This window comes from Theropithecus gelada, chromosome 11 (genome assembly GCF_003255815.1).
Source record: "Theropithecus gelada isolate Dixy chromosome 11, Tgel_1.0, whole genome shotgun sequence".
NCBI lineage: Eukaryota > Metazoa > Chordata > Mammalia > Primates > Cercopithecidae > Theropithecus > Theropithecus gelada.
Genome location: NC_037679.1, coordinates 107,180,208 through 107,252,296, shown reverse-complemented (window position 1 = coordinate 107,252,296; position 72,089 = coordinate 107,180,208). Strand labels below are relative to the sequence as shown.

Here is a 72,089-nt window from a genome sequence, read left to right as displayed (position 1 = left end):
TGATTACAAAGATGGCTACTAGATTTCCAGGTGTTATTGCCAGACAATCCAATGTCTAGTTGAAGAAGAAAGTCAGTCTATTCCTAAGCATCTCTTTGCTAAGAGCAAAGAAGCCTCACCCAGAAGCTCTTTCATATCTCATTATCCAAAACTGGTTTACATGCTAATCACCACCAAATCCCAGGTATGACAAGTGATGCCACTGTGACTGACTTTGACTATTCAAGATTACCTGAGAGGCTAAGGAGAGGTAGAAATTTGATCAAAACCAGCCTCCATCAGCAGAAAAGAGCTGAGGGTAGATGTGGAGTTGATTACTGTGGCAAAGACTGCAATTTGCTTCCCAATACCCACTCTCTCTTCTTCCTTAGTAACATAAACCCTAGTGTTTAGCTGTACAGTTTGCAACCCAGAATAAAGATTCTATTTCTCTGCTTTACATTGTCACCACTATGTTGTGGCCATGTGACTAAAACCGACCAATGAGATATAAGCAGAAGAGCTGTGTGGAACTTCTGAAATGCTGCTTCAAGGGAGATAACCCAGCTTGGAGCCCCTGCCTACTGTTTTCTTCTGCCTGCAGCCTAAATGTGATGGCTGCATCTCCATTAGCCATCTTGGACCATGAGTCAGTATTAAGAATGGAAATCACATCCAAGGATAGTGAAGCAGAAAGACAGAAGGAACCAGAGGCCCTGGTGCCTCCAGTGCCACCTCACCTGCCCTAGGCTGCCAATCGCCATACTTTTACATGAGACAATAAGCTCATGTGTGCTTAAGCCTTTAGTTATTCGGCCTGTTCCTTACCACTAGTGCAATTCCAAACTGGTACAGCAACCAGCAGTCAATACTACACCCCAGGAGCTAAATTCCTTAGGTTAGTTAACTTAACTCTGTCATTTGGGGAATGCATGAAAGACAGCATCAGGCAATGAGAAGTTTAGAATCAAACTGATCTGAGTGTGAAACCTGACTTTGCCACCTCCAAGTTGTGTGACCATTGGCAAGTGACTTAACTTCCTGGAGCTTTGTTTCAGCATCTGAAAAATGCAGCTGTCTATTCCTACTCCAAGGTGTTAGATGAGGGTTAAGAAGACCTTTGCACAGCACCTTGTGTTGCAATTGCATATAACATACGGACAATACGTGGTTCTAAACATTTTAGAAAACTGTCTTAGAATTGTAAAGACTGAGAAATCACATAGCCTAAATATACCCTCTTCTTTTCTGTCAGAGAAGAAGCTGAGGCCCAGAGAGGTGAAATCAAGTTCCCAAGGGATCTCTGAGGTGCCCTGTTGGAAGGCAAATTTGTCGTGATTGCTCACCACAAAGGGTACTTTCATGATTCTGTGCCCTGCATCACATCTACATTGCCCATTGTCCTAGTGCTCCAGGACTCCTCTTCTTGATACCCCGTTCAGTCCCTGATGAGAGACAGATGCTCAGCCCTGAGCACCACGCACCGAGATGGTGTTCTTTTTCTGTACTGATATCATCAGTCACATCATGTGGTACTACTTTAATTGCTGTCCTATTTTTGGAAAAATAGATGGCTAAACATAAGCAATTTTTTTCTTAGCATTTTTTTGGTTACTGAAGCAAAGTACTCAGTAAATAAGAACTGATTTGCATGACATTTTGCATGAATAGCGATGTTGAATGAACAAGGTAACAGACTTTGAACTTTTGCAGACATTCTATTCAATTTGAAAATAATTTTTTGTTAATTCCCAGTAGATTTCCACTGACAGTAAAATCAACCACAATTTGGGAGGCCTCTGGTGGCTACAATGGTAAAAGACAAAAGCAATTATAAGCCTGTGTGTGTTTGCTTAGCTAAATGAAATGTGCTTTTATTCATGCATGTGGGGCTATGCAGATTTTCCAAGAAATGGAGACCCTCGCTATGCTCTGAACTCCAGCAAGTGTCAGAGTTTGGGGCCTTATCAAGGTCTTGCTGGGAGCCACAGAGAACTCATGGTGTGCTTTTCTGGGTTGGAAGTGGTCAAGACAACACCCACAGAAATCCAAGGGCAAGAAAATCTCTGCAAAGGCCAAATAACTACAAGTCTTGTATTCTAGAGGTAGTAATATATTCCAGTTCTGGCTTATATACTGAATAGATAGCAGGTTGCACACTAAAATAACTAAATAAAAGACTTTTGGTGTCTTTCCCCCCAGCAGAATCAGAATGCTCAACCTCCCGAGAAACTTGCCAGGTGTGACTGTTCGCATAACTCACCCCAGGGCATAATTGTAGAGCAGAGCAATGATGAATGACTAGGAGAGAACAAATAGAATATAATAATAATTCTACCCTCGATTTAAATAATGCTTTTTCCTTCCCAGAGCGCTAAGTGCTTTCACATAGATTAGAAGGTAAGGGTGGGTATTATTATCCCCGTATGCAGATAAAGAAATAGAGTCAGAAAGGTAAGCTGTTTGTCTAAAGACTTACAATAAAAGCCTGTTAGAGGTGAATGATCACCTTTGACACTACTTACGCAACCCTCTCATTTTTCAGATGAAGAAGCTCAAGTTGGGAGGGTGATGTTTTTCCAAGACTGCATCATTAGTGGCCAAATAATAACACACCTAGCCCTTCACGGAGTGGAAGACAAACCCCAAGGCCCCTGACAACTTGGGATACAAGCCGTTCCCATCTGCAAGTCCTATTTTTCCAGGAACACAGCTCCCACCCTGCCATTCAAGAATCTTGCCTCCCCAGGGCCACCAGGGTCATGGCCAGAGATAACATCCGCTTATAGAATCCCAGGGAGTTTTATTGACTTCACAAGGAAGATAAGCAGCACAGTGGCTCACACACTCACAGGCGAGTACACTTTCTCACAATTCATAGAAATCCCCTCTCCATATTATAACAGTGCTCAAATTTCCTGCTCAGCTCCCCCTCCTCATCTTCATCATAGTTGCCCACATCCCATAATAATAAGAGGGGATTTTACCAAAAGTATGGAAATAGCGTTTGTGGGTGCTCACCCTCAAACATTCTCTCCCCTGAGGGTGTCACCCTCTTTGTTTGGCTTTGATACACCGTGATATGTAGCCCCAGGCAACTGGCTCCAGCAGGCGCTGGGACTCCCCAGATGGTTTGGCTCCAAGGGCGTGTCTGGTGAGCCACTACGCAGCAGTGGTCAGGGTACTGCTCCTGAGCTCTTGGGCTGTAAGAGGCCAGAGTAGCAGCTGTCAGAGGTGAGAAGTCATAAGCCAAGGAAGAACAGGCAATGTGCTACAAGAGGAGGGAGGGAGGCCATAGCGCCTTGTCTCTGGGCAGCTGCTGTCTGAACAGCAGACAGGGGTTTAAACATAGGCTATAGCCACACAGAGCCCATCGCTCCCCCTGCTTCTCATCCTCCTGGAGAGGCAGTCTTGCCTTCACCCTCTTTCTCAATCTCCCCCAGCTGCAGACTGATTCTTCCTGCCCTGGAGCAACTGCCTCCCTCTCTGGCAAACCCCTACCATCAAGAAAGGTGGGAAACACTTGCCCTCCCTGTCCCCAGCCCTCTGCCCAGTCACCCTCACTTACAACCCCTTTATTTAGCCAAAACCCATTTCCCCTGCTTATAAGAAAAAGGAGGGGTGCTTTTGAGATGACACACCAGGCCTTCCTCTCAGATACAAATGTTCTTCCCAAGATCCCGAATCCTTACATCAAGAATAGATCCAGCTTAGCAGAAACGGGGATGATAAAGGATTTCAGTTCTAAATCACAGTATGTTCTAAGATACAAGGACGTGCATGACATCACCAATAATTCAGATATTAGATAAATATTTGCCTGACAAGAACCACTGTCCTGAGGAACGAAGGGGAAAAAGAATGATATGAGGCATGGAGTTTGTCACTGAATTTCTTTCCCTCTTTCACTGGTGCTCAGTTCAGCTCACCCCAGTTTTATACCTATGTTCCCCCTTAAACCCCCTCAGCAGACGGTTTTTCACACCTCCTAAGATATTCGGCTTCATGGGGTGCCCTTGAGGCTGTGAGGTTCAGTGACAGCTACAGCTGTTGTGCCCAGATCTCCCCTCACATCCCATCTTCTGGTCCTCAGCTCTGGGTTTCTTAGGAATTTCACATCCAGGCAGGGAGTTCCCCAGACCTCTGCTTTTCCTTCCTCTCCCTCCTGCGTCCACGCTTAGGTTATTTCACTGCTTATTAGCACTTCAGGTGGGGGATATGAAGGAGTCCATGTGAAAATCTGATTAGTCATTTTGGCTATTTTTTCTGGAAGCTGTAGTAAAAGATGGGTTGCAAAAGAAGGAAAAGCTATTAGCTATTGAAATCTGTGTGTTTCAATTAACCTTATCCCTCACAGATAATTGAGAATTGACAATAATGTTAGTTTCTTTGCAATCTTCTTGAAAAAAATTTTTTTTTCATTTCTGATACCATCTTCATGCGGCATTGACCAAGGCCCATGAACAATTTGTGCCCTCTTGGTCAGCACCAAGAGCTCAAAGCTTGGCAAGTGAGCCCACGACAGAAGAACTGAAAGGCTTTGGGAGTCCCAGGGCAGTGAAGGTCACCTTCCCCTCCTTCCACTGTGTTCTCTTTGTGCCCAAGTGTGCCAACGTGGGTGCCAGGTTATTCCAGCCTGCCAGTTCCCACATCTCCTGCCCAGGTTCATGCTGCCGCCCCTCCACCAAGTCAGACTGGCCTCTCTTGCCTCTGAGCACACCTTACCCTCTCCAGCTCTTACTGCTTTCTTCCTTCTGGGCCCCTGCCTGAAATACCTGACGCCTTTCCAGAACCCAGATCTCCAAGGTTTAGCTCAAGTCCGGGAGCACCTCAAAGACCTCATGGCAAAGCCAGGCAGAATTGCTCAGCACCCTCCACCACAACCTCACACAGTCCTCTGGGTGGATAATATGGCCATGCCCGGCTGCTCCCAGAGCCTAAATAGGCATGGAAGGCAAGGAGAGCAGCAGCCATGGGTCCTCGGGCAGGCCCACGTGGCTTCCAACAACTGCTTAGCTCTGTCCACAAGTTAAGTCAGCCTCAGTTTCCTCTTCTGTAAAATGAGACTGAAAATAGAATCTGCTTCCTAGATTTATTTTGAAACCTAAATAAGTTGATGAAAGTAAAGCACTTGGCACAGGGCCAGGTAGGAAATCAGTTCTGGGTGTGCCATGATGACCAGCACAGTTAGCATCGGCCCCACAGCCCCAGGCAGCCTGGGCCAGCTCTAGGAGGGCCTCTGGTGCTACACTCTGCTGGAAGAGCCCCAAGGCTGAGAGGCTTCTACCTAGGTGCTTTCTGAGACTTTTAGTAAAACATCTCTTACAGTTTTTATAGATTCCCCTCTCTCCCCTGCAAGATGCAGAGCTGTGTTCAGGGGAGTCCTGAGCCACTTCCTGGCTATTCGCGCAAGGAGCACTCAGTGATGCAGGCCCCAGCTGCTCCTGGTCTAGCTCAGTAGCAGCTCCATCTTCCCAAGGGATGAATTCCTCCCCAGAGGATCCTCCATGCTTATGCAAATAGTTACTAGGATCTCTGGCTCATCGAGTTTCTTGACATTCCCAAACAAGTCTGAATGCACTTCGAAAGCAGGTGTCTCCTCCCACCTTAATTACAATTAGAATGAAATTATGTTCACTTCAAAATTAACAATTCACACTTTTGCAACCATCAGAACTCCGACCACTGCCACCGCTCGGGTCCTGCCTCCCCCTCTCCTCCCTGCCGCCTCCTCTCCCTTTGTCCTGTGACTCAGCTCCCTGCTTCCCTGCCCTGACCTCCCCCACTCTTCCAGGTTTTGCAGGCAGCGCCATCTGCTGGACGCAGGCTCAGCTGCACCTTCCCCTCCCGGCGGGGCAAGGAGCTGGCCTAGGATAGATGGCTCTTTCCCAACCGGTAACACTGCACTTGCTGGGTGATTCTGCCGCAGTTCTGCAGTGGTTAATATTTTATTTTCAAAAAAAACACAAGGAGAACATTGTAAGAGAAGAGTGAAGGGCCAAAGATAAACAAGACCTATAAATTAGGGAAAATAAATTCAATCTTAGACAGTTTTTTGCCTTAGAAATGTGAAGTGTTAGCAGTGATGACTGCACGCTTACACTTCCTTTTTCATCTTTTTTTTCTTTTAAGCAACCTTTCGTGAGAAAGTGTCAGTTTATAATTTTATATAATAGTAAACCTCTTGCCTTGGTATAGAAATAATTAGAGGCCCTTCCTAAGTAAAAGACACAAAAAGACAAAAACCCTACTAGTGATGTCTAGAAGTAGACATGGGTTCCTCTCCCAGTGAGAAGGTCTTGTTATTATAGAAAAGACATGTTATAGACAACGGATTCTTTTTTCACTGGGTCCCAAGAAAAAAAAAAAATCAAGACTGGTATCCCAGCTACCCTGTTAACTTAAAATCCCTATTTAAATCACCTAAGGGAAGTGCTTTTTTTCTGAAAAGACATTTCTAGTGGCAGTTTTTCTCTTAGTGGTGTTGAACTTATTATTTGTAGAATGCTATGCTTTGTATCTAATTATATTACAGGTGATTTTAAGTCATCAAAATAAAATGCAAGCTAACAGTTACCTAACGCTTACTAAACTACATGATTTTAAAATCTATATATGTCTTAGTTTATTTAATCCTTACAGCTCAAGATGGTGGAACTACTGTTATCCCCATTTTAAAGTTAAGGAAACTGAGATACAGACAGAATTAACAGTCCAGTCCAACCTTGCACAGAGTATTTGAAGTTGTCTAAATGGCCCTGGGAGATGAGTTTACCCATTACTATACTCTGCTTTATAATACATTAACATCTCCAAGGTGACACATCTGTGAAAATCTAACTCCACAGTTCTGTCATATTAAGTTTGGCCTAAAGCTGTCTCCGTACATACTTTAAGTTTGGGCTAAATTTGCCTTTGACTTGTGTGGCAGCCCCTTGCTAACTGCCCGAACTTGGGCATCATTCTTACATTCTGAAAGCTTGTTTTCTTTTAAAATCAATCATATGAAAACAACAATAATAATTACAAAAGGAGCCATTCTTTGTGCATAATGAACTGCAACCTAACTTGATGTGGATACGTAAGCACACTGTAACCTACTCTTGTAAGAAGTAACTAAGCCTCAGCCAACCACAGGCAGCCAACTGTTCAAAGCAGGTTCAAATAAGGCAAATGCCCAGCTGTAACCAATCCAGCTGTTTCTGTTCTCACTTCCGTTGTATGGCTCTTTCCTTTTTCTGTGCATACCGGGAGTCGCTCTGAACCTATTCTGGTTCTGAGAGCTGCCCAGTTCACGAATCTTTCTTTGCCCAATTAAACTCTGTTAAATTTGTCTAAAGTGTTTCTTTCCATAGCTCCTTCTGGTCCTCGACTTTTCTATCCATCCACCTAGCCATCCATAAGCTTTATCGTTATCCCCTAAACATGTGAGTTAAGCAGATGAATGAATATATAGATGCGGAAGAGAAACAGAAATAGAGAGAGAGAGAGAAACATTGTGCACATAGAGAGAGAGCAACAGAGAGCATGTGTGTGTATCTATATATATATAGAGAGAGAGAGAGAACATGTGACGCAAGGGACAGGCAGCAAATGAGGAGATTTTGACTCAGGGTTCTTAACCTTGAGTGTGTGGGGCCCATGAACACCCTATGATTATATGCAAAGTGTCACATTTATATGCATTTTTCTGGGGAAAGAGTCCTTAGCTGTCTTCACATCCTCAAAAGTGCCTGTGTTTCTGACAAGATTAAGGATCACTGATTTCATAAAGAATAAAATAGCGCACACACCAGCTATCTTCTCCTTCTTTCATGTGGGACCACTGCCTGCACAATCTACATTCTTCCTTTTGGTCAAAAAGTGAAAGAAGACAAATAAGATGGCCAGGTCATCAAGAGACATTAACAGTATCTTTAGAACTCACTGACACGTTCTTTGTTACTTTCAACAGTTAATGCGTGATATACCAGATGTTAACTCAAATATGGCTAAGGGGGCTGGGCACGGTGGCTCATGCCTGTAATCTCAGCACTTCAGGAGTCCGAGGCGGGAGGATCACTTGAGGTCAGGAGTTCAAGAATAGCCTGACCAAAATGGTGAAACCGTGTTTCTACTAAAAATACAAAAATTAGCCAGGTGTCGTGGCGGGCACCTGTAATCCCAGCTGCTCAGGAGGCTAAGGCATGAGAATCATTTGAACCCGGTAGGCAGAGGTTGCAGAGAGATGAGATCATACCACTGCACTCCAGCCTTGGCAACAAAGCAAGACCCTGTCTCAAAAATAAAAACAAACATGGTTAAGGGAAGAAGATCAACTTTTACTAAGGACCCACTATATGCCAGGCACTTAATTTTTCTAACAACATTGTGCTATTGGCATTATTCTTGTTGTTCTCATTGATATTAAAAGAAAACAAGCTTTCAGAGTGTAAGCATCATGCCCAAGTTCAGGCAATTAGCAAGGGGCTGACTTGGCAAATCATCTCAGGGTCTGTCATAATGAATATAGGTATGTGTGTACATGAGTGCTTGGGGCAGAGTAACCAGGTAGATCTGTTAAATCTGTTGCATCTCCGAAGCAACAAATATTCAGCGGGGGTTGGGGGGAAGAAGTTCATTATTTGGAGATCAAATAACAACGCTGCTATTATTTCTAGCTCCTGATTCCCCTCCATTAATTTATCACCTTCTTCTATGAATTACATTGAGCAACTCTGTATGCTAGGCATTGGGTAGCGTCCAGCATATCATCTTGCAATACTGCCTCCAGTAGACCCATGGTCCATGCCATTGGAAGCTCACTGTCTAGCAGAGACCACAGGCATGTGAGTAAATCATTACAGTACTGTGGGACAGGGATTCGAATATAAGAATGTCCTGAGTCCAAGTGGTGGAATGAAGAAGAAGCTTGATGCTGCCAAGAGGTTTCAACTGAAACTTAAAGAATTAGGAGAAATTCCCAGCAAACAATAGGTGATGGTTAATTTTATGTGTCAATGTGGCTGGGCCACAGTGCCCAGATATTTGGTCAAACAATCTTCTAGATGTTTCTGTAAGGGTATTTTCAGATGAGATGAACACTTAAATAGATGGACTTTGAGTAAAGCAAATTGCCCTCCTTGATGTGAGTGGGCCTCACTCAATTATCTGAAGACCTGAATAGAACAAAAGACTGACCTCCCTGAGCCAGAAGGAATCCTGCCAGCAGATGGCCTTCAGAAATGAACTGCAACATTGGCTCTGCCCTGGGTGTCCAGCCTGCTGGCCCATCCTGCAGATTTTGGCTTGCCAGCCTCCATAATTGCATCAGCCTATTCCTTAAAATAAATCTATGTCTGGATATATATACATATTCCATTGGTCTGTTTTTCTGGAGAACCCTGACTACTACACAATGAAAGTAGGACTCTGCTAGGCAGAGGGAACAGCATGTACAAAGAAAGGCACGGAGGCTCCAGAAACAATGATTCGGCTGAATCATAGTCCACTCAGTTCATTGAACCCTGCTCTGGTGCCTGGTCTTACTGCCTGATCACGCTGTGTTGCTCCCGTAAATAGATTCTAGGAATCTGATCGTTCTAGTCTGTTCGACCACCCCAGTGGTTTTGAAAATGCATAAACTGCCTATAGTTCCCTAAAATAATGAGCCTCCAGGACCAGTAGTAAGAGCTATCAGTTGGAAGAAGCACAAGTTGTATCTGTCACCAAGGCAGAGGTGTGCACAACTGCTACTGTTAGAAAACAACATAGGCTGCTGGACAGCATATTCTTTTCTGCCACAGTTTTATCATCAGTACTCCAGGGGATACTCTGTGTCAGTTAAGGTTCTCCAGAAAAATAAAACCAACAGGATAGGTGTGGGGAGGGGGAGAGAGAGAGATTTTAAGAAATTGGCTCACGTGATTGTGGAGGCTTGGAAAGTCCAAAGTGTGCAGGGTAGGCCAGCAGACTGGAAACCAGAAAGAGTTGGAGTTTAAATCCAAAGGCCATCTGCTGGCTGGGTGCAGTGACTCACGCCTGGAATCCCAGGACTTTGGGAGGCGGGCAGATCACTCGAGGCCAGGAGTTCAAGACCAGCCTGGCCAACATAGTGAAACCCTATCTCTACAAAAAAAAAAAAAAAAAATTAGCCTGGCATGGTGGTGGATGCCCATAACCCCAGCTTCTCAGGTGTTCTGCATCAAGCCCATTTCCATTTGGTGCACAGTCCATTTGTACAGAATTTTAACCATTGGTTTCTTGATTCATTTTTTTCATCCCATTCAAAACAACTGTGTGACAGTGTATCCTTTTTATTTATTTTACAGAATAACAAACTGTATATTTTAAACCAAAGGATTTAGCTAGAAGAAGGAGGGAGGAGCGAGGCTGGGGGAAGTGTGTATTATTTCATTGACTTCGTATGGTGGCTACTTTTCATGTGCAAGTTGGAATGCAATGCCCAGTTTAAAGGTAACTATTTCTGATAGACCTCCTCTGAACTCTTGTAGCGGGAATTGGAGTTGCCTGTCAACATCCATTCCAACCTGTCCGCTGTTGCTACTGTGTTACAGCTCAGGTGTCTAGGTTGAACAGACCCCACTCCTAGTCTAAGAGTAAACCTTCATTGGAAGCGCTCACAGTGACTGATTCAGTGCCTGGCAACGAATTGAGGCATTAAGTTCATCAGTACATGTTAATCCCTTGGCCATGTGGGTGGGCGCAAGATGCTTAAAAAAAAAAAAAAAAAAAAGTCATTGTGGGGAGCCTCCTTCTCCCTAGCCATAGAAGAAACGTTAGTCTCTATTGCTGCTGGTAATTATTCCTTCCTTCATTCTCCTCTCTAGCCATGTTTTATTGGTGGCCTCTGTTCCAAGCAAAGTTTAGTTCTAAGTGCTGGTGGTACCAAGTCACTGTTATCCTGGATCTCACAATTTAGTGGAAGAGGCAGAAAATAAGCAAACATCTAAATGCATTGTACACTGTGATGGTTACTTTTAGATGTCAACTTGGCTAGATTGAGGACTGCCTGGAGAACTGGTCAAGCATTCCTTCTGGGTCTGTGAGGGTGTTTCCAGAGATTAGCAGGTGAGTCAGTGGACTGAGGAGGGAAGATCTGCTCCGCGTGGGCAGACACCATCCAGTCAGCTGGAGCCTAGGCTAGGACAAAGAGTGAGAGAGAGGATTTCCTCTCTGTCTCTCCTGGAGCTGGGACACTCTCTTCCTCCTGCCTGAAGACAGGAGAGCTCCAGACTCCCCGGCATTGGGACTCCATGACTTACACTAGCCGTCACCCAGGTTCTCAGGCCTTCAGCCTCAGACTGAGAGTGACGCCACTGGCTTCCCGGGTTCTGAAGCTTTGGGACTTGGATTGAACTATACTACTGGCACGCCAGGGTCTCCAGCTTGCAGACAGCCTGTTACGAGACTTCAAGGCTTCCATAACCACATGAGCCAATTCCCCTCGTAAATAACCTCTCATACCTATCTATCTATCTCCTGTTGGTTCTGTGAATAGAAGAATCATGAGGTTCATGAATTTAGAGAGGAGAGCTTTATCTCTCATAAAAGGTACAGCCTGCAATTTACAATAGCAAAGACTTGTAACCAACCCAAATGCCCATCAATGATAGACTGGATAAAGAAAATGTGGCACATATACACTATGGAATACTATGCAGCTATAAAAAGGATGAGTTCATGTCCTTTGCAGGGACATGGATGAAGCTGGAAGCCATCATTCTAAGCAAACTAACACAGGAACAGAAAACCAAACACCGCATGTTCTCACTCATAAGTGGGAGTTGAACAATGAGAACACATGGACACAGGGAGGGGAACATCACACACTGGCACCTGTTGGGGTGGTGGGGAGAGGGCAAGGGGAGGGAGAGCATTAGGACAAATACCTAATGTATGTGTGGCTTAAAATCTAGATGATGGGTTGATAGATGCAGCAAACCACCATGGCACATGTATACCTATGTAACAAACTTGCATGTTCTGCACATGTATCCCAGAACTTAAAGTAAAATTTAAAAGAAAAGGTGCAGCCTAGCCATTCTGCAACCTAGGAAGTGTAGCCTTCAGCAGAAGCCCAGAGCGAATTCCCCAAGGGAAGGAGGGCTAAGACAGGAATTTGTGCTAAATGAGTTGGCTAAGTATACATATTCAATAAGCTATCAGAGGAGTCACAAATATTTATACAAGGAGAAATATGCTCGTGTGCAATTGAGCTTCATGCCTCTTCATGGGTTGCATATTCAAAAAACGTTCGCAGTAGCATGATTCAAGAGTAGAGTTTTCAGGCCTCTGATATCAAAACGTGAAGCAGAGAACCCGAAAAAAACCCCACTGTACATTCTCTTCACATCAGCCAAAACCAGTCTGGAGATGGTGGTCAGTTTTTAGGAAGAGATACATTGTGAAACTGGTGAGCTGTCACCTCAAAACTGCAAAGACGAAGAGTCCAGTCGCAGCCTCACATGATAGACTAAAGGCGATAAGAATGAGTTGTCTGTGTCTTGTTTTTCATAACTGGTTTCTTCTTACTCCTTCGGAAGCAATTCTGGCTAAAGATTAATAAGGATCAGTACAGTTGCTCACACCTATAATTACAGCAGTTTAGGAGGCTGAGGCAGGAGAATTGCTTGAGGCCAGGAGTTTGAGACCTGCCTGAGCAACATAGGGAGACCCCATCTCAAAAAAAAAAAAAAAAAAAAAAAAAAAAAAAAGTTAATTAGCTGGGCATGATGGTGCATGTAGTCCCAGCTACTCAGTAAAGATTGCTTGAGCTCAGGAGTTTGAGACTCCAATGAGCTATGATCATGACACTGGACTCCAGCCTGGGTGACAGAGTGAGGTGAAAAAAAGGTTCATAAAGAAGGATTATACTGAGACATGTCCGAACTCCCATCCTGTCCTGGCCAGAATTCAGTTTTTTAGGTTTCTCTGGGTCCTCTTGGCCAAAAGGGGGTCTGTTAGGTCAATTGGGAGGCTTAGGGTATTATTTGTCTGCCATACTCTGATTAGTACAGATTTTGGTACCAGGAGTGGTTCTAGAGGAACAGAATTTTAAGGACGAGTTCCCCTAATTGGTTTTGGGGTTTCTGGAATTGTCTCTTTAACCTGACCACACCTAAAAATGCTCAGAACTCTACTTCTACAGAGAGCACTGCTAATTCATGTCCTAAGCTGTTTAAAGAGAGACACAAAATATCTGCATTTGATACTCCAAATCTAAATCCAAATTAATGCAAGGAACTTGATGACTCTGTACATGACACCTCTAAATATTTGTGGAAAACTAAGGAATATAATAACATTGATGGGCTGCTTCTAATGTCACTGGTCAAAGTGATGGAAAAAAATAACAGGGATTCAAATTTCCAGCTCCAGTTCCGCATAAATAGCCTACGAGCTTATAAGTGTGCCCTGAGCCAGAATCTTCTCTTCTGTAACCACAGGGCTGAAAGGCTGAAATTGCTGAAAATCAAACACAAGCCCTTATCATCTGATTGGCTGATTTACAACAAAAGTTGGACTCAGCCTCTCAGAGTGTCTGGTGTGAAATTAAGGCATTGATTGGGAGAGAATGGGATTCTGTAAGTTGGGGTGAGGATGTGCGGAATGATTCTGATGAAACTGGGACATTGGGCCCCTAAATTCTGATGAGACTTGTTTTCTAAGCAGAGGTGGTCTTACACCCCTTAACCCCAGGCAGCAGCGTTCCCACCCACAACAGTATCAATATCAGCCTTTCCACCTGTATCTGAGGGGGTTAGCCCTTCATTGCCCGAGGGAACAGTAATGGCCTCCCAAGGCAGTTTCTGAGCAAGACCAGGCTGATTCTCCTCAGGACCCACCCTTGCCTCCCCTCTTTGTTTGTAGCCCTATAACCAGACTCAAGTCCCAGCAGGCCCCTAAAGGTGAGGTAGAAAATGTGACTCATAAAGAGGTAGGCTACACTCCAAAAGAACGACTTGAGTTTTCTAATTTATACAAGCAGAAATCTGGGAAACGTGTGGGTTGGATATTAAGGGTGTGAGATAATGGTGGAAGGAACATAGAGTTGGATCAGGCTGAATTTATTGATGTGGGCCCACGAAGCAGAGATTCTGTGCTTAATGTTGCAGCTCCGGGAGTTAGGAAAGGTGCTAACCATCTGTTTGGTTGGTTGGCTGAAACATGGATCAAAAGGTGGCCCACTGTGAGGGAGTGGAGATGCCTGCTCTCCCTTGGTTTATTGCAGAGGGAGGGATTAAAATGCCTAGAGAGAATGGAAGCCTGTACTGGATTTATCACTTAAAATCTGCTCACCTATAAAGGGAGGGTCTGAAGACACACCTTTCATCAATACTTTGAGAAATAGATTTGTGAGCAGAGCCCCAGCATCCCTGAAGAACTCCGTGATTGTTCTTCTCCATAGGATGGACCTTGCAGTGGGAGGCACAGTTACGCGATTGGAAAACATAAATGCGATGGGAATCATTGGATCCTGGGTGGCTGGGGCCAAGCTGCAGCTCGCAATCACTAAAGCAAGGTGGGCGTGTTTACCATAATGAACAGAAGAGGCAAAGCAACAACCGGAATAGTCTGACTTACGTAAGTCTGTGGCATTGGCTAGTTAATCATGGTGTTCCTAGAAGTGAAATAGATGGGAAGCCTACTACGTTCTTACTTGATTTATGTAAGCGGAACACTTCCAGGTCAAGTGAACAAAAATCTAACTTGAATCATAAAAACAGAAAATCATGGCCTCTCAATCAGTTCCCAGGCTTGAGCCAGTTTACAGACCCAAAACCCTCGAATGAAGTGGGGGCCAGGGCCCCTCCAGGAAGGAGCCTGGTACACTACCAAACATATACACTGTTAATCTTTCTCTCATCTTTCCTCCCAAAGAGACCTCCGACCTTTTACCAGGGTAACTGTGCACTTGGGAAAGGAAAACAATCAGACATTTTGGGGACTACTGGACATTGGCTCTGAACTGACATCAATTCCAGGAGACCCAAAACATCACTGTGGTTCACCAGTCAGAGTAGGAGCTTACGGCAGTTAGGGGATCAATAGAGTTTGAGCTCAGGTCCAACTCACGGTGGGCTCAGTGGGTCTCTGGACCCATCCTGTGGTCATTTCCCCTGTTCCAGATGCACGATTGGAATAGATATATTTGGTAGCTGGCAGAATCCCATCTTGGTTCCCTGACCAGTAGGGTGAGGGTTATTATGGTGAGAAACGCTAAATGGAAGCCCATTAGAGCTGCCCCTACCTAAGAAAACAGTAACTCAAAACCAGCATCACATCCCTGGAGGGATTACCAAGATGAGTGCCACCATCAAGGACTTGAAGGATGCAGGGGTGACGAGTCCCACCAGATCCCCATTCGACTCTCCTTTATGGCCTGTGCAGAAGACAGATGGATCCTGGAGGATGACAGTAAATTATTAAGCTTAACCAAGTGGTAACTCCAATTGCTGCTGCCATACCAGACGTGTTTCCATTGCTTGAGCAAATTAACACATATCCTCGTACCAGTATGCAGCTATTGACCTGGAAAATACCTGTTTCTCCATACCTGTCCACAAAGCCCACCAGAAGCAGTGTGCTTTCCGCTGATGAGGCCAGCAGTACTCCCTCACTGTCCTATCTCAGGGGTAGATCCAGCCCTGTGTCACAATTTAGTTTGAAGGGATCTTGATCACCTTCCCCTTCCACAAGCTATCACACTGGTCCATTACATTGATGACATTATGCTGATTGGACCTAGTAAGCGTGAAGTAGTAATTACCCTGGACTTATTGGTACGTCATTTGCATGTCAGAGGGTGAAAATCTAACTGAAATTCAGGGGACTTCTGCCTCATTGAAATTTCTAGGGGTCCAGAGGGTATGTTACTCCAGCCTATCTACCAAGTGACTGGAACAGCTGCTAGTTTTGAGTGGGGCCCAGAATGGAAGAAGGCTCTGCAACAGGTACAGACTGCTGTGCAAGCTGCTCTGCCACTTAGGCTATATGATCCAGCAGATGCAATCAGGCTTGAGGTGTCAGCGGCAGACAGGGATTCTGTTTGGAACCTTTGGCAGGCCCCATAGGTGAATCACAGCAAAAGCCCTTAAGATTTTGAAGCAAGGCCCTGCCATCATTTGTAGACAGTTACCTTCCTTTTGAGAGACAGTTTTGGCCTGCCACTGGGCCATAGTAGAAACTGAAGGCCTGACCACGGGCCACAAAGGTACCATGCCATAAATTTCATAAATCTGAAATTCCTGCCATAAACTGGGTGTTTTCAGGCCCACCAAGCCATGAGGTTGGATGTGCACAGCAGCACTCCATCATCAAATGGAAGTGATATATATGCGACCAGATCCACTGGGTCTTGAAGGCACAGGTAAGTTACACGAAGAACTGGCGCAAATGGTTCCTACTCTTGCTACACTGCCTTCTCTCTCCCTGCCTGCACCTATGGCCTTTTGGGTAGTACTCTATAACCAGCTGACAGAAGAGTAAGGTCTGGTTTACAGATATTTCTGCACGATATGCAGGCACCACTTGAAAGTGGACAACTGCAGCACTACAGCCTCTTTCTGGGACATTCTTGAAGGCAGTGGTGAAGGGAAGTCTTCTCAATGGGCAGAATTTGGGGCAGTGCACCTGGTCGTGCACTTCTCTTGGAAGGAAGTGCAATTGTATGCCAAATCTTGGGCTGTGGGCAGTGGTTTGACCAGAGGGTCAGGGACGTGGAAAGGACATGACTGAAAAATTGGTGACAAAGAAATGTAGGAAAGAGGCACATGGATAGACTTCTCTGAGTGGGCAGAAGTTGTGAAGATATTTGTGTCCCATGGGAATGCTAACCAAAGGTGACCTCAGAGGAGAAGAAATTTAATAATCAAGTGAATAAGATGACCTGTTCTATGGATACCGGTCATCCTCTTTCCCCAGGCACTCTTGTCATTGCCCAGTGGGCTCATGAATGAAGTGGCCGTCGTGGCTGGGATGGAGTGATGCATGGGCTCAGTAACAAGGACTTCCACCCACTAATGCCAACCTGGCTACAGCCGCCTCTGAGTGCTCAATCTGCCAGCAGCAGAGACTAACACTGAGTCTCCGATATGGCCCCATTCCCCAGGGTGATCAGCCTACCTGGTGGCAGGTCGATTACTTGGACCATTTCCATCATGGAAGGGGTAGCATTTTATCCTTACTGGAATAGACACTCTGGATATGGATTTGCCTTCCCTGCACACAGTACTTCTGCCAAAACTACCATTGATGGTCTCACAGAATGTTTTGTCCATCATCATGGTATTCCACATGTGAAAGCTGTCAGAATAAAAATTGAGTCATGTTTAAATAACCTTGACAAGTAGAGGCCGGGTGCGGTGGTTCACACCTGTAATCCCAGAACTTTGGGAGGTGGGTCGTTTGAGGCCAGGAGTTTGAGACCAGCCTGAGCAACATGGCAAAACCCTGTCTCTACAAAAATACAAAACTCAGCCAGGCATGGTGGTGTGCGCCTGTAGTCCTAGCTACTCGGGAGGCTGAGGCAGGAGAATCGCTTGACTCAGGAGATGGAGGTTGCAGTGAGCCAAGATCATGCCACTGCACTCCAACCTGGATGACAGAGCGAGACTCTGTCTCAAAAAATAAAAATAAATAGATAGATAGACAGATAATACATTTTTTAAAAATATAACCTTAACAAATAGAGCTGAGGAAAGCCATGGAGGGAACATTCTCATGCATGAATGTCTGATAACGAGAACTATCACAAAACACTCTGCAAAAACCGTAGCCTTGCACAAATGCCATCACAATCTTACACAAAAAAATACTTCCGTGAGAACATCTGTACAGAAACTACTTTTCCAACCTCGACTGGTTTGTTATTGATCCTTGTAGCCAAGGATATCTATCCCAAAACAATTATGCAATCCTCCTCATTTTTTCTTTAAAAATATTTGTCTTCCTTTACTTCCCTGGAAATGCACATCATTTACTAGGGTATGCATATTCCCATTGCAATGCTATTCTCAAATAAACATCATTTTCTTCTGGTGAGTCTCCCTCTCTGCTATTTAGGTTGACATACACAGCTCTGCTTCTCATTATGAAACTCACTCCACAGCAGTGGACTAATGCTCATGAAATTCAATGTTCTTACCATGTTCTCCACTATCCTGAAGCAGCTAGCTTGACAGAACAGTGGAATGACCTTTTGAGGATGTAGTTACAGTGCCAGGTAGGTGACAATACTTTGCAGGATTGGGGCAAGTCTCCCCAGATGGCTATACATGCTCTAAATCAGGGTCCAATATATAGTGCTGTTCCTCCCATAGCCAAGATTCATGGGCAGGAATCAAGAAGTGGAAACAGGAGTAGCACCACTCAATATTATACCAAGTGATCCACTAGCAAAATTTTTGCTTCCTGCTCCCATGACTTTGTCTTCTGCTGGCCTAGAGATTTTGGTTCCAGAAAGAGGAATGCTACCAGCAGGAGACACAATAATGAGCGCATTTAACTGGAAGTCAAGACTGCCTCCTAGTCACTTTGGGCTCCGCGTGCCTCTGAGTCAACAGGCTAAGGAGGGAGTTACAGTGTTGACTAGGGTGATTGATTCAGACTACCAAGGGGAAATTGGACTGTTACTCCACAATGGGGATAAGGAAGAGTGTCTGGAGAGCTCTTACAGTGTCTCTTCATATTATCATGCCCTGTGATTAAGGTAACTGGGAAATGACAACAACCCAATTTAGGCAGAACGACAAATGGCCCAGACACTTCAGGCATGAAGTTTTGGATCACCCTACCAAGTAAAGCACCACAGCTGAATGCGTGGTTGTAAATACCAGCTATGACCATGGGAATAGTTACAGAAACAAGGACTGTGATTGTCATGAGCATTTCCTCCCTATTTTGTTATGTTTGTGGGTATATTTACATATATTAAGTAAATATCTTTGTTTTCATTTCTCTCTTATTCCTTTATCATGTAACATAAGATATGACTTTATATCATAATATTTAAGCATCGTAAATTTAAATCATAGTATTTAATTATAGCGTATCAGAGAAGAGTAAACATCACCCAGGGACTTTACTTCCTCTTCTGAGGACAGGATTAGTCCATTTTCAGTGTATGCAGGATAGTTATACCACATTAAGTGAAACTAATACCTTGTTAGTGTCTTTTTTTTGGAGGTCAGGTATGGCTTAAGGAGATGTATGAGTGCCAAGTTGGGGCTAGGGGTAGACTTAATGTTGGCTAATTTTAGGTGTCAACTTGACTGAATTAGGGAATGCCTAGAGAACCGGTAAGGCATTACTTCTGGGTGTTTCTGTGAGGGTGTTTCCAGATGAGATTGGTGTGTGAGCCTGTGGACTGAGTAGGGAAGATCTGCTGTCAATGTGGACAGGCACCGTCCAGTCAGCTGGGGTGAGGATAGAACAAGAAAAAAAACAGAGAGAAAAGGATTTCCTCACTCTCCCTCCTGGAGCTGGGACACACTCTTCCTTCTGCCCTTAGACATGAGAACTCCAGGCTCTCCAGCCTTGGGACTCCAGGACTTAAACCGGCAATCACCCAGGTTCCCAAACCTACAGTCTCAGACTGAGAGTTACACCCGGGCTTTCCTAGTTCTGAGAACTTCGGACTTGGACTGAGCCACGCTACTTGTGTCTTCGGGTCTCTGGTTTATAGATGTCTGGTCATGGGACTTCTCAGCCTCCAAAATCAGGTGAGCCAATTTCCCTAATAAATCGCCTCTCATCTATCTACATCTATATCCACATCCACATATAAACACAGAAATATCCCATTTGTTCTGCCCCTCTGGAGAATCCTGGCTAATATAATTGTCCAGTGACAAAACCTAACAAGAAAAAATAAAGCAAGATAAGAAAACAGAGTTATGGGGTGTGATATTTTCGGTGATTAAGTAATTTAAGAGAGACACAATCAGATAAATAGAGTTACTTAGAGGAGAGTAAAATTGCCTGTAGCTGAAGAAACTGGGGAAGGCCTCCCAACAAAGGTAAACTTTTGAAAGCATCAGAGAGAAAATTTTAGAAAAAGATTGAATATGCAAGACATTTTGAAAATAAACTCATTACTGATTAGATTTGGGAGTTAAAAGAGAAAGATGAATGAAAAAGTATTTAAAAGCAGTATTTGCGGAACAGCAATTCATATCTTTAGTGGGTCATGAAATTAATTTAATGGTTTACAACCAAATTCTTTAATGGAATGAAATAGATTGGAATAAAACAGATTAGAGTACATCAAACATAATAAGGGCAAGTACTCTTGGGGGAAATTTTGTTTCAGTTACATGTGTGTTTGTCTGCACATGTATATATATATATATGTGTGTGTGTATGTGTGTGTGTGTGTATATATATACACACACACACACATATATATGTGCACACACACACAGGGTCATGATATAAAATGCATTTCTTACAGTGCATCATGATTTTTTTTAAAATGGCTTAGAGATTTTAAATCTGTGTCAGCGGAAGACTGTGATATTGTTAGTAAGGAAAAAAGACATTAACAGATGCCATTGATTTTAAAAATAAAGATTTTGAGATTAAAATCTCAGTTGAATATCTAAAAACAAAGGTGAAATGAAATGGACAGGGGAAGTGTCAAAGCTAGAGATATAAATTTGGGATTCATTTACAGAGAAATTTTATGTGAAGCTATAGCAATGAATCAGGTTACTAAAGGAGAAAATGTAAGAAACAGAAAAAAAAAAAATCCAGGACAAAACCTTGGCCATAATAACATTTGAAGGAAAGGGGAAAGAGGAGAAGGCCAAAAAAAAAAAAATTAAGAAGGAGCAACAGAGGTTCAAGGAAAATCAGGAGATTGAAGGACCGGGAGATCCAATAAAAACTGAATTTCAATAATGTCAAATGTCCTAAAGAGTCAAGAAGGGAGATGTAGGTTAAGAAAAGCCATGTGACACAGCAACTTGGAGAGCACTAACGGTTTTCAAAAAAACCTTTTCTGCAAAGCGTTGGAAATACAAGCCAGGATGATTAAGGCAGTATATTTTGTAGCAAAGGGAAGCATTTATATACATATAGATATATAATTATATAATCATTTACCATATTTTCTAGCCTCATCAGATGTTTTCAAGGAACAGTTGCAGTCATTGCCACCAACTGTACCTCTTCACTCATTTAGTGCCTGGAACATTTTTGGAAGCACCTCAGATTTTTCTTCAAGATGATGACCATCAAGAACACCAAACATGCTTCAAGGGCTCAGAACAAGCCTGCCTTAGTCAAAGGATATGTTTTTAATATGTTCAATGCTAATGACAAATCCTGAGCCTCTGGAGGGGTTCCCACCCCCACTACAATCCCATCCCCATCCTAGGAATGCCAGGAGAATTCATCTTTGGGGAGAAGACTGTCATTTTAATTGTGAAACACTTGAGTGGGACTTGTGGTTATGCAGATGTAAGACTCAGTGCCCTATCTAGGGAGAGGGCTTAATACCATAAAGACCTCTGACTCCTAAACAGCAAAAGTGAAAGAGTTGTAGGCCTTGGGAGCAGAGACTGTCATGCTGTTTACTTGCTTTTGGCTTCTTTGAGACTGTGGCAGTGTGATTCAAGACGTGGGGAATAATGGGAGACAAGAATGCATGGACTACAGAAGAGTATGACTCCAGCAAGGTGGTGGAGACTAAGGAAGGAGACAACCCTGGGAGACTGCATTAGGAACTAGCCAATGGATTCTAGCAGCAACAGAATCTGTTTTCCAATTTCACATTGTTTCTCCTCAAAGCTATACTTTTTTATAACCTAAGAAATGCATGTGTTCAGTAAGAAATTTCCTAACCATTACAACCTGTCACTAATAACTAACTTTATTAAGTACTCACAACATAGTAAGCATTCTTCAAAGTGCTCTATGTATTATAATGAATTAACTTCTCTGCTTTCTATTGCTTTTCCTTTTTCCCTATTCCCATTATTCATTCTCATTTATCTTCTTCATTGTCTTTCCCACTTTCTCCTCTCTCAGTCCCTCTATTTCGTTCTCTCTACCTCTCTGTCACTCATTCTCACAGGCTCAATCTCACATAAAAATTAACTCATAGAATAAGTTAACTTATTTAATCTTCATAGCAACCCAGGGGAAAAAGTATTATTATCAACCTCATTTCACAGAGTAAAAAACTGAGGTACAGTAGGTGAAGTAACTTAAGGTCATACAACTAGTAAGATTCAGAGCCTGGATTTGAACTCAAGAAGTTTGACTGCAAAGCTTTTAATCTTAACCATTGCTACTTTCCATATCTTTGTGATTGTGTTGGCTTTGGAAGTAAAGGGAGGATCTACAATGACATCTTGCAGTAGAGAGGACCAGAAATTGTGGTGCACTATGGAGAGGGAAGGTGAGCCCAGCAAGAGAAATCTGGGAGAATCTGCAGCAAGCACTTGGCAATGATTTCAGGAGAATATATGCACTTCCTGGGGATGCCTAGAAGCCATCGAGAAGTAGCCAAGAGTTCCCACAGTATCTTAGGTCAGGGACTCTTAAAGAGAAATTTGCATACAAAAAAGAATAGCTTCTGCTTCTGTGAAATGTGATAATACATGCACGGTGATTTTCACTATGCTTGGATGCTCAGTAATTGGTCACTGTATATGTTAAGTCTTCCTGCCCTTTTCTGATACTCTTTCTAACATCCCTTGAAGGGCAATCCAAATTTTCACTCAATTACCATCATTCAGCAAATATTCACTGTCTGCTACTTGCAGGTCAGCAGGCTGACTCTATGGCACAAGCTTCCCCTTTTCTGGTAATGCTACTTCTGAGCTGTGTTTGCAGCCTCCTCAAATGCTTTGCATACTGGAAAATAATTAAACTTACCCACAGACAAATAAACCAGAGTGAATCCATTTTTCTCCATTAATAAAGATTTATGTGAATATTTTTAATGAAGGTAACTGAAAGCAGATGGAGGAATAAGAAGTTTGTACGAAGCACTTAGTAGTCAACTCGGCAGAGATGAAAGTGTGTCAGACTAAAACAAATATTAGTAAGAACAATATATGGTCATTTTGTGCCTTTATAGGAGGAATGCCAACGAGAAACTTCGGTGTGAAAAGATAACTGCCCTCCCACCAAGCCCAAAAAGAAACTAAACTGCTTATCAGGCATGGCGAGTCTATGGTATGTGGTCAGCCTTACTAGCATATCTTAATTGAGAATTAGACTGTCATGGCAGAACACATTGTAATTTTAAAACTTGGGAGACAAAATAACTCATTGAAATTCCCAAGGCACATCTTGTTTCCTACCTATTCCTTGAAGTGTTTTCCCTTTTTTTCTCTCTTTGTTTTCCTGTTATTCATTTCTTCTTTCTTTCTTCTACCTTCAGCCATGCTCTCAACTTTCCTGTTCACTGTCTAAATCCCTCCTTTTATACAATTATGTTTGTGATACATTTCCACAATTATCAAAAGTTATTACTTCTTTTCTCTCCCCTCTCTGCTTTATATTGCTTTTCCTTTATCTTTGCCTCCCATTATTCATTCTCATTCATCTTGTTCATTGTCTTTCTCCCCTCTCATTCCCTCTGTCTTTTCCCCTCTACCTCTCTGTCACTCACTCTCACAAGCTCAATCTCACATACAAATTAAATTATTATAAAGAATTTCTTTGCTGGTTACAAATTCCGTTTGTGCCCAGGGACTTAGGATTGCATAAGATTGGATGCATCTCACGCCCTGTTGCTCTAAGCTGAAAATGTTTTCTTGACCCCCTATCACTTCACACTACTGGAGGAATTGCATTATCCGTTATCTCCCCAGAACAGCGATGGGAGGAACATACTGCTGAATATATATTTGGCCATGACTGCATCCATATTATGGAAGACATCATTTGCTCTTAGAACAGAGGACATCGGCACCAGCAATCACGGCCTCATCTGTTAAGTGTGTTTCCCTCACTCTGCAGTTGCTTAGCTCAGACCAGCAAGTACCTGGTGGGCAGCCCTTCCTCTGAACTTGGGGGAGAATCATACAACCTGTTGAACTTGGCTCACACATAGCCTAGGAATGGGTACCCCAAATACTCCAGCACTGGTAGTAGTACTGGTAGGTGGTGTGTTTGAGACACAATCTCAAATAAAACAAAGCAACCATATCCCATGGGACTGGCTGTTTATCTCACATACCTGATCTGGTTGGGACATGAATCAATGAGATCTGAAGTATTTTCCAGGGTACATATGCAATGCTGTTGGTATAGGCCTTGGTGTTATTCTCATGGGTGGTAGTCTAAATTGCAGAGCCACACAGAGGGGCTTATATTTGCAGGAACATATTAACTATATACTGTTTTCTGGGTAGTGGCTGGGACTGTTGGAATAGTTATTTTACAAGTTCACATGAGCATGAAAGATCTGACCCTGGGTGGGTCTTGGGGGCATTTTCTCCTCATGGCAAGCCTTGATAATGCCAAGCTCTAGCTGGTGCCCTTAAGAAACCTCTGAGCATTGGCCCGGGATGATTTTCAAGGTCTCTGACAGATCAGTACTAAACTAAAAGTTTCCCTAGACGGTCAAAAAGAAATCCCAGTTAATTGGTCTTCAAAGTACCTAAGATCAGGCAAGGCACAGTGGCTCACACATGTAATCCCAGCACTTTGGGAGGCCTAGGCAGGTGGATCGCTTGAGCCCAGGAGTTCAAGACCAGCCTGGGCAACATGGCAAAATCCCATCTCTACAAAAAATATAAGAAATTAGCTGGGCATGGTGGTGTACACCCATAGTCCCAGCTTCCCAGGAGGCTGAGGTGGGAGGATCGATTGAGCCAGGGAGGTCAAGGCTGCAGTGAGCCATGATGATGTCACTGAATTCCAGCCTGGGTGACAGACTGAGTTGCTGTCTCAAAAAAAAAAAAAAAAAAGTACTTAAGATCCAAGATTGGCCTAGGATTATTCAGAAACCCTAGGGAATGTGGAAACCTGTCCCAATCCCACTAGACTCTAATTACTGTAGAAACTACACTCAGGTATTTAGTTTATACTACTATACGCCACAGAACTAAGTGTTGACTTTATGACATGTCTTGCTTATTAAGCCACATGGTGCAAGTCAGGGATGTAATATGGTTAATCTCCTTTTTTTTTTAGTAGGACATGCCCATGAGGAAAAAAAAGTCTATGTATATATATATTCCTTCACCCAGAAATAGAGACAGAGACCCAGAGATAGGCTCACGCTTAATGCCTACCATGAGACTCCTACCAATCTCTATGGTGGTAGGATCTCTGATGGAGGTTGGGTCTCTGATGGAGGTTGGGTCTCTGATGGAGGTTGGGTCTCTGATGGAAGTTGGATCTCTGATGGAAGTTGGGTCTCTGATGGAAGTTGGATCTCTGATGGAGGTTGGGTCTCTGATGGAGGTTGGGTCTCTGATGGAGGTTGGGTCTCTGATGGAGGCTGGGTCTCTGATGGAGGTTGGATCTCTGATGGAAGCTGGGTCTCTGATGGAGGTTGGGTCTCTGATGGAAGCTGGGTCTCTGATGGAGGTTGGGTCTCTGATGGAAGTTGGGTCTCTGATGGAGGTTGGGTCTCTGATGGAGGTTGGGTCTCTGATGGAGGTTGGGTCTCTGATGGAAGTTGGGTCTCTGATGGAGGTTGGGTCTCTGATGGAAGCTGGGTCTCTGATGGAGGTTGGGTCTCTGATGGAGGTTGGGTCTCTGATGGAAGCTGTGTCTCTGATGGAGGCTGGGTCTCTGATGGAAGTTGGGTCTCTGATGGAGGTTGGGTCTCTGATGGAAGTTGGGTCTCTGATGGAGGTTGGATCTCTGATGGAGGTTGGATCTCTGATGGAAGTTGGATCTCTGATGGAGGTTGGGTCTCTGATGGAGGTTGGGTCTCTGATGGAAGTTGGGTTGTTGGGACCTGGTCTGATGTAGCTCTCTACATGGAATTGGCAGTAGCTATTCCAACCTTAGCCATCTGCTGCTCTCTTCTGAACAAGAAGGGGCTCTAATGTATAAAATCTATCAAAGAATGTAAGAAGGTTTCCTTTCTGAACCAGGCAAATAATCTCCCCAGTAGCCAAGAAGAGGAACAGAAGATGTGCACCCTATAATGCTGGCCTTGGGGTGTATTAGGTGTATGAGATAGATAAATAGGCCCCAAATATGTAACTTCAAATTTAGCTTCTTCTGAGGCATTTTTCTGGAAAACCTTCAGCTCTATGGGTGTGACTCAATTAGTGTTTACTGAACATTTAACTTATTGGAAATATTGGAAATCAAATAATATTTCCAAATTTCAGGTGAGAAAACTGAGTCAAAAGATCACTAACAGACACAACGAAGTGACTCAGAAAAAAAAGATGAATTTATGTATCTGGGTTCTGAATCTCTAGGACTATTGTGTTCACTACAGACTACTAAATGCTTTGTCTCAAAATCCACTGAAAGATTGTATCATTGCATAAGCTCCATTCATCTCAGCTACTAGTAACACACAGTTATCTTGGAATACAAACCAAAGAAATATGAAATACAATGAAATTTCAAAAAAGAAATAGTGTTGCAGGAATACAATTTCCCAAACACATGTTAGTTAATATTCTAGTATTAACTTTTACACTTTGCCTTTTATCTTGGCACATCAGAGTACATAAACCATTATTCTAAGACCTTCACCTTCATTCTCTCAAGATAAAAAAGGAGATTCAGAAATAATTGTGCCCAGTATTCCCCTAAGGAAACTAAAGCTCATAGAATTTCAATGGAAGCTCTGCTTCCAGTTTAAAGTAACTCTGCACCCCAGGTTGCCCACGGCCATGCCAATTTCAAAGATTCTGTCCCAATATCACCATATGTGGCCTCTCACTTCTCAGACTAGCCTGAACTGGGCTCCGGGAAACATGGACTCTAGCTTCCAATATTCATTGACCCATTTAACAGACGTTAATGACCTACTGTGCACATGACAGTGTTAAAGTAAATAAAACTCCATCATGTCTTGGTGGAAATATGAACAATTATGCCCCTTAGCATTGTTCGATAGGCTGGTAGGCATAATTGTTATATTTCCACTAAGACATGATGGTGCAGGGGAAGGCAGGGCAGGAGGCAGTTCATGGAAGCCAGAGCCTGGAAGCTAGCTCTGAGTGGGATGAGATTCAACTGTCAGGTAAAAGTGGAAGCGGAGCACTTCAGGTAGAGAGAACAGCATGAAGGCCAACAGGACTTTGGTGATGTAGAGGCGTAGTTTCAAGAAATGGTCCAGATGCCTTATGCATGAGCATGCGATGGTTGAGGAGGCAGTATAGAAGAGAGTGAAACTAGAAAGCCAGGTTGAACCCAGGCTTTGAAGTGTCCAGGATGCCAGGCTGAGAAGCTGGGACTTTATTCTTCATACAGTAGGGAGCCATTGCTTGTTTTTAAGCAGAGCAGTGGCCTGAGAAAATATGAACATCAGGAAAATGTATATGCAGAGAAGGAGAATGTGTGGAGGGGAGATCAATTACAAGCTGATATTTTTAGATGGGAAGAGGCAATAAGCCAGATAAGACGCTGGGGTTTGAATGAGGCCAGACAGTAAGGTCACAGAGGGGGATGCAGATTTCAGGAAAGGATGGATATGGAGACCATAATTTCTGTGGCCTAGACTTTTTATCTGAACTTGAGGCTGGTGTTTCTCCTCCTGAAACGACTGGAGAATGATCCATAAACAGGTTTCCAATAATGTCCTCTCAACTCCACAATGTGTCATATCAGTAGTGGCCACTAGGAGACGCAGTTACATTAACAACTGCAGTAGAAACCAGAAAAGAAAAAGGTCCTGCAGGGGTGTAGATGCAGAGAATTAGAGCAGAACATGGATGGGAAGGGTGAGGGGCAGTAGGGTTGTCCAGGTGGGGGAGGCTGGGCCCAATGCATGGAATTTGTACAGTTTCAGGAAACTTCAGATGAGTTTGCAAAACGGACCAGAGACGATGGAAAATCGCATTAATGTTGTTACTACTATACAGCATACCATTCACATGTGCTATGAGCATTTCTATTGTTTCTAATCTATAAGTGAATTGTACACAAGTACTAGGCATAATCTCGTCTTATAGCCAACAAAACGAAGTCTGAGTTACACACATATTGCATCTCAGTGAATAAATTTCTGAGATACTATATATACATATATAGATGCACCAAGAACTTGGCATGCGGTGTGTGACCGAGACAATCCTGCTGTCATGAAGCAAGGGAGTGGGAGATAATCAAAGATCAACTGAGCAAACTAATGAATAAGATAATTCATTAATGGTAACTGCTATGAAGGTAACAGCATGGTAGTATTGTAGAGTATAGCAGGAATGGTGGGGCTGGGAGGGCTTCATTTAGTTAATAAATGAAAGCCTCTCTGAGCAGGTGCCACTGAGTTGAAATCTGAATGATGAGAAAAAACCAATCAAGTGAAGACCTGCAGAAAGAGGACTGCAGGCAGGGAGAACAGCAGGTGCAAAAGCCCAGTGGAGAGAATAACCTTGACATTCTCCTGGGACAGTAAGGGCAGAGTGGGCTGGGCACCATGGCTCATGCCAGTAATCCCAGCACTTTGGGAGGCCAAGGTGGGCAGATCGCTTGAGCTCAGGAGTTCAAGACTAGCCTGGGCAACATGGCGGAACCCCATCTCTACCAAAAATACAAAAATCAACTGGGCATAATGACGTGTTTCCATAGTCCCTGCTACTCAGGAGGCAGAGATGGAAGGATCAGTTGATCCCAGGAGATCGAGGCTGCAGTGAACCATGATTGCACCACTGCACTCCCGCCTGGGAGACAGAGTGAGACCCTGTCAGAAAGAAAGGGAAAGAAGGAGAGGGGAGGGGAGGAGAAGAGAGGGGAGGGGAGAGGAGGGGAGGAGAGGGGAGAAGGGAAGGTCAGGGTGGGCTGGGCGCAGTGAGTGAGGAACAACTGGTTAAAGATGAATTAGAAGGGTGGGGCAGCCAGAGCCCAATTGACCAAGAAGGTGATTACAAGGAATTTAGATTTTTTTACAGGCAATTATTCCAACGTAGGTCCAGACCCATACCTAACATTTTTGAGGCCCAAAACAAGAGTTTAAAGGGAAACCCCAGGCTATGTTGTAACATCCTCTGTGTCCACTATTCCAGTATGAATGTCCCCAGAAAGAGACACATGAGAGCTCATGCCCATTAACAACTAGTGGGCTGCTGAATGCCAGTGAAGACTGGTTGACCATACGAGGAGGCCAAGACATTTTCAGCTGGCAGCAGAAAGGGCAAGTGAAATGGATTACAAGGGGCTATGTTTCCAGGACAAACTTCACCCACTGCAGTGGGACTAATATAGGTACCTACTTAGAGAGTTGTAAGGATGAAAGGAGCTTATAGTTGCAAAATGCTTAAAATGATGCCTAGCACATAGTATGTGTCATATAGGTATTTTAATAAATAAACCAGTTAAAACTTGATCAATAAATCAGTAGTACTGACATCTCTCCATATTTTTATTCCTGCTCACAGTAATTCTCTAATCTGCCTTACACTTTGAAACTGTCTTTGTCTACATTGATCTTGATTTTTTTGTAAAGATGAGGCCTCACTGTGTTGCCTGCACTGGACTTGATCTCCTGGACCCAGAGCAATCCTCCTGCCTCAGCCTCCCAAAGTGCTGGGATTACAGGCGTGAGTCACCACACCCCACATCAGTCTTTATCTGAAAGTTCCAAGAAGATGGGGTTGTCTGGATTGTAGTAGGTAACAATGACCAACCATTGTAAATATCTATCATAAGCATTAGAATGGTTTTCTAGCATGTCTCTCTCCTGCCTCCATTGTGAGCCAGCAGAAAACTTGTCTTTTTCAAGTCCCCTGTGACTTGCACAACATCCAGCTCACAAATAAATGAAGGACACACCCATATGGTATTAATAATACTATTTTTGGTGATGATATAATGGCTTCCAGATCCACCAAGGGGATTCCTGGAACATCTTTCCATAGGCGGGGCTGCTCCCCAGCATCTGGGTGGGCCCTCCTCCCACTGTGGACTCCTCCTACCAAGAAAGTGCTATTTTTAACCTTGGGTGGGTAGATGACTGGTTATTTCCAAAGGGTGGCTGAGAACACGATGGCCATGACCCTTTGGACTACAGCAAAAATATGTGCATGACAAGGAAAATCCTGTACCCTTTTCTGGCTTTGTCCTTTACCACCATCCTTCCTGGTTCCAGTTTGTTCACATTGCCTTCTTGCAAGCTAAAAAAAAAAAGAAGAGAAGGAAGGCAGGCAGGCAGGAAGGCAGGAAGGCAGGCAGGCAGGAAGGCAGGAAGGCAGGAAGGCAGGAAGGAAGGAAGGAAGGAAGGCAGGAAGGCAGGAAGGAAGGAAGGAAGGCAGGAAGGAAGGAAGGAGGGAAGGAAGGAAGGAAGGAGGGAAGAAAAGAAGGAAGAAGAAAGGAAAATTTCTGAATGTGTTATCCATACTTTTTATAAAAGCCCATCATTTTTTATTATATCAGGAAGCCTGTGAAGGGGCCGAGAGCCTTGGGAATCATAACGGCAACATAATGAAAGCATGTCAGAATTTAGCTATTCTGCAGTAAAAACACATTTTTGCTTAATATCATTTAAAACAAAATATCATTTTTGCAAAATGGAAGAAAGTACTACAGAGTATCAGAATGATCTTATGAGACTCTCATATAATTTTTAACTGGTTTACCTCCTTCCTAATTTACTAATGAAAAGGATTACAAAAACATGACCATGTTATACCTTCTGTCCTTTTTTGAAAAGTAAAATTGAATCTCTTTTATAATAAAATTGAAAGGGTAAATTAATGACTTTCATTCCCCCTCCCCCTCCACTCAAAAAAAAATACTTTTTTGATGAAATGGCCTTGATCCAACCCGTTCTGTCAATGGGCTTTAACAGCATCAAGAGTATGTCTAACAGGGTGTGAGCAGGATAGTGATGTTTTGGCATAAGAGCCCTGGTGTCCCCAGTGGCTCACAGTGGGAAATCTGCCAGTCTTCAATACCTGATTTCTGTCTCAGGCAGCTTTCCTTCCTGCTGAAGAGATGTGAGACCTGCAAAGCAGAACGCTAAGTCTTTCCCTGACATCTAGTGTCAACGTGTGAAATGACAGACTGGAAATCAGACACCCACTAGGACAAGGATGTTAACCTTATTTGTTAACTGGGTTAATGAGTAGCATTCCTCAAGGTCGCCTATTGGTCTAGTAACCTTAAGGGTCCATCAGGGAACAGCCTGCAGATTCCCTACCTCACAGCCCCAGACAGAAGGGGTGGAGAGGCACCTGGAAGATGAAAATGCATCACTTTCCTCATTGTACAAGATCCCTTACTGATCCAAGGGATCAGTACAACTTTCCTCATTGTACAAGATCCCTTACTGATCACATCCTCTGTGCTTACGTATCTCCTGGCTGAAAAAAGTCAGAAATCATTGCTTATATCTTGATAAACTGTCTTATCTCAGGTTCTCTTATTCAGAGTCCTCTCCAACCCACTCTTCTGCCTTCTCATGACCTTTTTACTCTTGATTTTCCTGGCATATGAAATTTACACAGAATGCACAATATAGGTCAACAGATGCCAATGCAAAAAAAAAAGAAAAAAAAGGTAGGAGAAGCTTTTAACTTCTGTTTCCCGACACTCGCTAGCACCAGGACACAATGATGCACGTCCATTTTTTGGCAGAGGAGTCGCTGGGTCCTTCTCACATTTTAGCTTTTTAAGCATCTCAGCAGATGGCGCCATTAAAGTACAGAGAGTGCTCGAATAACGTCATCGTTTCGTTATAACATTGATGAGAAAAATAAAATATCTTCCCAGCTGGAGCCACTGTTTGTGTGGAGTTCGCACATTTTCCCCATGTCTGCGTGGGTTTCCTCTGGGTACTCCACTTTCCTCCCCTATCCCAAAGCTGTGCACATTAGGTGAACTGGCTTGTCTACATGGTGCCAGTGTGAGTGTGGGTGTGGGTGTGGGTGTGAGCATGAGCGCGTCCTGAGGTGGGATGGTGTCCTGTCCAAGTTCACCTTGTGTCCTGAGCTGTTCCAGGAGGCTCCAGTCATCCAAAACCTGAACTGAAATAATTGGGTAAATAATTATCTTATTTTTATTAATCTTTCTTAATTGTCTGTATAGCTTATATTGATTTCAAAGTTTAAGAAGTGTTTTGGTCTTTATTTAGAAGTTTGGTGGTGCTTTTGTGGACAGAAATACGCCACAGGACCTTAACTCTTATTTATCTCAATTAGCGTGTGATCAAATTGGCTTTGTTGTATGTGGTTACACTTGAAGTTGCAGTTTCCAAGAACCTATTGGTGACTGGGCACAGTGGTAATTCCAGCTACTCTGGAGGCTGAGGCAGGAGGATCCCTTGAGCCCAGGAGTTCAAGACCAGCCTGGGTAACATAGCGAGACCCCTTCTTAAATTAAAACAGAAAAAAAAACCCATTACATTAAGTGAGGACTTAATGTAATCAATACTTAATGGTATTTGATAAAGTATCTTTGCTCTGAAAAAGCATTGGTTGATACCATACCAATACCATACTGCCAAAAATGTCCAGAATCAGTGGCTTCTGTACTGCAGGGAGTGTAGGATATTAGAATTGTCCAAGAAAATTGTGGGTGGGGTGGGTGTGGGGCACCTTCCTGAGAATGAGAATCTTCAACATCAAGGGAAGGTTGAAAGCCTACAGTAGTTAGTTCATGCCCTCCTCCAGGCAGCGCACTGAAATCATTCCAGAACAGTTGAAATTCTGCTGTGATGATGCATCTCCTTAGATTACATGGCACTTCCTCAATAACCCATAACAGACCTATAATAACACAACAACATTCCTTGCCAAGAAATTCCCCCTCTATACCCTCTCTTCCCAATATTGCAGTGTAAGCCCTTTTCTCCTTCAGTAGAACCTGAGATTCTTTTATCCTTTCATTGGTCTAATGTAATGTTACTCAGTGTCTACGAACCAGGCAATGTGTCTGGTTCTGGGAAAACAGAGGAGACAAAAGTCCTAGAACAAGCACTCAGGTTACTTACAGTCAAAGGAGGTATGCTTGGTGTTGATTAGATTATGTCTCAGGAATCTGTATGATCTGACTGTAAGTCACAGCCCCTCAAACCATCAAACAATCATCTATTTGCCTGAAAGCCCTGAAGTCTTATAAGGTTCTCCTGGTTGCCCTCCTTCTCCCCTCTGCCTTTCAAAATAATGGCTATTACATCTGGCAGGAGGTTCTCCCCCCATCTGAGTGCTTCTCACAGGTTAGTCTGTAGGTTGGCCAGGCGAACCTGCAGTTAGCGAGCAGGGGTAGAGAAGGGGCAGGAAGAGCCAACTCCTCCCTCTGTGATTGCAATGCCCCTAGAACATTGGAGCAGTGTGGTGCGTATATTCTCCTATCTGAACTTGTCCTAGAAAGTATCACGTGACTGTCTCAGGTAAGTAGCAACAGAAGTGCTATCTGTGTGTGTGTGATGGACAGGCTGCAAGAAGTCTCCTCCAATGCAGTCTCGTACATCTCTCTTGATTACTGGCCTAATCAGCAGCTATAAAACAGGAGCACCATCTAAGAGCAGACTTCTTAGCTCAAGTTTTAGGAAGTTGGTCTATTTTTTGTAAAAGGGAGGGGTGGCTATAAATAAGGAAAAGACTAAAAAATTAATAAACAGTAAAGATCAACAACTGCCATAAAATAGCAAAAATATCCCAGAAGACTTTTCCTTTATTATTTTTTCAGGAGTGAAATTTCAAGTTAGTATATGTAAATATCTGACTTGGTGGAACATGATGAATTTGTTTAAAAAAGAAATGACGAGAACCGTTGCTGACCTCATTGGAAGAAATGGCTTTTGTAAAATCTTTTTTTATTTTTGTATGTCAAATTTGGTGGCTCTGGAATGCATGCCTGTGAGCCAAATGGCACTGAGAAAGACTCTGCCCTTGAAACTTAGTATTAAGAGATTCTTAAGGGTTTTTTAAAGCAGTTTAGCTATTTTTATTTTATTTTCATCCATTTTGTGGTCCAAAGGCCGTCCTTCAACAAAACAAACTATGCTAGTCATCATTAGAAAAGTTAGAGAAAGTCAATGGTAGAGAAGAAAATTCAGATGGTAATGGTGAATTGCCTGCCACCTTTTTAAGTGGTCTCATACATATCACCATACATTTAGGGTATATACGGCAAAGACAGAAACTTAGACCCACAGGGAGAAAGAAAATTTATAAACAACTAAAATTCAAACTATGCAATTGGAAAAACCACATCTGTCCCTCTCATTGAAGGCGTCTCATAATTTACTGCAGAGTAACAGCAAGTATTGATTTCTGCCCTTCAGCTTCTTGAACTGCCATTTATCACTGTTACCTCCCAGAAACTTCATGTCAGAAAACCACTGTTCATCAGGCTTTTCCATAACAACACACAAACAGCTACAGAAAAAGCAAAGACTTCAACTAGCTTCATTCAGGCATCCCGATGCCTTCCTCCGGCAATCAGTGTTCAGGATCCTCCTAAAGCCCAATTTTCCTCTCCTGGGCCAAATAGGAGACTCTACACCGGAGATCCTGGTAGAAGTTCTTTCCTTACTTCTGGCTCCATCCAAATATTTCTTTTTGTTCAGCATTATGAGGCTTTCTAGGCTGTCTGTGAAGAGCTTCTTTGAGAAGACAATTAAACTTTATGTGTTAAAAGAGTAGCCGAGTCTCCAAGCCCTTCACTAAAAGGGATTCCAGAGATGTCTCAGTTTCGTCAAAGGGCCTAGATCCATTATCATCTACAAATTAAGTCCATTCCTCATGAAACTCATTTAATCAAATGATTTGGTAGAATCATGGGGCTAGAAAGATCTTTGAGAAATCCATTGGTAAAGTCTAAGGTCTCAAAACGTTCGATATCCAAAATAGAGGAGAAAACATTTCTTTCGAAGGAAAAATTTCAAAGAACTGAAAGAGGCTACCTGGAGTTCCCTTTGGGGGATTTTATATGGTTGGCCCAAGCTCTGCAGGAAAAAAAGGTTGTGATTAATTAGTAACGGTATAGAAAAGGGTAAAATGTTGATTCTGGCCTGACTTATCCAAAATGAGGCATTTTCTCTTCTTTTAGCTTTGCTCACAGTCTTTCTCCATCATTTGTTGTTTCTGTTAACCATGCCTTATAAAAACCTTTCAGAATCACGATCTACTTTAGTCTTCTCTTCTGGAAACAGCAACAAACCTTTTTATCTTTTATCCTGGAACCTATTATCCAACCCTTTAATCATCTTGGTTGCTTGTTTCTGCAATCACTCTAATTTCTTCACATCTCTTTGAACAGTGGTGACCAACAGTGAACATAGTACTCTATAACTCAGACCATAATTTGACTAATTCAAAATCTAAAGGCATGATTGCCTCTCAACTTCATATTTCTTCATATGCCCGGGTATTACATGGGGTTGTTCACAATATTCTTTGACTTACATCCATGCCAGGTCACTGTTACCTGTGTTCAGACATCATTCCAGATCTCTTGTTGATGAGATTCTTCAGAGATTTCACATCAAAATAATTTGCCCAAAAGAAGCCTCTGTTTTGAGGGATAGGAAAGTTTGGACAAACGTAAAAGATGTTTTTAAAAAAAGAAAAAAGACAGCCATTTTAAAACTAAAGCAGATGTTTAAAATGTTGAAAAGGGAAATTTAGTAAAAGGCCAACATTTTTGAAAAGCAAATTTTAGCAAATCAGATATTTTAAACAAGAAGTTTCATGGGATACTAAATTAAAACTCCAAGTGTGTCCCAGATCCATGCCCTGTCCTCCCATCACCCTTCTGTGTCCACCCCTACAGGATCCAGGTTGGAACTAGCACAAGGAGAAAGTGTGATGCTAATTTGGGGGAGCTAAAATTGGCAATAAAACAATTTAAAAGTAAAATTTAAAACAAAAGACAGCTGAATTCAAATAGATATAAGGTCAGTCCCAAGTGAGTTGACCCAGGCTGATGGATGTGCTATGAAAAGCTTACCTAGCTAGAGTCTAAACGTGGGAACTGTGCAGCCTCCTAGAGACTTACATTTGTGGGTGCTCTGGGGAACCCCCAGGATCCCTCTAGAAAGGAACCCTTCACAAGTAACCTAAGACATCTTTAGACTTTAAGGAGCAAGATATGTAAATGTCCAGCCAGCTCCTTGTACTTAACATATCTAGATCTGAGTTTATAATCTTCGCCCTCAAATTCTTCCTTCAGCTTCCCTGTTTTGTTGATGGCATGGCCAGTTCCCCCAACTCCAGTCTGGTAAATCAGAGTAATCTTTGTTGCCTTCTCCCCGAAATCTTGCTGAATCACATGACATCTAAATCATACCTTTTGTATTATATTAATCTCTTCTATTCCCATCCCACCCACTTTGTCCAGTTCTTTTTACCTCTTCCCTCCACTACTACAGTAGCCTCCCAGCTGTTTCTCCACCTTCTTCACTTCCCCTGCAACCCCCTCTGTAATCTGCCAAATTCATCCTTTCAGAGCACATTCCAGTGATATCATTGCTCAAAAACACTTCAGGAATTCCCATTATCCCTCCAAATCATTGTGAAATTCCTAACCCTGAGAGTCAGGACCTTCTGCAGTAAAGCCCCCAGTCTACCCTTCCAAATGGGTCACTTGCTCCAGCCAGCTTTTCCGTCACTATGATTTTGTTGGCTGATCTTTCAACTTCCGACTTCTTTACAACTTCCATCATTTTATTCACCCTTGAAGTTCATCTTAAATGCATGCACAGCTGGACGAGGACCAGAGCCTATTCAGCTACTTTAAATAAATGCAATGCTCTAAAAGCAGAGGTCATTCTGCTCAGGCCTAAGGGCTGTACTTCTTAGGAAACCCATGGATGTTTTAGGAGAATTTTATGAAAAAAATATTTATGTGGACACTTTTACAGAGAGGGCTTTAATCACTTTTAATGACCCTAAAAATAGTAAGAGACAACCCCCAGAGGCACCTTTCCTCCCTTCTCTCTCAGCGTCAACGGCACTCCACCTGCATTGGAAGCACCTGTCCAATCCCCCGAGACAGCAAGTGCCACAGGGACCGGTTCTGTCACCCGTGATGATGCGTCCCAGCACCTTCCCCAGCTCTTCTCACACAATTATATTGAACATCTGCTAATTGCCAGGCATCGGGCTAAATGCTGAGGGGAAGGAAATGAAATATGAGTTCCCTGCCCTCTTGGAGCTCATGGTCCAGTGAGGGAAGCGTGCAGTTTAACCCACTATTCAAATATTCTGTGACAAATGCTCTGATGAAATACGCATATGGTATTATGTAAACATTGACAAAGCTCATTTCAGCAGGGTCTGGGGCATCAGGTCACCCTTTTGGAAATGAGGAATGTGCTCTGATCCTGTGAAATCAGGATGAGGTAGCCAGATACCAGAGGAAGGACCTTCAGAGAAAGAAATGGCATGTGGGGAAAACTCCCCACAACATGGTAGAAGTAGTGTGTTTTAGCCCTGGGATAGAGTGGGCATGGGGGAAAAGAGGCAGCAATAGACAAGTTCTGAATTTTATCCTGCACAACCTGAATGAGCAAATGAAGGATTAAAAGCAGGGGAACAGCACGCTCATATTTGCATTGCAAGAAAATCAGTTTTTGCAACAGAGTGGAAAATGAGTTGGAGCAGTGAATTCTTATGAGCCTATTCAGCTACTTTAAATAAATGCAATTAAAGGTCTAAACTAAGATCACACCAAAGGGAATGGAAAGAAAGGGAAAGAGTCTAGAAATATTTGGGAGTTATAATCACCAAGATACAGTTATTAATTAAATGTGAAGAATGAGGGAGAAGGAGGAATGGTGAGTGACACCTGGATAGCTGGCCTGTAAGTCTAAGTGATAGGTGACTATTTCCTGATATGGGGAAGTCAAAGAAGGGGAGGGGAGCCTCAGAGGTTCAGTTGAATTTGTAGTTCTTACAGCCCTGACTTCAGAAAGCTGATCTGAGTCAAGATGCAGATTTTTGGATTCATTCCAATATAGGTGATCGTTCATTATATGAATTTTAATTAAAACCCATGCAAAATACAAAGATACAATGAGCAGAAGGCAAAGAAAATAAAACAAAAAGGTACAGGCTAAGAGTGCCCGTTGGACTGGAGAATATAAAGTGACTATTGATCCTCAGCAGAGTAATCACTTTGGAATGCTGAGGGCAGAAGCTGATTGGCTCCAGGGAGGCCCGAGGTGAGGGAATGGGAAGTGAGGCCAGAGCCTTGCGCCCTCAGATCAGGCAGGAGGCCTTCTCCAGGCCTGTGCTTTCCTGGCTTTGCTCCAATCTTCCTCTAGCCACACCCTTCTGGGGGCAAGAAGTCCTTGGGCTCAGGACCAAAGGAGCACACCCACCTGGAGGCCACACCTTGCTGTCAGACTGCATTTTGATTGCCCATGCTGCCAAAGTCCCTGGCCAAATGTCCTCATGCACATGAGTAGGCCCCTTTCCCTGGACCTGTCAAATGTTTACATAATACCATAATACCATTCCCTGGACTGTGTTACGGGATGGCCCATGAGATGGGCCAGGGGCAGCTGTCTGCAGGATGGGGCAGGGGTGAGGGCTGTTCTCGTATGTGTGGGCTGGAGTACCCACTCATATGCACTCCATGTCTCTCATGGTGGGAGATGGGGCAGAGGAGGGAGGAAGAAGAAAGTCAAGCTATGAGCAGAAAGCCTGACACCCACTCCCCCCGTAAGCCGACTTCTACCCCAGGACTCCAAGGAGTCTGAGCTTTTCCAATTTAACCTGACCTTCTAGGTATCTTTATCAAGGTAGGACAATAGAACACCTTTTATTAAATGTGGCTTGTTAACTTGATATACAACTTTTAAGTATGTAGGTATATGGTGTGCCTCTGTGTGAGCTCTTACCCTCGACCCCAGAGACAGGGCCTAGTGGAGATGGATAATAAGAGAACAAGAGGCAAAGTATTAGGGTAGAGAGGAGTGGGTTTTTTTGTTGTTGTTTATGTGTTTTCTTTTGCTTAAGATATGGTAAACTTAAGCGTATTTTACCCACAAGAGAAAATTTCCAGTAGAGATACAGGGAGAAGGAGAATAACAACAGAGCATCCCTGAAGAGCTAAAAGAGTATGACGTTCCAGCCAGGCCCGGTGGCTCACGCCTGTAATCCCAGCACTTTTGGAGACCAAAGCGGATGGATCACTTGAGGTCAGGAGTTGGAGAGCAGCCTGGCCAACATGGTGAAATCCTATCTCTACTAAAAATACAAAAATTAGCCAGGTGTGGTGGCGCCTGCCTGTAATCCCAGCTACTTGGGGGGCTAAGGTAGGAGAATTGCTTGAACCCAGGAGGAGGAGGTTTCAGTGAGCGGAGATGGCACCACTGTCCTCCAGCATGGGTGACAGAGCAAGACTCTATCTCAAAAATAAAAAACAGCATGGAGTTCAAAAATGGTGGTAGTGGGTGTTAGCTCCAGAAATTAGGAGCCATGCACGTTCCTCTGAATTAGGAAGAGCGGTTCTGAGGAATGAGGAGGTCCAAGGTAAGGTCAAGAAAATGATTGGCTGAAATGAACCTAAGCTGAACAATGAATAATTGTCTGCATTTATCTTTTATCTGTCCTTCCAGGAGCTCTGACAAGTATTAAATACAATGAGACATAAAGAATTTAAATTATTCTGGGGAAAGAAATTAGTAGTCAGTTCTGGTATGCCATGTTGAAGTGAATTTCATAAGTGAGTATATGGAAAGAAATCTGGAGTTCAATATCACTGCCAGAATACTGCCTTGCTTTTTTAAAACAAGGTGACTAAACGTCAAGATTAATTAATGTAATCCATTTCACCCATAAATCTACCACTACAATTCTCAAACTTGATTCTGCGACCCTAGTACCTCAAGAGCTGTTGCAAAACTATATCCAAATACTCAAAACAGGTTTACTTTTGATTCACCTTAAAAATTAGAAGTACATATGTGCTCGATGTCAGCTTTTTATAAGGCAGAGGAGAAGTGGTGAAATCAAATTAAAAATAGTATGATTTCATAATGCCTAAAAGCCTGTAAATGACTATACTAAGGAGTTGGAATCATTCAAGATTCTCAGGTAAACTGAATTTAAACATTGATATGTGATATGGTTTGGCTGATCCCCCACCCAAATCTCATCTTGAATTGTAATCCCCAAAATCCTGGTGTGTAGAGGGAGGGACCCGGTGGAAGATGATTGGATCATAAGGGTAGTTCCCCCATGCTGTTCTTGTGATAGTAAGTTCTTACAACATTTATGGTTTTATAAGGCAGTTTTCCCTTCTCTTGCACGTTCTCTCTCCCCTGTCACCATGTAAGATGTACCTCTTCCCCTTTTGTCATGATTATAAGTTTCCCGAGGCCTCCCCAGCCATGTAGAACTGTGAGTCAATTAAACCTCTTTTCTTCATAAATTACCCAGTCTCAGGTATGTCTTTCTAGCAGTGTGAAAACGGACTAATACAATATGCTAATGAAAGTGGGAAAACTAAGATTGATTTTGGAATGAAACATGCAGTCTCAACTTAAGAACACCCAATTTACAAAACTATATATATCCAGACAGAGTCATACTGAATGCCATATTCTCCCACATCAATGTCAAACGCTTAGCATGGCCAGGGAAAAGCTGTTCCTTGCCCTAAGGCAGCCGTGTCTTCTGAATATGGATCCATATTCACTTTCCATCTTAGCCTCCATCAGACACACTCTTCTTTTCCTAAAGCATTTGCAGGGCAACAGAGGGTTCCAGGTTTCAGAATGTAAACAGTCATATCTCATTGAAAATAAGTTGAATGATTATTAAGTTTCCAAGCTAGATTACAGAAGTCTTTTTAGCCCATATCATAAATAAAATAGCTCGGAATTTTTCCTATGGAAAAATATACTCTAAGTTCCAAGCAAACAACTTAAGAAAATTTTTAGAATTAACACATTCCTATATTGGGAAGAGCTCAAAAGTCTGTTCTTCCTCCCCACCCACTGTTGTTTAATGAATCTCTTAATATCATAAAGTCCCTGATGTGTCATGTGTAGACAGTCATTTTTGAATCAGGGCTCACTTTGTTACCTTTTTTCAATTAAACCTCTTTTCTATATAAATTACCCAGTCTCAGGTATGTCTTTATAGCAGTGCGTAAACAGACTAATACAGGAAATTGGTACCTGGAGTGGGGCATTGCTATAAAGATACTTGAAAATGTGGAAGCGACTTTGGAACTCAGTAACGGGCAGAGGTTGGAAGAGTTTGGAGGGCTCGGAAGAAGACAGGAAGATGAGGGAAAGTTTGGAGCTTCCTGGAGACTTGTTGAATGGGTTTAACCAAAATGCTGATAGTGATGTGGACAATTAAGTTCAGGCTGAGGTGGTCTCTGATGGAGATGAGGAACTTATTGGGAACTGGAGTTGCCAATAGATCAGGAGTTAACCAGAAGCTTGAGTTGAGTATGGATCTGGCATATGGATATACACATTGACATCTTATGCTAGTGTTCTGGCCCTCCCTGCCCTGACAGTGGTAGAAGCATCCATCAATGCCCGTCCTGACATCAGCATAAAGGACAGGTTGGAGAGATTGTAGATAAAGTCAGAGAAGCTATTATAATGCTCCTCACCTGGAGTTCCCCAGATGGAAGACAAGGAGGCCCTGGAACAAAGGAATGGCATTTGGGACAAAGTAATGTTGGCAAATAAGAAATGCAACAGTGGTCCAATCCACAGGAGATGCCAGGCAATTGCTCATGGCATGAGATAGGGTCATAACGAAGAGCAAAGACCTGAAAAATGTTTATTCTTCCCTTCCCTAGGCATCCATGATCCCACCTCATCTACATCCCACAGAGCCTCCATTTTCTCTAGGTATGAAACTGATTTCCAAGCTAGACTGAAAGCTGGAGGAAGATGGAACACATGTCTGCTTCATTTTCTATTACCCCAGCATGTAGGTGCAGCACCCAGCCCCTAGTTGTTTATCAGTATAGGTATTGATGGTCACCTCCCCAGCCTCCCACCTCAGGAGTAGGCTCCACATGTCTCCCTTTCAGAAACAAGGCCACTTAAGACGCCAAAAACCCTCCTTGCCTTGGGCTCCACACAATCAGTGTATATCTTTCCTCATCTGCGGTGTGCTCTGAAAGTCGTGTTCACCTCCAACAGTACATCTTTAAAATGGGTCACCTCTCCTCACAATCTACTCCAAAATTTCCAACAAGTTTTCTTCTTTTCATTTTGCCTCCCACCAGCCTATCCTATTCCCTTCTCTCCCCCTACAAAATCTAGTTCTTCTTCAAATACATTTAAACATTTTCGCTAGGACATCTATCTATTTCTTAGTAAACATTGAAGAGAGTTTCTTCCTTTATTCAAGTATGGAGCCCTGCTCGATATCCTTTTGGTCTTCATATGCCTTCTTTCAAGGCCTTTCTGAAATTTTTTTCCATGCCTGAAAGCCAGTGGGGTTTTAACACAGGGACTGCAATGGCTACTTCCAAGGCAGAGTGAGATCGTTATCTATCAATCATTTGATAACTCAAGTTTATCACCTTGATCAATGAATAAGTTATCATTTGCCTGTAGGTCCCATTCTTGAGTGGTCATGGAGAGCTCTGTAGCTCACCCTCTTTACACTCATAATTTGCACAAATTTCACCTAAGAGTATTTAGTTAACCACTTTAATTCTATTTGTCTCCACCTAAGACATTTAATTCAACAAATATTTATTAAGCTTCTCTATAAAAGGGACTCTGGCAACTTTCAGACTTGCACTGCAGCACCAGCTCTCTGCTGGCCCACCCCCTGCAGACTTTGGGCTTGCCTGTCTTCATAATCATGTGAGTCAATTCCTTAAAAAAAAAAAAAAAAAATATATATATATATATATATATATATATGCACACACATGCGAATCTTATTGTTTCTGTTTCTCTGGAGAATTCTGACTAATACACCTCCATTCACCATCCAGGCTTTTGAGGAGAAAGATACCAATCTTTGAAGCAGAGGACACTCTTGATAGAGCCAGGAATTTGTTGCAGAGTCTGAGAAAAGTTCCCTCTGGAGAAGGGATGGAAGGATAATCTGGGGGGTTGATTTAGGACTGGGTGTATGACATAGGAGAAAAGAAATCCCTGGGGGAGCTAACTGAGGGAAGTGGACCTCTTATGATAGTTTCTCAGAGCAATCTAAGAAATCATGTAGGCCTCTGAGAAGGCATCAGGAATCAATGCAATTTGATTAATTGATTTAAAATATGTTGAACTTTTCAGTCTCCATTGTGTATTTTTGGTGCATTACTCTGTGCAGTTATTTCATCCGAGACAAGAAGGGGCTGGAAGATTGCCTGCTCCACATTCAAACCCTCCTTATCGTATTGGTGCTGACATGACACAAGGATATGCAGTCTTTACCCGGTCCTAATTGCTCACAGAAAGTTGCCAGTCCTTACTGCTCACAGAAAGTAGTGAAGCCTCCCTTCACTCACAGGGCCCACAGAGGTATGCCCTGGTTTATGTAATGAATGGGCTGCTACAAATAGGTGTGATGCGTGCCTTTGTGAATCACTTTATATTTTGAAGACACACTAGAGGAGCTGGCTATTTCAAAGAAACTTTACAAGTGCCTCATTTCTTGATGTCACAAGCATTTCTGATTTAAAATCATAAACTCTTTCTAATGTATTAGCTTATGAAGTTTCATGTTTTGCCTAAGAGGTTTAATTAAAGCAAGATAAAACTATGCTTAATAACATTCAGTTGCCTGAAAGAGCTCTTGCAGAAATGCCTATTACCAGAAAGTAGCTTAATGTCTCAAATAAATGTCAAGTTGTCCAAATCAAACTGATAGGCAGCTTAATGAGGGATAAATGTCACAACTATCCATATTTTTCCACATTTTTTTAAGAAAGAAAACATTCACACAATGAAGGGAATCAGAATCTGTTTTTATATCCCTAGAGTTATAAACATTTGTATCAAAATATTTACAATTATAGTATATGAAATAATCTATTAACGAAGAAGCCCAATACAGTACTAGAACAATCCACCAAAATAATGCAAATTACATGAGACATAAATGTCACAGAACAATAAGTAAAAGATAAGGGATACATGGTTTACTCCAGTCATAGTTCAACTTCTTAACAAAATTTGAGTATTTCCTTTGGATATGTCTGATATGTAAGTATGCTTCTGCACTAAGACAGCCTTCTATAACCATGTGATAATTAAATCATAATAACAAAGTTCATCTTCCCACAGTTTTTGCTGGCCAATCTCTCTAACCCAAGCCCAGGTAATTTGGTGGCTTGCCCTCAACATTTCCTTAACCAGAATAAACATAGAGAAATAGAATTAGTAATAATCCTTTTACATAAATACCAGAAATCATGGCATAACAAATCCCCAAAAATGAAAGGTATAAAAGAAATGGATGAGGCGAAAGCTAATAAAGAAAAGTAGGCAAGATGTCTCAGATTCTCCCTGGGGTAGACCTTCTCAGGGCGATAAACAAAAAGTCTTCCCAAAAAACCCCTTTAGACAGAATCTGAGATGGCTTAAAATAGCTGCTCCAGGGCAGAGCAATGCCTGCTTAACCAGGAATAACATACTACTTCTAAGTCCTATATAGAGGTGCTCCTGCAGCTGCAGGCAGCTCATCTACCATCTGACTAGGTACTACAAGAGTTTTTCCTTTTTTATTTTAGAGAAAAGATCTGCCCATCACCTAGATTTTTATTTATCTCATGGGATTTTCTCATTTTCCTGGGAATGCAGGCACTCTGTTCTTATCATGGCTGAAATATAGTATGCTTAATACTTCACAATTATATAGCACCTTTCACCCAAGGGCCTGTTGTTTGGTTTTGGTTTACGTGTGTTTTAATCAGCTCCCAGAATTGCCATGCCTCACCTGTGAAGTGGGATAGGCAGGGTCCCTAAGAGGTGATCACTCCAGCTGGTGTCTAAGCCAGAGCTACTACTGAGCCAGGAGCCCTGATCCTCAATATTGATCATTAGACAAAACTTCTTCAAAAATAGTTAACAGGAAGAGTAATAGGATTGTGCTACAAGCAGCCATGTCCATCTCTTTCCTGTTGTATACTTAAAAGAAACATTGACTGCATTGAGGGGAATCCTAAAAATATAACCCTAATATGGCACTGTTGCGAGACTGCCCCTTGGATCCCACAGTTTGTGTAGTACTTTCACCACCGAATTGTTCACTAGTAACTTTAGAGAAACTCCAGAAGAACTGACTTGGCTTTAAGCGAGAGGCCTAGCAAAGACCATAGCTTGAGGTCTCCATGAGGGACAGCCGTGTGTGAGGTCTGGACTGGGCTCTGAGCATCCCCCAGGTTTTCCATTGTGAAAAGCTCTTCTTCTTGGTTTAGCTAACCCACCAAGGTGACCTTACAAACTCTCTCTCCTCCTCCCATTTTGTCACTGAATTCCACAGAGCTAAGTATCTGTTCCAAAGAGGGACAATGGCTCGCAGGCCAAAGCCCCCCAGGAGGCACTTCAGACTGGAATGTGATGTTTTGCTTTGGGTCAGAAGGGCAGGATGGCTTCCAGGCTTATCGTATTCATCACAAAGACAATATCTGCTCTTGCCAGAACTTGTACCGCTATTTTAACTCGGTGCAGTAGGTCTGTGGACCTCAGTGCATGACCCAGAATTCACCTCGGAAGTGGGGCTGGTGTTGTGGCAGCTGATGGGGCCCCAGACAGTGTGTGTCACTGAGAACAGCTGGAGGCCAAGTCTGGTGGCTGCAGGGAGGCTCTCTGGCCCCCATCAAGGGAGCATCAAAGTACTAGCCAACTACTTTCTCCCCAGGGCGGGGACTTGGCAGCAGACAATCTCCTCAGTAATGGTTTGGGATTTGACCTCCCCCTTTTCTTCCCCCTCCCCCCTCCCCATCTTGGTTTTTCCTGTACAGCAACCTCCACTTCCCTCCCAGATTCAACGGCTTCCTCCTCCCCACCCCCCAGATCCCCATGAACTCGTCTGGCCTTATTTCTTTCTCAGGACCAGATAGAGAACGCCGATGATGAAGCTGAAGCAGAAGCAGATCCAGGCCAGGATATAGGAATAGCCGTGGTGATCTTCCGACCTGTAGTAGGTTGTATAGCCATTCGCATAATGACTAGTGTAGATGGACACCCCCACCAGCACGCACAGCCCTGCAGGGGAAAAGGAGATGTGTCAGTGTGTTTTCTTACATTAACATCAAGAAAAAGTTTTTCTAATTTTAAGAAGATCCTAATTCCCTCATTAGCAATAGGAAAATGAACTCTGGTTTTTTGTCCCTAAACAGGAGTTCTGATGGATGTCCCCTGGGCCAAGCTCGATGGTATGTCGATAAATTAGAGGTGTCTGGGATCTCATATCTGCGCTCGTTTGTGTGTCCATAGTGTGATGTAAAACACAGAACCTCATGCCTACCACCCAGCTGTTCTGTCTGGCCCTTGTGGGTCTAGGAAAGCTAATCAGGGATGAAAAAGAGCACGTCCTTCCACCAACCCGAGTATATTGGGAAAGAACAACAATTAAATGAGAATCACAATCATTGTGTGCATTGTGGCAGTGGTTTCATCTTTCTGAGAACTCCTACCTTTCTGCCTTCTTCAAGTGTCTTGTATACACGTGCTATTGACAGATAATGCGCTGCCACTTGGTAGCTACCCAGGAGCACTGGTTTTGAACAATGAAGAAGATGAGGGTTCTTAACCCAAGCAGCAATTCAAGGTTTTCCATGAGAGAACAAACAACCAGAGGAGAAAATTGCACAAGGAAGTTTCACTGAACCATGTGCTAATCTGTCCAAGTTGCCAGAAGCCCCCATGGTAAGATGGACTTAACAATGTAAACTTGACTCAACCCATGAGATACTCACAGCACACCAGCATGGTGGCCCCCGAGAGGAAGAACCGGTTTCCCTTCTCCATGGTGAAGAGCTGGAACACGAAGACCAGGAGAGAGATGGCAGAGAAGATGATAGAGAGAATCATGAAGGCCTGCACTGTCTTCAGGGCATCTGTAGACACAGGGCGAGGAGAACAAGGGCATGGGGTCACTCCAGGGGCCGAACATTCCCTGACCACACCTATTGTCAGCACTGGGTCAATATCTTTATATATACCTTCATGGGCGTATACCAGGGTCCCATTGCAGAGAGTGTTGGTACAGTTATTCCAAAGACCTACTGATGCATTTCCCACGTTGGAAACCACCCAGACCTGGAACCAGAAGGAAAGAAAATGTTGATTGAAAGCTGACCCTCTGATTTAAAAAGAAAATAACAAATCAGCTTGCATCGGGATCAAATATTAATGAAGACACTTTATCTAGCCATAACGATGGCTAAGCAGCCTATCTGTGGGTGGAAATAAGGTCCGATTAAAACTGAAGTCACAAAGATCCCAAGAGAAGAGAGACAGGAGAATGTGAAACCCAGAAAGAAATCACCTAGCCCTCTTTGGGTTCCACGATCTTCATGACTTAAAATCAACGGAAGTAATTCAACCACAGTGGTTTAAAATTCTAAGGTTCTGAGAAACAGAAATCCAGGATGAAGAAGCTGGCTTAAGTGTGTGCAATTCATATACTCTAACAAGATTGTTTCTTTTAAGTCCCTGGTTGACCAGGAAAAAAAAGTGAAATGTCCAACTGGAAACAATTAAAAAACATAAGACCTACTGGGAAAATAACAATGAATCTGGTGGTTAATAAGCCCCCTTCATCTAAACAGAAGGATCAAACTTGACTGTCACAACATGCAAAGTAATTTGATAGTAAAATACTACAGCAAGTGCTTTCCTGTAGGGGCTACTAAAAGTTGAAGGGTGACTTGAATGTATTCCCCCAGGGTCATGATGGTGCCGCCATCCCTTCCTGCCTGGCCCAAGAAAAGGAATCATCCTTCTAGAATAGAAAACAAGTGCAGGGTTCTATCTACACACACACAAATGCACACACTGGAAAGGCGGGGCCAGGCACATGCAATCACCTGCTCCAATCCCTGCTCTTCATTCAATAAACAGCTGTGTGCCGAGCCGTATATTAGGGGCTGGTAATTCACAGATACGCAGCACTTTGGAGCTCATTAATACACTTTGAAGAAGCTTATCAGATTTATCCGGATAGATGTAAGAGTTGACATATAGAATGGCTAAATTACAAAATGAGGAGGTTGCATGGGTGGGGGTTGCCTTATCACAGTTATTCTTAAATTAGCCTTGCTTATGATCACACCCACCAATGTTTGCAAAGCTCTTCTAACTGAACTTTAAAACTCATTTATACTTTAACTGTGATAGGGACCTAAACAGATTCTGAAACCATGGTTTGCTGGACTAGTGATGGGTGGCCTTGGTTTTTAAGTCCAAGGAGCTGGCTTGTTTTTTCTGAGAAAAGCACAAGTAAAAGCAAATTGGGCGCTATAAGCCACCACTAGAGGTAAGAGTAGCCCAGAGTTCAGGGAGAAAAGACTCCCTCCACTTTTTTTTTTTTTTCTCTTGTCTGAGTTAGTTAATTAAGTGGCACTGTGTTAATCTTGCAAAACTCCACTTTCACAGGCTACTCTTTGCTCAAAATTTGAATTCTCTGGTCTGGCAGTCAAAGCCTGTCATCCTCTCCTTCCCATCTATCCTTCTAATCAAGCTTCTCAGAAGGTGAAGCCCGGCTCTGGCCACTTAGGTGTGTGTCCTCCTTATCCTCTGACCAAAGCTTGTCCTTCCTACATGTGCTCCTTTGCTAGCACTCTCACCTGAATGCATCCCTATGATCCTTCCACCTTCCCTCTTTCACTAAGAGAAACCTGTCATCTACCAGTCCTCCAGGTTCACCTCAAGCTCCACTCACACCTGCTGCTGGGAAGGCTCTTCTAGAGCCCCAAGAAGCCACACTAGATCCTCCAGCCCTTAACCACCTACAGCTCTGGCAGGATCGCTCCTGTGGCCATTCACCTTTATCCTCTTGTTATTTAATTGTTTGAAGGGCAAGCGTGTGTTTATTTTGTTTTCCCACAACTGAGCTGTAAGTTCATGAAGGGCAAGGGCTGTGGCTTAAACTTCTTTTGTGCACTTGATGTAAATATTCGAATGATTTCTCAATGAGTGAATAAACAAAAGCATATTACTCACATTGGCAATGGTGCAAACAAATAGCATAATAACAGTGGCGATGTGGACCACAAATATACCAGCCAGCAATACCAACATCTTGGCTTTTGGTTTTTTGGTAACTTGTGAGCAAAGAGTTCTGAAAAGAAAAAGAAAGGGACAAAAACGGTTACTGTCGGATTCAATAAGACGACTCAGTTTTCCCACACATGTGGGCTCTCTGCTAACCTGGGGAAGAGCTGCTCTAAAAACCATCACAATCGAATCATAAATTCCTGAAAACACCCCTGTAACCTAGTTCTGATTTGCCTAAGTGCCTATTCATCCAGTTATACATACCTACATGGAAACATAATTTGGTTTCTTCTTAGGTATTTGCATACTCATTTCTCTAATACATTCTATTTCAAATAAGGAACAAGAACATTTTATGATAACTGTTACTATTTTATTTTGTTTGTGTTTTAGAGGTTACAAATAGGACTTTGATTTTCAAAGAAGTAGACCTTTATAATTTCCAGGTCTCTGTGCAACAATGTCATATAAATGTCCATTTTCCACTAGGAAAATGTCCATGCTTTCATCAAATTACTCACCCAGCACTTTTAATAGAAGCGAATGCCTTCTGAAGAATAGCAGCTATTACTCAATGCCCATATACTGAATAGGCTACTAATTTGATCCCGGATGAGATATAAAATGTGAAAGACACAATTCTATTATTATTATGCTGTTTGGTTTTCAATAATTATAACAACCTAATTACAGTTTAATGGTCTGGTCACTCCGGACTGAGCATTTCAGACTAGTATTACTATACCTGAGCCTCTGGACTCTGTGTGCCTCATGGCAGAAAGCCTGCCATTGGTCTGGGCAGAGAGTCATATTTTCCACAGCTCAGTGTGACGGTTCTGTATGCAACTTGAGATACCACCAAATGTGCCTTCTTGTACATGACATTTACACAAATTCCAACCCTTCAGGACTCAATACAGAAGATAGGCAAATGCATAAATCACAGGATGGGAGGATTGGGAACTAACATTGATTAAGAATGTACATGGATAAAAAAAAGTTCTCAGCCGTAATGGCAGCAGAGAAGAAGGGAGCCCATTGATCATAAAGCCTAGGAAATAAAGGAAGTGTGAAGGATACACATGGGGGAGGCTATTCTGATTTATGTCAGCTACAGAAGGAGAGCTTTGTCATGCCTAAGACTGTCACAAAGCAGTGCAGGCTCAGAGGGACATCAAAAGGAAAGGGCTTGAGGTTATTCACACCCTAGGCAGAATGGATGTGTGGATGCCCTAACCAAGGGAGGAGATGGCCAGGCGCGTCCTGCAGTTGTTCCACTGCCCTCTCTCACTCCACCTAATTTAATTGACGCTTTGAATGTGCTTGAGCCACTTTCATGCCATACCAGGTATTTATTAGAGAGCACTGATACTATAATTCCAACACTTCACATGCCTTTTATCTCCTCTCACTTTCTTCATCAGGCAACCAAAAATCTGGAATGATCTAATATACATCAGGGTGCCTTGCTCTCTGCAAGCAAGGAATGAGAGGCAGACACTGCTTCCACCATTCTCCCTGACCCTCTCCAGCAGCCCCTTCCCAATCTGGCCACTTCCTTCCAAACCAGGCTGTTTTTTTATGTGTCCAATTTAACTGCGAATGCAAAAATTATGACGTTTATCCTGCCTTTTCAGGGAGAGGTTGGAGCTTTCATGTCTGCTATTAATAATCTCCCCACACATTCAAATGCATTTTTGCTTTTCTCGGGTTCTAGCACACCTCCACAATTTTCTGCTTGACTTAAATGCACAGCAAAAAGAGTTTTTTTAATCAGAGGTTGAATTAGAATCGTATCCAGTTATTTGACCACTCATCTCAGTTTCCTCATGTAGAAAGTGGAAGTCGCAATGTCAATTGCAAAGGGAAGTGTGAGGATGAATTCAGATTGTTCATGTAAAACACCTAGTGTCTGGCACATGGCAGCTACTAATAATGGGGTTGCTTTAGCTGTGGTTATTATTATTACTATTATTCATAAGTGAAGCCAGGTAGCTGTTGCCAACTCAACCCAGTTACTCAATCGCTAGGCTGCCCCATGTTAAGTGCTATGTAGTCCACGAGGCAGGGTGTATAAAATCCTTTCAGTCCTCTTAGAAATTGTCATTTGTCTGACCCTTGCTCCTTAAGCGGGGAGACCTTTAAGAGCACACCCTCGGGAAAGACCAGGAGACAGTTCACTTTCTCAGCCCAACTTCCTCATACGCCCCAAGATTCACACCTCACCAGATCCTGATCTCCTTGCCCTCTATGGGGAAAGGAACAGGCTGATTGCAGGGAATTACAAATACTACATAACGAATACTGATGTTTAATCCTCCTCAGGCTCTTCAAATGACTTTCTTGTTCCTGTTGCTTCTAATTTACAAACATCCTCTTCTTAAAAGCGGGAAGGGCTGGAGGGGCCAATAACAGAATATAATCCACCAAGTGAAGCCACTTAAATGAGTCACAGAAAACATTCCCTCCCTGATCGTTTGTTGGGAATTCAGCGGCATTTTGTCTCCTTGGGTTACTCTGTAACCCCTAAAGTCAAGTCTGATTTCCTCTGCCCAGCTCACACTCTCTGTCTCAATGACCCCTCCCACGGCACCTCTACCTGGACCCATGCATCACAGCCCTGGTGGTGTGTGTGAGTTCCTGGCCCCTGGATCCAGCTGACCATACACCCCGCCCATTGCAGGCTGGAAGAATGGATGTGAGAATCAAGCAAAAGAGCAACTCTCTTTCATCGTGGATTTTTGTGATTGTGCCCTCCCTGTCTTTTCACCACGGAAAGAAGCAAAATGTCTGGAGTTAGCAAGTGGTCTTCCTGTGCGAAACACACAGTTCTGTGTGTTTCTTGAGCTACAACTTCTCCATCTTTTCACTGGCCCATTATTTGTCAGGTTTTACTAATATCATTCACTGTCAGTTTAGAGGGGCTTCCATTATTTTCAATGGCCTTCCCCCAACACGGGTGAAAACAGAATGAATTATCTTCTTGAGTTTCTGGGCTGAATCATCCCTAGTTACCCAGTCTCTATACTGGGCTAGATACCTCCTGTCCCCAGGGGAACCCTCAGTCTGGAAGGGGGTGATCATTGAGGTCTTTATGAAAAAGCCATTAGTGGTAACTAATGGGTAAATAGCAGAGTAGAATAACAGAAGAACCCTTGCTCCTGAAACTTCCACCCACCCATTACTTGCAGGGTAGCTTGGTGGGAGATTCATTCCCTGCCCCACTGTGAATCTTGCTTCATACCAAGGCACTGAAAAAAGTACCATGTATGAGAATTTATACATTGGAAGTGTTGGTGGCTACTACTTATTTCTTAGCAGTGTGTTTCACTAAAACAGTAGTAGACTTCTCCCTCAGCCTTCTCTGAAATGCTATGGGTGGCACTCTCCAGTGGAAAGCATACCCCAGTCCTAGTGAGGCAGCGCAAACCAAGATGCAGAAAATCACAGCATTGCAATTCTGAATACTTTGAAGCAAGACCTGCTTTTTGCAGAGCATTTGGTGCACTGGGCAGTCCCAAAGTTGTAGGGGAATGCTCATAACAGCGTTCATTTGTGGTACTTAGACTGCCAGACCTAGGCCAGCAGAGCTTATCAATTCATTGCATTTTTAAAGAACAGGCCATCCACTGACTTCTATGTGGATGCCAGGAACACATTTCTGTACTCACTGCTGTGAGTGGAGGATGATCTCTTTCTTAGGCCTCACCTACCTAACATACGTGGCACAGGGGCAGTCAGGCGCTGGGTGGGAAACTGAGGAAGGTATAGGAGCCATGTATGTTGACTCTGGAGAGAAGTATTGTTAACAGAAATGGAGATCAGCACCTCAGAGCCACACACGAGTCTCTGATATCCCTTTTCTGTTTTTTCTGCCCTAATGGACAGGCTTGCAGTTCCCTACCTCTGACCACCATCTTTTGTTTCTGACCACTGTTCTTCCTTTTCTTTCCACATTGCCCAGACCACACTACAGCAGACGTGTCTTTGTGCTCCTAGCTCTAATGCAAACCTCACAAACACTGACCATTCAGTATTTAGATAAAGTTCTTAGCTAACAGAATAGCTAATATAGTTATAGTTAATAGAAATAACCCTGAGGGAGTTCGAGACCATCCTGGCTGACATGGTGAAACCTAGTCTCTACTAAAAATACAAGACATTAGCCGGGCGTGGTGGCACATGCCTGTAGTCCCAGCTACTGGGGAGGCTAAGGCAGGAATATCGCTTGAACCACGGAGGTGGAGGTTGCAAGGAGCTGAGATCGCTCCATTGCACTCCAGCCTGGGCAACAGAGCAAGACTCCATCTCAAAATAAAATAAAATAAAATAAAATAGAACCCTGAAGATTAAAATTGCTCATGGCTATAGCTCCAAAGGGCTAACTAATATGAGACATGAGAGAAGGGAAAGAGGGATAACCAAACCTCTCAAGTTATCTCCATCCGTTTAAATCTTTATTGGCTTCTTGCCTCCCTCTTGCACCACACACACACACACGCACACACACACACATGCACACACACACACACACACATACACACACACAAATGAAACAATCAAAGGAACACAGACCTGAGACTGCCATACATTGCTTTGTTGCCTTTGTTCAGGCAGCCTAACACTTTTAGGGTTCTCTGACCAGTGAGAAATTACTCAGGCCCACATGGGAGCCTTTCCTTTTCTGGTGGGTAACTAAATCTGCAGCGACTTTGAGAATAATTGACTTCTAAGAAACAGAAGGGAAGTTTAGAGGTGCATAATTTGGCTCCGTGATTGCTAAGCTAGGAGTCAGATAACTTCCTCCCGTCCAGAAGTCTGTGTGCTTATTGAACTGCCATGGGGCCTGGAGGCAGCAGCAATTCTTTAAGTGTGGCCTAAAACACAGTAACTGGGAGCAATACAATAGAAGAGAGCAACCAAAACCCACTTCTTCAGTGAAGGAAGTGGTCAGAATCCTGGGGCTTGAGTCACTGAAGAATTAGCCTTAGCCGAGGGGTGGGAGGGGAGCGTGCTCAGAAATCAGGGACTGAAGACGATGCGAACACTGGGGGAGGCCCTCGGGGCTCAAATTTCCATGATTCATTTGAGAATGGGTAAGATTCTCCCAGATGAAAGGCATCATGGAGGCCTTCTCTACAAGAGGGCACGAGAGAGCTTTCTGAGAAGCAGGGACGGATCTGGCTGGCATTTCCCTGGCAGCTTAAGAAAGACCAGGTTTTTTTCTGGGGAGAAGAGAGCAGTAATGACCACTGCCAAATGTCCTAGCTTCCCTTCCCCTCATTCCACTTTTGTTGCCCAAAACCTCACAGTCCTACCCTGAGTTTCTACCTCTATTACTCCTCTCACATCCTTCCTTATGTTCCATTCCCACTGCCACTGTCCAGTTCAGATTCTAGCCTGACCAAGGCATCAGCCTCACCCATGACCCTGTCTCTGAACGCCTCCCTTCTAACATATCTTCTACCCTGCTACTGGGTTATCTGACCATGGCACTCCCCTGCTCAAGAACCTCCAAACCCCCACCACTAACCACCACCAATCACCAGGAAAGAGGCTCCAAGCACCTCAAGCCAGCCCTTGCAATCCCAGGCCTCGGATTTCCAAAACTAAAAGCCCTGCTTTGTATTCTTCTTTCTGTGACAGTCTATCAAATTCTTTTCAACCAAGCTAAAATCCTACCTCTTCCAAAAAGCCTTCCCAGATCCATAGGTTAGAAGTAGTTTTCTTTTCTCTCTTATTCTATTGCCCTCACATAGCTTTTCATTAAAACCGCTAATGATAGCCCTGAGATTTTAAGTCCCTGAAGGGAGAGTCTTGCCTATGACAGGTACCAAACAAATATCTGTTCAATGAACAAATAAATGAATTAAGGATGCCCATAATTTCTTCCCTATGGAAAAATAATCAATGTGAAAATGACTGAAGACTTCATAATAACCACAGAATTCTAGAGGGAAAATATTTCCTTTTTTTTTTAACGTACATAGACTTTAGTCCTTTATTATTTTTCAGAAATTGTTTAATACTTTACTACAACTATGTATTGAGCATCTTATTGTCTGCAAACTTTATTATATATTTCTATATAAATACCTATGTAAATATGTGACTGTTTCCTGAGTGCATTTGAATACACAAGGGTATATATGTGTGTGTTGCCTTTTGTTCAAGAGGAAATAAGTGAATTCAAAGAGAATGTCGTAAATTTCTAAACGCTAGTTTGTCTGCAGATTTAACCTTTCTCTCTACTTCTTTGAATTATAGAATCTCAGGACTGAAGAGGGAGGTCTTTAAAATTCCTTTTCAGTTCAAGAAAGTCATCTACAGATCTAGACCAAAGAACTATCTAAATCATGCTTAACCTCCTCCAGTCATGGAGAGCTCACTACCTACCAGGATCCCCTCCCCAGTTAGAAAGATTTTTCTGACAATACGTCCAAGTGTGCTCTTGGCAACGACCACCACCACTTTTAATTCTGCCGGTGACATTACCCTACTAGACTAATTCTTCCTCTTTCTAGCATGGTTGTCTTCACAGAAGAACTACCAGGTTATCAGAAGACTCACCAGAGGCCCTCACCTTAGATCTCAAAATCTCAGTCAAGTCATAACACAGTCCTGAGATTACTGCTAGACACTCCCTTTTTGTTGGACAATGTTTTTCTGACAGTGAAATTCTGATCTCTTTCTGGATAACTGTAAACTTTGGAGAAAGCTTTCTCACAGCATCTGACCAAAGACATGGCCCTTCCTCCAAGGCATGAGGAGAGAGAGAGAGAGGCGTAGCCGCCGCTTCTGGTCAACTGACCCCCATGAGTCAGCCATCCCCACACCACCTTCCTCAGCGTGACACCTGAAACTCCGCAGCTGCCTCTCCTTCCTAAGGACACCGCGCAGGGTGGCACGAAAGCCTTTCTGTCCTCTGCGCACGTCAGGAGCATTTTGCTTTTGTTGGTTTGCTTTTGATGTGTTTGTTTCCCATGAAGGGTCATTTGGTTGGCAAAATGGATGCTCATGTTACCACAAAAGCAGAAAAGGAAGCACTCCTTTCTGGGGGCAGCCAGAGAGGATGTGTCTGGAGGAGGAAAAGACTGGGATTAAAGGCAGGCTGAGTGGATGAGACCTTGGATGAGCCTCTCTGGCCATTGTTATTGTTGTTTTATATCAAGTGTACTTTTCCATTCTCAATATTGTTTTTATGCAGGAGTGGGAAAGCAGGGTATTAATTTCTCCGTGGGAAACATGCGAAGAAAAAGAATTCTCAGGGACCATTTCCTTCGGCCTCTGCATAGCTCATGTTTGGTGTGGAAGGAAGGAACCTCAGGTAGGACCTGATGTTGGAAAATACAGGGCAGTTTTTACGACCAGGGGAAACATCGTCAATCAAGCAGCAAAAGTAATAGGAACCTACATGCTGCAGGGAAAACAATTATTTTTTTCATCTCCCAAATGCAGGCTATCATAAATGGGGGTGATTATACAGCAAGTCGTGTTTGTCTGGTGCTGTGTAGACTAGCACAGAGTCTCACATAGTTAGGGGTGACGAGCCAAGGGGTGGGTTGCGAGTGGGGCAAGCCCGCTATATGAGAGAGAACCTATTGGAGAACCAGATTCTTACAATAAATCTGCCTCCTACCAACTGCTGACTTTGGAAAAATCACGTAACTTATCTGGTCAGTGGCTCCTAGAGGCACAGAGTTCAAAGTAGCACAGAGCAGGGCTTCTCAGCTCCAATCCTGGTTCCACCACACCTGAACTGTGACCTGTAGACCTCAAAGGATTAGCGTGAGGGCTGAAGGCCTATGCCAGGCACAGAGCGGGGGCCACACAGTTCCTGGTTGGTTGGTCTCTTCCTCCGTGTAAAGTGAGAGGCTCAGGCCAGGGAAATGGGCCTTATGCTTCCCTGGCAGAGCCTGAAGACCAACGATTATGCTAAAAGCAAACAAGCGGCATGAATATTGTTTTTGCAAACGCTCCCAAGGAGAATAACCTCGCTCTCTTATTTCCGCTTGTCCTCCTTTGTGTCCAAGGGAGGGGGTGGATTTGGGCAACAGTTGCAAAGACTGAGGCCAGACCTGGGCTGTGAAGTTGGGGCCCAGCCCACTCCCCCAGACTGCAGCTGGTTAAGGGATCGGGCGACGTTCCCTGGGTGAGGACGGAAGCGTGAGTTGCCTTCTGCTTTTGACAAAGGAGTGTTCTGGCAGCCAGAATGTCTTCAAGGGAGAAGCTGCCAAGATAATAACTAGGGGTTTGGGAAGAAAACCTAGGTGTGGCCCAGCCCCAGCGGCGCTTGGGCGGGACCAACAGTAGATGGCGGCAACATGCTTCAACCAGCAAAGCTGCAGCCTCCTGGAAGGCGGCAAGCTGGGAGGGGAGGCCCCTTGCCTAGAGACACCCCAGACCCATCAGGTGGGCTCAGGGCTTCATTCCAATTCTTTCTTTAGAGGTTGAGAGGCACTGAGGTCATTCAGTCCAACCCCTTGATAAGAAGGAAATGCACGTCCCCAAAGGAGAAATGGAATCGAATCAGAACTGAAGCCATTTCGCACCTTCCAGGCAGGGCTCTTCCACCTGGCATGATTTTCTCTCTCCTGTCTCTTGGCTTAGGGTTTGCTGGAAGTTCTAGAACTTCTACCAGATCTACTGTTCTCTCTTTTCCTCCTACGTTCTCTGAATTAATCAGAGAGTCAACATACACCCCTTAAAACTGTGTCAATTATAAAAACACATGGTCTTCAGAGGCCACTGCTTCTCCCTTCGTTTTGCGGAGAAGGCCCACCCAGCAGAGCCAGCCTGCCTGGCCACCACAGGCCCGAACCAGATCCCCCTGCAAACTCCAAGCAAGCTTCTAACCTTCTAACCACAGGAATCCCCACCCCACCCAGACCTGGAGACTATTTTTAGTAAAGGGAAGCTCCAGGTCTCAGCTTCAGAACTTTCTCTGAGATCAATGTGAACACACTGGCTTGCCCCAAGCTAGTTGTTTCAGGGTCACAAACCTCTCTCCAACTCCCCTTCTCCAGCGTCCTGGGGAAGGGTCTTTGAGTCTTTGAAACGAGAGGTCTAAGGATCAAGGACCCCGTTTTGCTCTCAGCTCTGATCTGACCTGGAAGAGGAGAAACATTGAAGAGGTTCCAGCCTGGTGGGCACCCATAGCGGAAACTCAAATGATACCAAAGACGTGTCAACTATCCTGAAAAAAACAAGAGGAAACCAATGCAACAAAAGATTCTGCACAGGGGATAAAGAATAGAATTCTGACCGAAGGACTGTCCTGAAACATTGAGGGTAGGTGGTCCCCAAAAAAGAGCGGAAGGATGGAAGGGGAAACAGCCTCATCACTTCTCCCTTGCTCTTTCTCCATCCACTTAGCTCTTTGTCTATCCACTTTGTCTTTCTCTATCGACTTAGCTCTTTCTCCCGCTTCTAGGTCTTTCTGCCTGCCTCCTCCGTCAACACACAGCCTGGGAAATAGCATCCCACTTGCTCTCCCGCCCTCCCTCCTGTCTTAGTCGCACCTTCCTCTTCCTCCTCTCAAATTGTTCCTCATTGGCTCCTGTCCACACCTATATTCCACACCCTCATGCTGCAGGGTCTCCCTCCTCGAGAAGAGGGTGGAGTTTGTTTCCCAGGGCCAGCTCAGTTTCTCCCTGAGCCTGATTCTGTTCCTGGTGAATGCTTTGCTGTTGTCAATGTCTTCGCAGACTCAGCCTGCCCTCCTCATCTGAGCTGGCACCCTTTACGTTTAATTACTCAAACCTCTTTCTTTTATTCCTAGTGCCGGGTGAACGCTCATGGCTGAGAGTAAGTCCGGGGAACACCATGCCTAAAGAATCTGTGAGTGGATGGGGCAGAGGAGGCTGCGTGGGTCCTCAAGGAACCTAGGAGACGAGAATCCTCTGAAAAATGCCCATTTCAATGCCACGCGTTGCCCTGTTTCACTTTTCTATCAATTTTTACAGATTAAACTAGCTGCTAGCGTCAGCCCAAGGGATTCCTCAAAACGGAAATGGTAGGATCTTAATTTTTTTGTTTTTCGTTTCTTTTTTGGTGTTTTGTTTGGTTGGTTTGTTTTGTTTTGAGAAGGGTCTTGTTTCGTCACCCAGGCTGGAGTGCAATGGTACAATCATAGCTGACTGCAGCCTCAAAGCCCTGGGCTCAATCAATCATCCTGCCTCAGCTTCCCAAGTAGCTGGGACTACCGGCATGCACCACCCCGCCCTGCTGTTTAAAATTCTTCTTTCAGAGACAGGTCTATGTTGCCCAGACTGGTCTCAAACTCCTGGGTTCAAGTGATCCTCCCACCTCAGTCTCCCAAGTAGCTCGATTACCACGCCTGGCTGAATCCTAGAATCTCAGAGCCATAAGGGGTGTGAAAGAACCAACAGGTTCAACTTCCGAAAGCAAGAAGACAAGTGATAACACCACTTATCTAGTGATAACACCACTAGATAACACCACTGCCCCTCTGTCTTTCTAGTCAGCTGTCTGACATCTGCTCCAGGATTCTCGCCGTGGTTTCAAGCTGTGCCGAACGGGCTCTCTAGTTTAACTACCCTCTTTGAAGAAACAATTCATGAAACAGGCTCAGCAAATAGAAAAACTGTCACAGCCACATAATGCCAAGGGCACCATTCAGCAGAGGAGTCCATCGTAGTTCCAGGGAAATGCCATCTCCACCACACAAAAGAAAACCTTGACCCAAACATTTTGTTAAAAAGGAAAAGACTGAAGCAGCAATCACCACAGGTGTTTGTGCTTTCATCTTTCTCCTTCACTATCAGTGACTCTCCCAGGTAAATTGAAGGAAATGGTTTTACCCAGGCAGGACGCCAGGGACTGAAGTGTTGCAAAGAGTAGTCTCAGGACATGTGTATGTCGGGGCTGGGTGATGGAGATTCAAGTAAACCCCTAACTGGAACCATATTTGGGCTTCCTTCATTACTGAATAGCAAGTGCAGTCCAGAAATTCAAGATCACCTGGGCGGATCTGGGGAGAGTATTAGAAAAGGGAAGCCTATGGTGAGAAAATTCCTGTTCTACACTGGTTAAGATGTAGGAGCTCTTCTCAAGGGGTTGATACCCAGATTGCTGGCCAGCAATTACAAGGAGGCTACATTTGATGGGCAGCCTGCTCCTGTAGTTACTATGATGGGTGGTGACAATGTATAGGTGTGGGCTACGTGAACTATGGACCAAGTTATGGGACAATCCCCAAGTTATGGGACAATCCCCTAGCTAGAAGCCTGTGTCCTGGTATTGGACTGATCTAACCATGACTTAGTAGGTAGCAACACTGGGTGTGTCCCTCCAAGTATGTACATCTGAGAGTCCCAAATATGCCTGAGCTTTTGTGTTAGGCAGCTATGTACATACATGTGGGAAGTTAAAGAGGGAACCATATCCATGCATTTAGAAAATGAAAATACCTCCAAATCAAAAACCCCATGAGTATGATTGACTAAGAGCATAATTCCAAGCTTCAAAAATGCTCCCTGCCCTTCTGAGCCTTAGGCTAAAAAAAAAAAAAAAGAAGAAGAAGAAGAAGAAAAGATAATGCAATGTAGATCCATCAAGTTGTATTCATTAAATATTAAATAGGCATTAAGTGTTTAGAGGATAAGGATCATTGGGTGGAGCAACAACGAAACCAGAATAGATATTTTCTGAGTTGTTTCAGGTCAGCAGAATCAGGAAGTTATAAGGAAGTTGATTTTGCTGGATTTAAGGAACTTTAATAAAATTAGAGCTAGCCTGCTGGGGGAATGAGTGTGGAGATACACACTGAGGTTCTGAGCTCCCCACATCTGGAAATTTTAAGATCTGTAGGATGGTCATCTGTTCAAGATGGTGTAAAAATTAGATTTCTGCACACAGTAGGAGAATGAATGAGATCCAAGATCCCTCCCAAATTTAGAATTCTGTGAACGAAACGAAGGATGAAATGGAACTGACTTGCCTCCTGCCCTTTCCTGTGGCGACAGTTCAGTTATGTGCCCCACCAGGCTCCATAGAGTCTACAGAAAAGCAGTCTTGCCTCATCCGCAAGTTTTCCTAGGTCTTCAGCCTGTCTCCCTCCAGTAGCCCCTGTGGATCTGGCACTACCTGAAATTCCTAGAGCCACCCAGAGCAAGCCAAGAGGGTCTGCATTCCCGGGCAGGGGGTCTCCATGAAGCCCACTGACAAGGCTGGGAACTTGGTGGGCCTAATCTGGTCTCTGGAGGAAGCAGGAAGGGCTGAGGAAGGCGTAATAAGTCCTTTCCACAATCCACAGAAGGGATGTCTTTCCTTTCCCCAGCGGTCTGCCCAGCAGTCCTGGGAGATAGCCAGATTCTAAGGATGTGAGCTGCTCCGAGTCGAGTTGGTTCTTGATGGCCGTTTGCCAACTCCCAAGACAGTGTAGTACCCACAAACAATGTAAAATGTGGGGAGCCCTCTGACCAGGGCGCCAGACAGGATGTCCTGCAGCCCCCGCCCCCGCCCCATTCTTCGGAGTCTGGGTGGAATTGGATCTGCCCCTGAGGGTGGGAGGGGTGGAGCGGGAGGCGGGAGGTGGCGGGAATAACCCTCACATTTCTGTATTGTCAAAGCTGAAATCCAGAAAAACTCTCACAGCTAAGGGATTCTCTCACTACTTCTTGGAGGAAGAGCAGAGCGCAGGAATCAAAACAGCGTTTTGCTAAATTGTCTTCAAACTCCAGCAAAGTAACATGTAGCATATTTTCTCATGTATAAAGCTGCAGTATCATGTGAAACGTTGCCACAAATAATGCAGTTCATGATGGTTTACACTCCCAACGTTTTCGGGGCTTTCCGTGCGCTGACTGGTTAGACAGACATTGCTTATTAGTTTTAACCTGCACAGAACTAAAAGATTTGTATAATTTTCGCAGGATATTAACACTATTGATTTAATAATGGCTTCTCTAATCCACATCCATGTAGTGTGGAAATAATAAACATTTGAAGCAAATGTAGGAGTTCCCTTCATCTTGAAAAGTTGCCCTGGTGCCTACTCAATCATCCCCCCGGGGCAGTTTTACAAGGCGCATTGCCTGCCCAACACAGGGTTGATTACATCTAAATCTTCTCTCCCAACGTACTGCGCTTCTAAAGGAAAAGCCTAACTTTGTCAGACAAGCTGAATCCTGTCATTCTCATCTTGTTTACTTGGGGAAAAAAAATATACCAGTATCTTACGTTGAAATGGGCCACACCTCAGCAAACACTCACCCAATATGCTAACCTAAAAAAAAAAAAAAAAAAAAAGGAAAAAGCACCCTTGTTCATTCCTCCTGATTTACTTCATGATTAGCATGAGTATTTGCATTTATACAACCACATTTTGGGAACGAAAGAAAAGATAGGCATTTCAAAACAATCACTGCCTTCCATGCAGAGAAATTCCACATCCACTTGCTTTTAAAAGTTCTTTTATCGTTTCTGATATGCTATCTTTTCACTGAGCACTGAAAGGCAGCTTTTTTTGGGGTGAAAGCACAAAGCCACTCAACAATTTTTAACAGGCACAGATGTTCTCCTGCCCCACCCTCTTCTCCAAACCCAGCTTCCCTTTTGCCTCCCCCGCCCTCCACATCTGGCCAAGAGAAGGCATCTGGAATCCTCATCAGCTCCTGCTTCCACCAAATGAACCCCTCCCACGTTTCATTTGAGACACCAGTTGCCTCCCTCTCTTTCACTCTGTAAAGGTTTTCTTTTTTTCTTCTTCTTTTCTTTTTTTTTTTGAGATGGAGTCTCACTCAGCTCACTGCAACCACTGTCTCCCGGATTCAAGCAATTCTCCCGTCTCAGCCTACTGAGTAGCTGGAATTACAGGCACCTGCCATCATGCCTGGCTAATTTTTGCATTTTAGTAGAGACAGGGTTTCACCATGTTGGCCAGGTTGGTCTTGAACTCCTGACCTCAGGTGATCCACCCACCTCAGCCTCCCAAAGTGCTAGTATTACAGGCGTGAGCCACCATGCCCGGCCAACAGTTTTCTTTAAACAAACCAATCCCCCTCTTCCCATCCTATGAGGAGAAAAAAAATACTTAAATTTAAACAGAAATGAATAGAGAAGAAAACAGGCAGGAAAAGCAATGTCAAAAATAAACTGAAAACCAGTTATCTATCCACTACCACCCAAAAAATCCCAACCAACAACCAGCGAGCAGAGAAAAAATTCAAGTCCTGAAGCAATCAGAATCAAAACGGAGGAGGTGAAAACCATCTGGGCAGTCCCCGATGTCATTTCCAAGGTGTGTGGTGTTTCCTCCATAAACAGCATCCTACCCCGGTTTGTTTCAAAGTCCCTGCTCCCTCCACATCCTAGAACGAGAACCCGGACACTGCCAGGCACGATTTCAGTCCCGTCCCACTGATTTCCCCAGACTCCGTCCTCAAAATACACTTTTCTGAACTTTCTGGAAAAAGTTGTCTCTGTATCCACTTTGAGCCAAAAGTTTCAAGGATCATAGAAAAATAGCAAAGGAAAAAAGTAAAAGCAAAGCTTAGATGGGGTCAGAAGAAGGAGAGCCGTGGAAAGGAAGGAGAAGGTTTGCTGAGAGTCCCCTCAGCGTTAGGAGCTGTCTTACCTGGAGAGTCCCAGCGACAGAGGCGCTCTGAGTGGCGGGTGCTGGCAGCAGCCCTGGTCCGCTCTTCTGGAGGTATGCGACCACACTGAGGGGAGGGACCTGCCTCCCGAGGTTATAAGTTTCCCCTGCTGGTGTACTGGGGTGTGTAATGGGCGGTTTCTTTTCACCGTGTTTTAAAGGAGTTTCTATGAATCAGTCTGGCTTTAAAAAAAAAAAAAAAAAAAAAGACTTGTTGGTAAGCTACGCCCTGCTAAGCTGGCAGTCAGTCAAGAGTGGCTGGGAGTGAGCCATCAATTCAAAGAACCCTGTTGTAGGCTGTCTCTGACTCAGACACACAGACCACAGTGGAAAAAGGAGTGACATTGCTTCAAATGAGTAATAGGATCACACAAATAGATCTGTTTACTGAAGCCCATTCCTCCTCACCAGAAAGGAGACTTGGTTACCATGGGCATAAGGCAAAACACAAGGTTTCAGCCTGGGAGGGGGAGTAAAGGGGCCAGTGTCCTGCTGACGTCCTAGGTCATCATCAAGTGAGATTCCCAGTCTTCTTCCCCCATTAAATGCATCAGCTGCTGCACACTGTCAGGAATTATCAGATTCCTTCTTTTATTTACTTCCCGGCCTGACCCTGGTGCACTGTCCTGTGGGTGGCTGTACAGGGAGGCCCTGAAGGCAAAGGGGACACATGAGGAGCCCTTGCAACCCTGCCTCTGAGTGATGGAGCACTGACTGAACAGCGGAGAATCCCTGGTCTTTCATTATGCTCTGCTAGTGCCTGTGTGGACTCTCCACATTCCAGGAGGAAGTCCTCTAGTTAAGAACTTTGCTCTCTGCAATAATCAGCTGGACCTTGTTCCACAATTGACTTTCTTGAACTTGGCCAGTAGCGTAATCATCCGAACTACCTCCCTGCACCACTCCCCCATCTCTCTCAACACTGGAGTTGGGAGAGGCCTGTGAAGTCATCTCATCCCACAGCCCAGGCATTCCACTGGAGAGAGTAAAAGCCCAGATGCCTGAGTTCAAGCCCAGCTCTCCACAAATTTGCTGTGTGACTTTAGGCGAACCACTTAACTTCTCCATGCCTATTTTCTCATGCATAAAATGGAGATGGCAGGTACGTAACTCATAAAGCTATGATGAGAAATACACATATAGGGCTTATGACAGTGTACATAGTGAGCACTCAACAAATCTTAGCTACAAAAATTATTTTACTGAAGCAGCAGCTCAGGCCCAGAGAGGTGAAGTGACTTATTCTAGGAGATACAGTACGTTACCAGTAGTAGCCTGGATCTAAGTCAACACACCCAAGCAATTCTATTTCTGTTATTCTCTGCTGCACCCTGATGACCTGTTTCAATTCAAAATATGCACGTGTAGTATTTCTTCATTCATTCCGTCAATACAGCCTGCACGTCAACCTTCACTGGGCCTGGTTCAGAGCACTGAGTCACAGAAGTGAACAACACCCCTGCCTCTTGGAACTTATATTCCCTAAAAAGATAGAAAACAGACTGGTGGCTATTCACCAAAATGTTGATCAAATTCGGTGATAAAATTATGGGTGCATTTTAGTTTGATCTGGTCACAATTCTGTATTTTCCAAATCTTCTGCAATGAACCTATATTACTTTCTTTAGGAGGTTGGGATGTATAAGGATGGATGGATTTTAGGAAAAAATATTTTAACATGGGAATGTAGAGAATATTTTCTAAGGTGAATGATAAGGAAAACATAACACACACACACACACACACACACACACACACACAATGATTTGATGATGCTGCATCTTCACAAGTCCCTGAGAACTGAATTCTAGCTCTGTAAAAGTAAGAAGGTCTGGATTTTCTCACTGAAAATTGATGATGTGATAAAAGACTGCATGTTTCTCATAGAGTTCCTCACCTCTCCCCTCTCTCATTGCTCATTTGATAATAAAAATGCCTGTCTGAGAGGGGCCACTCCCAGCAGTGGTTTGAGAGTCCCGGTGATCTCTGAGCAGCCCAACCCTCAGGGAGGGGAGGGTGTCTGCAGGTGAGGCCAGGGAATCCCCAGGCATGACCTGGTGCTCCAGATGGGCCAGTCTCCCCTACTGGAATCGGCCTGTCTCCCTGGCCTTTTCCTGCTCTCAGGGTTGCCTTTCACCCCTGATGCCCTCTGCCAGTTTTAAAGTCTCTCTTCCCTCAGCTGCCTGGAAAGGAGAACTGGACTCCAGAGGAAGCGTTCTCAGATGCTGAGGAGTATGTGGTCTGATGGCATTTTTTAAAGAGAAACCTGGAGCCAAGGAATAGCAGAGGGGAGGCATTCTCCCTCCCACCTCCTTCTCAGGCTTAACAAGGGGAAAAAAATCAGGAACTTTTCTTAAAGTACTTGAGTAGAGGAATCCTTCAGTCTATCTGGATTTCCATGAATTTCACAAAGAGAGATACTGGACTCAGGGAGGGGCTTTCAAAACAGGACTCAGAAAGCAGGAGGCCCAGTTTCCGCTCCTACTACCTGGCAGTGGCTGTGAGGAGGCATCTGCCCGCCTCTATTTCACCCTAAAGTGAGTAGACAGCATCACCTTCCAAATGGGTCTGATAAATCTCCTGTGTGCTTTTGGAGATGTCTAGGTTTGGAGAGAAAATATTAAATGTATTGAGTTCTTAAAACGCGCACATGCACACACACACATGCACACACATGCACACACACATACACACACGTGCACACACATGCACACACACACATGCACACACACGTGCACACACACAGAGTGGTGCCATAGAAAGCCAAGTTGTGTAAATATTTTAAAAAGATAAATGCAAGTCCAGGATTTCTAAAGACTTATAATTAACCCTTGAAATATCACTGAGCTTATTTTATAAAACAAAGTTATCCAGTCTGGGAAAGAAATTGGATCTGTTCTGGCTGAAGTTCTAGCTTACTGTGCCTCTGGATGTGATTAAAGTGTTAAGCCTGAGTATTCCTGTGGCCATGAGCTGCCAATTTTTAGACTACAGACGGTAAACGGTTCGGGGCCTAAAACCACATGGGGCTGGAGCTACAACTCCCCTGGTGTTTATATGGTCTTTCCAAACTATGTCGAGTAATCTGCCTTTCTGCTCCCATTTCCCCCATTTGGAAGGTAAATTAGACACATTCATTTTCCGCATGGGCAAAGAACCCGGCAAAGTTTCATTTGACCTCACTCGATAAAGCCATATATTCTTGGGAGGGAATGTCCCTCTCACCCAGTGCAAATATTACTCCAGCAAAGGGATATTTTCCCCTTTTTCTGAAGCAACAAGAATCGACTTCTGGCACGATGCCATTTGGGGCAGATTTTCAAGTTCGAACCGGCGCAAACATTTTAATGAAGGCATGAAATGAAGGCTTTTAATGACTGATACAAGAGGTCTCCTAAGGCAGGTCTGGCCCCTCCAGCCCACAGAAAATAAAATTAATAATAGCTTGAACTTGTTTTTGTTCAAACTCAGTTAACCAAAAAGAATCCTAAACTATGCAACATGTTCCCCAAAGCTATTATATGAACAGGGATGTCAATATTAATATTAGCACATACTGCTTGGAAGGTAAATAGAACGGAGGGGAAGTTACACAGTATCTTCCCAAGTCAAAGGAATGTTTGTTCCTCACCACTCCTCTTTCAAATTTGAGAATTTACCAGAAATGTTGTGTTCCTTTCCTTTCCTTCATTTCTTTCTCCAAAACTCCTCTCTTTATTTCTCTCTCAGGCTTTCTTCTGGCTTTCTTTATGATTTTTGGGGGGTTTTTTGTTGTTGTTGTGGTTTTTGTTTTGTTTTGTTTGAGACAGGGTCTCGCTTCATCACCCAAGCTGGAGTACAGTGGCACGAGCTCAACCCACTGTAATCTCCACCTCCCGGACTCCCACTTCAGCCTCCTGAGTAGCTAGCACTACAGGCGTGCGCCACCACACCTGGCTAATTTTTTGTTTTGCTTTGTTTTTGAGACAGAGTCTCGCTCTGTCTCCCAGGCTGGTATGCAGTGGCATGATCTTGGCTCACTGAAGCCTCTGCCTCCCAGGTTCTGGCAATTCTCCCACCTCCACCACCAGAGTAGCCAGGCTCAGACAATCCGCCCAACTCAGTCTCCCAAAGTGCTGGGATTACAGGTGTAAGCCACCACACCCAGCCCATTTTCTTCTGGCTGTTATTGCTTTCTTTCTTTTTCTTTTGTTTTCTTTCTTTCTTTCTTTTTTTTTTTTTTTTTTTTTTTTTGGTGTCTCTCTTGTTGCCCAGGCTGGAGTGCAATGGTGAGATCTTAGCTCACTGCAATCTCTGCCTCCCAGGTTCAAGCGATTCTCCTGCCTCAGTCTCCCAAGTAGCTAGGATTACAGGCATGCACCACCATGCCCTGCTAATTTTGTATTTTTAGTAGAGATGGCGTTTCTCCATGTTGGTCAGGCTGATCTCAAACTCCCAACCTCAGGTGATCCACCCGCCTTGGCCTCCCAAAGTGCTGGGATTACAGGCGTGTATTGCTTACTTTCTTAAATTCCTCTCAGTAAGATGTAATTTTAATATAGTTTCACAAAACAAGAAGTCTCTAAAATCCTCCTAGTCCCCCGCTTTCTGGTCTCTTAGCTAGCTGGTCCTTAAACTGCTTAGAAAAGAGAACATTGATGAAATACCAAGAGCCTTTCTAGAATATGGGCCATGGCCTGACACTTTTGGTGGAACAGAGAGGAAAGTAGCGTGTAGCTAGAGAGGAGAAGTGGTGATGTCAACAATGACATCTAAACTTGTAGGAGAAATAAGCCACCCTGGCCACATTGGACAGTTACCAGATTGATACTAATTGCTAAACCCAGTTTTTTCAGGCAGTTGGGATATGCATGACTGATCCAAATGGCTGACAAAGGGACCTGAGCCATTTCCAGTGTGGATACAGCTTTATGGCCAGAGAAGAATAACAAGCAAACAAGTAAGAAGCAATTGCAGCCAAAATGAAAAATGAAGAGATCCTTTCTCCAGCCAATGCCAACTGTAATATTAGAAGACAGATATTAAAGGTATACTGAATAAATGTTTTTCTTTTGTACCTTAGCTCTCATGTTACTGAGTGCATTGTTCTTACTGCTTAATGGGCCATTTCAGGTAAAGATTTGAATATTCATAAGAAACTAAACAGTGACTAGCCCTGCCTTTGCATACAGTGAGCAGCAGGTCCAGTAAGTAGATGGTGGCTACATAGTAAGCATTCAATTAAAATGTAGTACGTTTAATCAATGAAGTATCAAATAACCAAGTAAGAGGATCTTGGTTCTCGTTTAAGATTCTTTTCTCAAACTCAGATGCTGGTCACAGCACCCATCTATCTAAGCCCCCGTAGCCGTGGGGAAAGTAGTTAGTACATATCTTTAAATTGGCCCGAGAAAAATTGCCATGGAAGGGGCAGTCCAGTCTAAGGATCCTAAAGCACATTCCCCACGAGACTATGTGGTCAACAAAACACACGAGACCCAGAGATGAGCCAGAGTGATCTTTGAGACCAAGTTAACACTTTCAGAGACACAAATTGGTTCTTGGTGAAAACAAACAAATAAACAAGTACTAAGTAGAGTGACTTGATTATTCAGCCTCACTGGAAAATGGGATTTGCATCCCGGTTAAATTTTAAGATAATTGGTCAATTTTTTTAAAAAAATTACAGGATGAAACAAGACTTCTTTCCACCCTTTGAGACACACACGTGCACACAAGTTGGCATCGGCCATTCCAAACACAGATGCCAGGTCCAGCCTCCTCTTGTAGGAAGATGTGTAGGGAGGAACTTCAATGCTCTTAACCTGGCAGGGTCCGTGGCCATAGGATTCACAGCTATTCTTCCTTGGACAAAGCTAGATAAACTCTGACAAACACACAAAGCTCTCCTCTCTGGACTTGTTACTGATCAGCCCTCTTTGGTTAACACACTATGTCCTCAGCCAAGTTACAGCACTAATCAATGCAATTGATTCAGTCTCACTTTTCTAGCTATAATTCCACTCTAGTCATGCTTGCCTGTGACTATACCCAGTCATCTTAATTAGAGCTGGGGGGTTCCTAAATCTCTCCTGCCACCCTTTTGTGACTATTTTTAGGGTAGTCACCTCCACAGAAGCTCAAAGCAACCATTCCATTCATTCCAACTTTTACTCTTCAAAAGAGACTTTATCTTGAAGTTCTGGGGACATCTTAATCTACTTCCTGCACCAGCAACATCCATTTGAAGATCCAAGGCACCATGCTGTCTGAATGGCCATCCCCTGGATTGTGTGCTGGGCAGCACTTGCCTATTATTGAGGAAAGCAATTATAAACCAGCTGGGTGTGGAAATTCACTCCCACCATCCTGGGAAGAAGCTCTGAAACTGCACACGGAATTCCATGACCAAAAAAAGAGGAAGTCCTTTTACTCGTTGATTTCTGGTTATAAAAAGTAATATATGATCTTCAAACACAATTCTAACAATGCATGGAAATGTAAATTAAAAAATTAAAGTTATCCAAAACCTCACCTCTTTGGTAATTATTATAAACACTGTTTCATATATATGTATTCATATACGCATATGAAATTTTACCCAAAATGATGTGCGTGCTGCCTTAACATCCATTATTATTACATACCAAAATTTATGTCCCTCTAGCTAAGCCCCTCAGCACCCCATGTCAATAAATGTAGATCGACATCATTATTCTTAATGACTATGTAGTATTCCACTGAGTGCATATATCATAAAGCATTTAAGCAATTCTTTATTAGTGGATAATAGATACTTATGCTGCTTCATTTTTTTGCTACCATAAACAATACCATGGTGGAACTCCTGTACATAATGTATCTGTACGTGTAATGACATATTTGCCACCTTATTGACTATTCTGTTTCCCATCCGTTGGGCTTGTGTACAGCACTGATCACATCACTCAATGGTGTGCAATCTTAGAAAGCTTACTTGAGCACTCCAGGTCTCAGTTTCTTCCATGGGGTCATTTCTCGTGATCTTGAGGGTCCCCTCTAGTATTAACATTATATGGTCACTTTCCCAAATCTAAAACCTTACGCGAAGCATGTGTAAATGGATGCCAACCAGCTCTCTCTGGCCTCTTTCCTTCTCTTTTTATGTCATGAGCAATGATTGACAGTTCATATTGCTGTCCTTCTGATCTTTCATCTGAGAACATAAAGCCAAAGGAGTCTGCCTAACCTTAAAGATGTAGGGCTGAGTGGTTGCCAGGAATCTGATATTTTAAAGATCCCTTAGTTCTGGCTAAATCTCCACAGACTACTCCATTAGCATTTTCAGTTCCAGCACATCCATTTCCCAAAATTTCAGACTCCTGGCATCGTTTGAACCTCACTTTATGCCTCAACTCCCACAGCTCAGCATGTGACCCTAGTTAGTTCCACAGGCTGGAGCCCACACAGAGCTCTGCAGGGCAGCAGGAGGTATGCTAGCGAATTGTCCCTAATGAGCTTATGGTTCCCTATATCCTGGTACGGTGGGGTTCCTTCAGTACCCTTGGGGCAGTGAAACAGGCAAGTCTGTAGTGGGTGGAACCCCTGCCAAGGAATTTCCAGCCTTGGTGCAGAAACAAGAAAATGCAAGGTCCGTCCTAGCTGGTGGCAAGGTTACAGCTACACAGATTCCTCAGCCCAGTGCTGACTGATTAATGGGCAGGACAGGGGGTGGCTCACTGGGTAATGGCTGTTGGACTGTCCTCGGCCACAGAAGGACAGCCCTTGGAGCAGCCCTGAAGATCCAGGTCCAGATTAATGTAGGCTTTAGGAGGGAAGCCTGCTAAAAGTAAAAATAATAATCGCAACAACAGCAAAAACAACTTCTACTTGCATAACATCTTATGCACACACACTGCTCCTATTCCAACCTTTAAAAGAAAATCTTACTGGGCAGGTAAAATCAAGGCTAAGGGAAGTCTACTTGCTTGATCGAGGCCATAGACCTATTAAAGAACAGCATCCAAGTTTCTTAGAGTTTTTAACTCTTTATTTGCTGTTAACTTTTCTCTTTCCTTTACACTGCTTGCCTTTTCGTGGCTCCTGGGAGCTATGAAGTGTCTGCCATACATCAAAGATGGTACAAATAGGTGAAGAAATTGCAGATATGAGGAGTAGTTTTTTTTTTAACTACGACTGTTGGTAGCAATCCAAGCCAGAGCTTCCTAGACCTTCACAGAGCAGCTTATGACTCAGAGATCTCTACACCCC

General features: G+C 43.6%; 1 protein-coding gene and 1 long non-coding RNA gene across 5 annotated transcripts; one reads left to right on the top strand and one right to left on the bottom strand.

The window, feature by feature from the left end:
• Positions 1–43,965: 43,965 nt before the first annotated feature.
• EMP1 (epithelial membrane protein 1) lies at positions 43,966–64,206 on the bottom strand. 4 transcript variants are annotated; one of them, XM_025401455.1, is made up of 5 exons: positions 63,843–64,206; positions 49,190–49,307; positions 47,188–47,284; positions 46,942–47,082; positions 43,966–46,228 (listed from the first exon to the last, which is right to left on the bottom strand). In XM_025401455.1, exons 2-5 carry the CDS (start codon positions 49,265–49,267, stop codon positions 46,059–46,061), a joined length of 486 nt encoding a protein of 161 aa, XP_025257240.1. In that variant the 5' UTR covers positions 49,268–49,307; positions 63,843–64,206; the 3' UTR covers positions 43,966–46,058. The 4 variants fall into 4 exon arrangements, with proteins under 4 accessions (XP_025257240.1, XP_025257241.1, XP_025257238.1 ...); XM_025401456.1 differs by having other exon boundaries at positions 43,966–46,191; positions 63,843–63,923; XM_025401453.1 differs by lacking the exon at positions 63,843–64,206 and having other exon boundaries at positions 49,190–50,505.
• LOC112634257 lies at positions 48,569–64,206 on the top strand. The gene is made up of 3 exons (XR_003121745.1): positions 48,569–49,304; positions 60,306–60,321; positions 63,851–64,206. It is a non-coding gene; the product is annotated as an uncharacterized LOC112634257 (long non-coding RNA).
• Positions 64,207–72,089: the final 7,883 nt, after the last annotated feature.

What these genes read in the sequence shown, in the direction of transcription:
- EMP1 (XM_025401453.1), bottom strand. Translation starts at nt 49,423, where the DNA reads ATGGTTTTTAGAGCAGCTCTTCCCCAGGTTAGCAGAGAGCCCACATGT. An exon ending in CCTGGTATACGCCCATGAAG is followed by an intron (nt 47,083 to 47,187) that starts GTATATATAAAG and finishes CTGTGTCTACAG; the next exon opens with ATGCCCTGAAGACAGTGCAG. An exon ending in GGCCACCATGCTGGTGTGCT is followed by an intron (nt 46,229 to 46,941) that starts GTGAGTATCTCA and finishes TTTCCCCTGCAG; the next exon opens with GGCTGTGCGTGCTGGTGGGG.